Source organism: Gymnoscopelus microlampas (assembly GCF_963454915.1).
Source record: "Gymnoscopelus microlampas genome assembly, chromosome: 12".
In the NCBI taxonomy this organism is placed as follows: domain Eukaryota; kingdom Metazoa; phylum Chordata; class Actinopteri; order Myctophiformes; family Myctophidae; genus Gymnoscopelus; species Gymnoscopelus microlampas.
The window spans coordinates 30,039,863-30,111,951 of NC_139949.1; the positions used below are offsets into that span (position 1 = coordinate 30,039,863).

General features: G+C 41.3%; 1 long non-coding RNA gene across 1 annotated transcript; it reads right to left on the reverse strand.

The window, feature by feature from the left end:
- Positions 1-4,207: 4,207 nt before the first annotated feature.
- Positions 4,208-55,902, reverse strand: LOC311056828. The gene is made up of 4 exons (XR_014601910.1): positions 55,809-55,902; positions 45,255-45,309; positions 22,249-22,352; positions 4,208-4,723 (listed from the first exon to the last, which is right to left on the reverse strand). It is a non-coding gene; the product is annotated as an uncharacterized lncRNA (long non-coding RNA).
- Between the last annotated feature and the right edge of the window lie 16,187 nt (positions 55,903-72,089).

Genomic DNA, 72,089 nt, shown 5'->3' on the forward strand with positions numbered 1-72,089 from the left:
ATTGCTTAAAAAAAAACTTCATGTAATAAATGTAGCCTACTGTACATGCAGGAGTAATCTATTCCCATTCATTAAGTACATGGGTCAGAAGTAGGCTACAGCATTTAGACTAGTTCTCAAACAAACAGTCATTACTGAATACAGTTCTTGGGCGTCTATCCATTGTCCATTGTTCACTGTTGATGGAACTGGTATGGAGCCTAGCTTCATGAAATGCTTCAAATGTTTTTGCAAAGTGAAACAATACACACAGAAAAGAAAAGTTCCAGCAGACACGTATGTTTTTATGGATATGAAGGCCTATCAGAAGAAAATATAGAGGCGTTGTAACAGATTGAGTAATGCTTAATTCATAGGCTAAAATAGCAGATCTACAAGCTAATGCGCCGCGATGTGCCGCAATGTGAGCTTGAAGATATTACAGGCGCAAGCGCAACAGCATTATGCAATGAAGTAGCGGCTACTTCATTGTATAATGCTGTCGCGCGCGCTACTTAGTAGCCTATAAATCAGGCTTAACATGTCAGCCTGATTAAATAATTTTCATGACCAACAAGTCAGAGATTAGTGCTGAGCTGGGCAGCTGTGTGGCCACTGTTGCTGCTCTGTGTGTGTGGCGAAGGAAGGAGAGGCCAATGTGCCAATGCATTAGCAGCCATCGTCCATTCCCCCGTCCCCAGAGAAGACATATTAACATTCTCCTCAGAGGAGCCATGGGATCTGCCTTCAATGCTGTCTGACCCTGAACAAAAGACAGTGTGTGTGTGTGTGTGTGTGTGTGTGTGTGTGTGTGTGTGTGTGCGCGCACGCGTGTGCGCGTGTAACTGTGTAAGACGAGGAGAAAGCGACAGGCAGAGTGAATGAAATCTAGGAAAGAAATCATTTCCATAAGGTATATGGATTTGCACTGTACCTGTCAAGTGTACCATTTGAAACAAAAACAACTAATCTCTCCAAAAGAATACTTTTCAAGGATTGAGAAACAGGTTGGTTTTACTGTCATACAGTAGGCACTTGGAGCCAATCAATCTGGTTCACCAAAGAACTATCACCTATATAATGTTTATAATGGCCATGAAGCTTTGTTATTAGTTCCATACTCCATAATTTGGCTATTGGACACAAAACCAGGTGAAAAGATAGAGAAATGGAAACTAACTTAAAAACTGTAATGGATTATACAACATCGTTTATGCTGGATATTTGTTTCAATTTAGTGAAACAATAACAAACTAGACCGGAATGTGAGATTTCTGAGATGGTTTGCAGGAAAACGAACCACAAACGTTCAACGCCAGATTTAAAGTATTGGGTACAGTACTGCATGGTATCACTGCTTTATGTGCTAATGAATATGGGCTTCAGGATGTCAGGGAAAAATATGGTCTTGAGAACTGTCAGGTACTGTGCTTGCAGTTAAGGGAAAAGAACAGGTCCTTCCATGGATGCAACAGTTTAATTAATCTACGGTATGCACTTCAACAAGAGCTGGTGAAATGCAGGGGTGAAACTAAATTAATAATGAAATCTCATTTCAAAATATTGGTTTAAATTATAACTCACATACATGAAAAGAGTTCTGTAAGTTTTGAAAAAACCTATCAAGTCTTTATGTAATGGAAGCTTAATGCACGTTTCTGTAGTCATCATGTAAATTCAACATGAAATATACTGTATTTAGCTTAGCATTGTACCTACTAAACAGTACTGTACAATAAAGATGGAAAGGCTGCATGTTCTCCCCGTATCTCCTAGGGTAGGTACCCTCACAAAAACATGCAGTAATCCTGGTCTCTATACTGCCTCCCCCTGAGCTAACAAGAAGGCTTGTTGGCTCTCATGCATTGAAGGAGGCATGACCTCGGCTCTGGGCTCTCCCTAGGCTGGCAGAGGGAGTGTAGCGCCCATGATTACTTGACAATTGGCACTGGGTGAGAAAAATGGGGTTGCAAATGGGATAAAATTTTAAGTTAAAAAAAAAAAAAAGATGGAAAGGCTGAAAGACCAGGTCAGTGTTAGAACAATACAGGCAACATATACAGTATGTTAGTTTGAAGCTGGCAAATGTCCCAAAAACCTAGGCATAGAGTATCCGCAGTATTTGTCAATCAAATGCGGTACAGCATGGGATGCTGCAGTGCTAAAGTACCTGCCCACCACCGCACTGTCTGGGGGTTCGAATCCATCGCAGTGCATCTGGCTTTGAAGAGTGTCTACAGTGTAGACTGACACTATTGGCCCGTGTTCAGGGGAGGGAAGGCGGCGTCGGGCGGGGCGGGTGGTATTAGTCACGGCACATACTCCTACGGGCTGGGGCGGCACCTGTCAGCAGGGAGTGTTGTGCAGGAGGGGCAGGAAGAAGGCCCTGCTACTACATCCTCCCGGTGAGAGGATGTAGTCGCAGAGCCTGTAGGATACAACAGGTGAGCCAATAGGATACAACAGCAAAGACAACACACAGAAATGTGTGTGGGGAGGAATCAATTGGCATAACGTCTAAATTGGGGAGAAAAAGTCAAATAAAAATGTATAAAAATAAAATAAATGTGGTACAGTATTTGTCAATTAAATGCATTATACTGTAAGTTATTGGTATAATTTGCTCAAGATGTGAGAGAATGACATGTGTACACATGCAGCTTATTACTTAAATTATTTTCCCCTCAATCACTGTAAGGAAACAAGTATAATTACAATCATTTCATTCAGAATGAGGAAACTCCCAGAAAGAGTCTGGTGGAGAGGCCAGGTCCTGCTTCACATCATCCCTCTCAACTCTCGTTACCTCCAAGCTTCCTCTTTCATCTTCACTTTACTCAGCTGACCCTGTTGTCGTTTCCACTTTTCTGACAAGGTTTAAACTGAATAGCTTCTGAATAGCTTCTCAATTCAGTCCTATTTGCCGTAGCCATCTATTTCTGAATAGCTTCTCAATTCAGTCCTATTTGCCATAGCCATCTATTTGTTCAAGCCAAAAAAAAGACAGAAACGTCTCCCTTTGAAAAAGTCATAGTTCAAAGGTCTGTATATTAACTTATTTTCATGAATTTGTACCTGCCCAGATCAAGCCTGTTCCATTCTTTTCAAGTTTACCAATGAACCTGGCTGACTGACAGAGTGGCTTGTATTAGAGTTGCTGCTTGGTTGCAGCTAAGATTCTGATCAGATCTCTGGTAACCAAAAGACTATCATTATGGTTACAAAAAGGAATAAAAGCCATAAGCAGCACCCAAGCACTGATAATTACAGTAAAGAAGTTAATCAAGTGCATATCGCCACAGTAGATGGTATACTGTAGCAACCATTGCATAGTAACAGTCAACATTGTTAGAAAGTGTCTTTGAGCAATAAGATTATTAGCTAGTTAAACTAATAATGTTGCAGACTTACATTTTGTCTCTGCACATTTAAACCATTACAACTGGGACAGCATGGGTGTCATTTTAGATCTGTGTAAATCTTTGAATATATATATTATTTTTTTAAAGCGAACATTTTTAAATCAAATCTTTGCTTACGGGGGTCCCTGGAACGAAATATTTTGAGATAGGGGTCCGCAGCCAAATACATATCATTTTGGAGGTCCTTGACATGAAAAGGTTTGAGAAGTTAGGATTGAGAAGACATTTTGTAGAATCGGCCTCAGGTCTTAATGGGTTAAATAGCAGCCTATGATATGTTTTCCTTGGCCTAACCAAAACCTGTCTCCTAACCTACTGGTGTTCCATTATGAGATATTCAAGGTAGAGTTGAATATAATTAATTGAAATTGAATTATGCTCACTTGTATTATTAATTCTGCATCACACATATTCACACAATTGGATAGCAGAAAAAGAATATGCCTGCTGTTTAGCTACTATATTATTATTCAGAACACCTGAACGTTCAGTTGTCAATTACAGTAAATTAGGGAATGTTTGGCATAAGTACTACAGGAAGCCGAAATGAAATAATTAAGCTGTATGTAGGGAGTTATAATTACCTTAATTGCCAAGCACAGTTCATGTGTCTAAGTTTGTTTTTCTGGTATTGCTGTACAATTTATTCAATTTATTATGCACGCAGCAGCATTACATAATGTAAATGATCACTGTGCAACAAATGAACAATAACTTCAGTGTCACAAAATGGTTTGAATTGAAAGAAATACCAACTCTTCACCACAAGAGAATTATGTGTTTATTCTGTCAACATTATCCTACAGTACAGCAGCCGAGTGTGAGATGGGCTTATGAAAATCACATTAATTTAAATCAGTCTCAAACAAAGCATTTCGGTTGAGGGAGAGATCATCAGTGCTGCTTTCATTAATCTCAGTCATATTTCGTAAGATTTGGTGGTCAGAGCGAGATCTGTACACTGCTTAGTAGCTCTGATTACACAGCTCTTTGATTGGTTCACAGCTGGTGGGACCAGGGCCTAAACCATCTCCACTGACCTGAAAATGGGCAATGTTAGACAAGGCTGGGGAAAAAAAATCAAATCTATCGCAAAACAGATGATTACATTAACAGAGGCAGACAAAATAAAAACTCAGTATAGATTAAGAACCGTTTCAATTTCTTAGTTATTTTTTATATCATTGGCAAAGGGTCTCTTTTGCTGGGTGTCTGGCTCACTCTGACAATACTCCCATCCGTCAGATACTGGATTTACATTTAATACAATATACAATAGTTGTTGACGCTTCTTTTCCCATGTTTAACCATTTGCACTTCACCTGAAACAAACATGACATTCTGTTAGTCCATAGTATTGCAAAAGAAAAACATAATCACTTTCACAGCAATAAACTTACAAGGTATGTGTCTGTCTGTCCTGAGCATAATGATTAAGTACTTGTCAAGAAGAGTTACTGTATCAGTTCTTCCTCTTCCTCATACACCCCCCCCCCCCCCCCAACACACACACACACACACACACACACACACACACACACACACACACACACACACACACACACACACACACACACACACACACACACACACACACACACACACACTATGTAAGCATACAGTATGAGAGTTTCACATGCTCCCAACATACACTGACACCAGAACATGACATATGTCAGGAGCCGGTACAGTGCATACAGACAGGAAGGCTACAGTATATCTATATCAAGGTTACTCGGTGACATCATCTGCAGTAATAGGTCACTGGTCTCTGTTCCATGACAGCTTTACTGTTTTAGAACAAGAACGGCTGCACATGGAAAAGTGTCAGGTAAGCAGCTTGTGGCTTAAAACTGTGGCCATTAGCCGGGCACGGAGAAAATAATGTGATCCGCTTGTCGTAGGAAGGCGTTGGCAGTAGAGAAAAAAAAGAAAAAAGAAAATTGTGGCAGGAGACAGGCTGATTTGGGTTGAGTGCGGCAGAGGCAGAAAGCCTGGGAGTGCGAAACGCACAAGATGGCGGCAGTCTGCAGCAGCAGCAGCAGCAGTGATGGGAGGGGGTTACTCAGCTCTGTCCGGGCCGGGGAGAGCCGAGGCTTGAAGCGAGAAGGTTAACCTGCACAGGGCACTTGGGTGCCAAGTATCACAGTGACTCGGAGCCAGCCCCTTCCCACAGCCCCCCGTCCAGAGGGGTGGGGCAGGCAGAGTGGCGCCAGTACCCAGAGAAACATAGCTAGGTGAAGAGGGAGGGTACAAGAACAATAGCATGCCTAGCGCCCAGACAGAAGCTGCAGCACTGCAGTGATAAGGGAGGGAGCAGGGTGGGGTGGGGGCAGGGAGTGGGGGGGGGGGGGGGGGGGGGGGGGGGGGGGGGGGGGGGCGGCGCACCTGCGACAGGCTGAATGAACCCAAATGGACTGAGTAACCGAGCTACATTCACAGACATGGGTTCAGTCTTCCAGCCAGGGAGCAGAGGGCATTTCAGGTCTCTTAGCGAGCATCAGAGTGGGCAGGGGGATGGTGGCACACAGTGGCTAATGCGGCTACTCTCACTGGTGTTACACTACTGTATACTCTCGCATAACGCTGTTACAGATGTGTGCATTCAAAGCAAGCAAACGAAAAGAACTGTAACTGTAAATGCATAAAAGATGTTTATGCAAAATGCGAAATCTATTAGTATTAAGGCTTCGTTGGGGAAAATGCAACTTTTTTTCTCTTAAACACTCCTGTTACCCGTCACCTGTTACAGATTGAAAATGTTCTGATTAGATTCTTAAGTACTTGCTTGCTGGTAAACCCCTAAAACAGGTTGTTACAAGGGTTAAACTTAGTAGAATGCTGTTAAAACTTACGAGTGAGTGAGTGAGTGAGTGAGTGAGTGAGTGAGTGAGTGAGTGAGTGAGTGAGTGAGTGAGTGTGTGTGTGTGTGTGTGTGTGTGTGTGTGGATAATTCCTTTTAACAGGTGTGTGTGTGTGTGTGTGTGTGTGTGTGTAGTACAGTAGATAGATAGATTTATATATACAGTAGATATCTCCACAAGTGAACATTAGTGAAATCTAGATCTCATTTTCTGAGCTTCATATTTCATCTGAAATCCAATTAAGGTTATTAGTTCAGACATAATCTAATGAGCAAATACCGTACATAATGTAAGTGCCAAACGTCAACTTCATAGTTTAGATAAGTCTATATGACCATCAGCATCTATACAAAACTTGAATGAAAACATGAAGAAAAATACTAATAAAAAAATTGCAACATGCAAAACAGTGAAATCCAGTCATCGTAGACTACTTTTTGTTCAACAAGGTGTCAATTTGCTTTTTCATTATCAATTGTCTCGTCCTCATGTGCACGACTGTCCTGCTTGGTGTTATAATTTATGCATCCCATTAATTCAAAAAACAACAAAAAAACAAAACCTACTGTGATTGAATTTAGTTCTAAATGAATATTGATGGGATTGTATATGTGTTAGTGTGGCAGAGTGGCTCATATCCTCTGCCTAATGACCAAAAGCCTAGTATCTCCCCCCGGGCAAGGGGGAATTCCCCTTTAGGCTAGTGGCTAAGATGTTGGCTTTCCACGCGGTAGACCCGTGGTCGAATCTCTTAGCACTTCCAATAACACCTGTTGCGGTGTACTGACACATGAATGTCACTGATGTTTGATGACCAAAATCACCGTTATACTATAGGTCTTTAAATTGCGGTTGCAGTTTAGATGGATGATCTGTTTTTACGGTAAATGACTGGCCAGGAACGGATCCAGGAAAGTTTGTGCCACAAAGATTTGTTTGTCAAGTCTGAGAGTGTACAAATGGAACCGAATGGACCCGTATGGGTACATTTGTACACTCGCAGAGTAAAATTAACATTCATGATTTTACTGTGTACAGTAAAGCATCTTGTTACAGCTGGTACATACCGAAAGAGGATATTAACAATGTCAGCATTTTAATGATGTCAGCAATTATTAAACAGCATTTCTAGAAAATATTACACCAGAACCAGTTTTTGTTTTCTTCTGAAATGACTGATTAAACCAAACAGTCAGGAGATTATTATATAATTTATGTAAAACATTTCCCATGCACGTTTAAAAAAAAATCCTTGCCTAGTATTTCAATTCATTTTATCCTCTCCCAAAGAAGGTGTACCAATTATATGACTGTATACCACACACTATGGCAAAGTTCATAGTGACAAATAACGTACTAATCAATGTTCTCAAACATTTGAAATCATCAAAATCTATTAAGTAATTAAAGGAAATGCCACTGGGATAAAAAAAAGAAAGAAAGAAAGTCTGACAATAACTTTAGAGATGTTCTAGTGTTTTTGTAAGGAAGCATTATGAGTTTTCACTTTGAGACAGTAGTTTCAAAGGTTGAAACGAAAGGTTCAGGAAAGGGTAAGTCAAAATCTCAAGGCACTCCTGTATTCATAACGAAAATAGCAACGCATTGTGGGCTTGTCGATCAGCTATTTTTTCTATTTTAAAATGACGGCCAGAATAGGGATTGGAGGTTGAAAGTGGTTAAAAAATATATTTTTAATGGTATATAATTTGTCTCTGAAAGGTCATCCATAACTTTTGTAAGGGTGTATTGCAATAGTACAAAATCCCAAGGCACACACAGACTTGTCTCATGGCACACCGTTTGAGAACCACTCCTTTAATACACAATGAGCTATAGTGCTGTGTCGATGGTCGGCCATTTTACAACTTAGCAAATATCTGGCAAACACTGGGTGGCAGTGGTGAGGTAGAAGGTCTGGTCTTCATTACTCTTGCGAGACACACACACACACACACACACACACACACACACACACACACACACACACACACACACACACAGGGCACATGTCATCCCAGTGTACCAAATTCAACCCTTCAGAATGACTCAAGTACGTTGGTCAAATATGTACTACTGTACTGTAGTGGTAAATAATGGCACATCAGCAGCAACACTATTCCATCACAGAAAAGAGATAATATTGCAAGCATTCTGGGACATAAACACTGAAATCGTATCTGTTATCAATCTACACATTTGCCATCTATAGTACTGTACGGTCTACACATGTCCCCATGTGCGTTCTCTCTGTCTCTCTCCAGCTACAATCCCTCCTTTCCCCCCTGTACTCACTCCCTTTCCCTTTCCCTCTCTCTCTCTCTCTCTCTCTCTCTCTATCTCTCTGACTGTATGTCTGTCTCGCTCTCCCCTCCATCTCTCTGTCTCTTCTCAGTCTTTGTGTGTGTCTGCTGGCTGAGGGAAACAGTGCCACACTGGCACCATCAGCAACACACTAAACTCCTCAATTTAACTTTGAGAGAGTACAATAGTAACCAAATGGGTTAGGGATGCATAATATATTGTTCACCATATTGGTATAGTTTGATGTTTACTTAAGAATGCAATATCGGTATCAAACCAATATCAAAATAATGCTCATATTTTTTGCCGATATTTTATTTCATATTTATGTTTGAATGTGAAAAAGCCTTTTGTGATGAGTCAAGGCAGCAGATTCAATCAGTGTTTTCCAGGGAAGCTTTCAAAAGCGTCTACCTGTAGAACAAATAAAAGCAAACAAGTTGGAAAAATGTTAAGCAAAAATAAAATGTTTCTGTATCTTAATTACATTCAAGTGGTTTGATGTGCTCATCTCTTTCAGTAGTGAAAGCATACTGTACCTTTAGAAACAGAGTGTAGTGTTCATCAGTAGGCCTAATAAATCAGGTAATAAGGATGCACTGTGTTTTAATAGTCTGCACTATACTATACTGTATAACAGGTGTAAGGTAAACCCTACCGTATTGCAATATCAGTATCGATCGATTCAACCATGCAATTAATCGGGTTCAAATTGGGTTGTCCATTTGGTTCCATTTGTGCACTCCCAGAGTTAGATTAACACATATTTTACAGTGTACTGCTGTATACCTATGCCTCCAAATGGGAAAGCCTGATGAGCTCAGATGGCACCACATGCAACCAGAGGACAGCATGCAGGCACGCACGCACGCAGGTATTTATGCACAGATTATCACAAATGGTACACAGTAAAGAGTATAGAACTGTGTTGCAGTACACACACACGCAAACTTTTATGTAGACACACTACATAACATGTATATACAGTAAAAGACAGCAGAATCACACAAAGTGGATTTCTGCTGCATCCAGTATCATGCACACTCACCCGCTCTTTACTACTATACGTACAAAAGTAATCTCTCTCTCACACACACACACACATCCATACCAAACCTCCTGCATTGAGAATCCAAGGATTGTGTGCACGATATTGTCGCTGTAACGTGTACTGCAGACCACTGCAACGGCAGATCATTAGACCGCATTCAGCTTCATGCCAAACTCCATAGCAATCACCACAACATCCTGTTGGGTTTTATTAGGAGGAAAACTAAAATGTATGTCATTTGTGTGTCTAAGTCCGTTGTCTCCCTCTCCCAATGGAGAGAGGAAACTGCAACAATGTCGGAACTACAATAAAGATGGCGACGCAGTGTCCAATCAGTTGTGCCGTCTGCTTCAAATAACTGACACTGACATTGTCAACCAGGAAGTGTATACCTGACACCAGGGTTGAACATTTTCAATAGAAGAGTGAGAGAGAGGGAAACCACCTCCAACCACTGCAGATGTGCTAGTTATATCGTATTAACATACTCTACCATACAGATAGCGTAAAATAATGTTTTATTCTTTATCTTTAAAATAAGTCCTGGATGATTTTAGACCGATTGTATAAACGTGTCTGTCTGTGATCGTGATGTTGGGGCCATAACAGAAAACGCATTTTCCATCAATTGTTCATCTAAATACAGCTGAAAATACCCTAAAATTGTAAACTAATGATCAGAATGTTAACCTCATAATCATGCCTCCATGTGAAGGGAAAAGAAGATTGGAGAAAAAACATCAAACACTATCATTATAATGAAATATGAATGGAGCTCATTGAAAGACAAAAGAGACGAACATAGTCGACACGTGAAGGGTTACATTCACAGAAACCATTTCTAAAGTGATATTTTCATTCACTAAAACCTCAGCGTGTTTTTTTTCAATGAGTTTTGAGTAGTGAAAGCACCACATGGCAGACGACTCAGGCCAAAAACCTAAAATGACCCGTCTCTCAGCCTTCCATCAATCACTCCATTTTATCCGTTCACACTTCCTCCAATCACATCCATTATTTAATGGCACACAACTGTCAAATATAAATTATTATGATTAAAAATAGATTAGATTAGATAGATATTTGGCTTGCAGCTTTAGATTTATTAACCACTTAAGCCCTATTCTATACTTCAACTAATCAAACAAGCTCACAATGCGTGGCATCGCGATGTGTTCTGAGCTAATAATTCATGATTATTATTAACTTTTTATAAAACATTTTGCCACAATGCCATGCCCAAAACAGGGATGCCAGTGTTAATGTGGTTAAAGGGCGTAGGGTCGAAGCTGCCCTGCAGTGCACAAGCAAAACTAGAATGAACTTAATTCCATCTAGGATCCAGTTTCACGATTCAGCATCCTCTACATTCAATAGTGAAGTGATAATGAGAACCTCATGTCTCATTGCACACAAGGGGTTATCATTGCAATGGGCCATATAGACATGCACTGCCACGGACACATGCCATGGCGTGCAAATCATATACTCAAACACACAGGCACAGAGATACCCCCCCCCCCCCCCCACACACACACACACACACACACACACAATGTTACACACACAACGTTTTTTGGAAATCGCATTGACTTACACATTTATTTCATATCTAGTTATCTTCAATAACCAAAAACCTTTACCCTCACATATAACCTTAAACCTAGCCTCAGGAAACTGCTGCAACGTCATACACCAATTTCATCCCATGCGTCCTCAATCAACTGATGTGATGTTCAGAATTTGTCCCAAAATGTGGTCTATGTCGGGAACACACACGCACGCACACACGCACACAAGATAGGCAGATGAGAATTTCCATGAGGTCAAGCACAAGTATACTGAGCTTTCAGTATCACGCTCTCTCCAGTACTTTGTGCTGCTCTCAAGATAAGGCATGCAGAGCTTCTGGACAGAGGGAGTGGAGTAAGTGGCAAGGGCCATTATTGGTGTGCCTTTTCTCTGGTTTATATGGAAAACATGTTCAATGCTTTTCAATATGCAGCCTCAATAAGATTAACGGTGCACTGGAACACTCTCAGACTCATCTCATTATCGTTTATCTCCTTAAAAATGTTTTCTTGTGCATACAGGAACAATGCATTACAGTGTACGACACTCACTAGTATGTCCTAGAAGACTGCTCACCGAAAGTGCGGTATTCCTATATTGCGTGTGTGTATTTGCATGTATGCATAACATATATGTCTAGATGTCCATGTCGCTGTCAATGTCTCTGGGCATTTCACTGGAGTCAAATTCTTTGTGCATTCTTTAACTACTTAAGCCAGACTCATACTTAGACTATTTTAGCCGTACAACGGTGTCGGGCGGCTAAAATAGTCGATCGACAAGTTCACGTGTTGTGAGCTTGACAATCGGGTGTATTCGCAGTGCGACACCAGCATATGATGGAATATAAATTAAGAATATACAGTAGTAGGCGTAGGTTATTTTGGGGAATATATGACATTCCCTAAACAGGGAGGCCAGGGTTAATGTGGTTAATTCAGGGCCCTCCCCAAAAGATTCAGTGTGGTTCTGCAAGTGACAGGATGGTGACGGTGTCACCTCACACATACAGTACAGTAGAGTAGCCACTGTCTGGTCATCCCTTCATTCTAGTCACATGTGCTTCAGGCACCAACATTCCACTCTCCATGTTCCCCCCCGTCTGTCCTCTGTGCCCTGCACCCTACCCAGCAAAAATCCTGAGAGTTAATCAAACTCCCAGAGTGTAGAAATGGACCTGCGAGCGAGCAATTTTACACTCTCGGAGTTCAATTAGCGCTGAGGATTTTGCAGCGTGTATGCCTCCCTCTGGGTCTCCTCATTCTGAAAGAAACTCAATGTTCTTCCCTTCTCGCTTCTCTCTATCCCTGTCTGTATTTTCTCACTATGGGTGGATCGAGCCAACATTCCTCGCTACCTTGCCTAACGGATAGAACTTTTTTTTTTTAATAATTATTTCCCTATTTATTTATTTTTGCATCTTTTGTTTCTCCGCCATTTTAGCTTAAAATACTTTCCCATTCCCCCCACACTCTTTTTACAGTTATTCCTTGGAGACGTGTGAGTGCCCCTCGCAGCTCCCAAGAACCCAACCCGTGCACATCACAGCAAAACGTCACAAGTTAGGGTCTCAGGGAATGAGAGAGGTACAGATTGTTTTTCGGTTTGGCTTTCCCCATAAGCGACATACAGTACAGTAGATAGGATATCTGCTGCTGTTTTAGAGTGCCATGCCTGTGTGTGAATGGAGCAGACAATGGAAGCTTCCTCCCTCGCTGGCTTTGTGCTCCAGCACTGTACAGTACATCTCAGTCTTCTTATCACATAGATACAGAGTCCAGCCTGGACAGGACAAGTCCAGACCCACACCGCTCTACCTCCCATGGACAAGTGTCCGTAACATTTGGTGTATAAATTGATATGCGTATATCCATACATTAGCCAAATACTGCTATACATACACACACACTCCAAAAAGCAGCACACTGGATTACTATAACACAACTATAGACCCACGATTCATGTGCAAATTGACCTGGACCTACACACACCTACACAGTAAAATCCCAGTGTTAATCTAACTTCAAAGAGCCTACAAATGGAACCACGGGTCCATTTTGGTTCCATTTGTACTCTTTGGAGTTAAATTGACACTATGGATTTTACTATGTACTGAATGGTTGCCACTGCATGCCAAGTCACACCCAGGCACACAGCACTTTGCTATTACATGATGTTCAGAGCCTCAATTATCTTCTGGCATCGCTGTCACACCTCCAGTCTGGCCTGGCCAAACTAAGCATGGGACATTGATCGATATCGGACGGCCCCTGCCTTCGATGACCACACAAACGATACCACAGACAGCAGCACAATACCGACTGCAGCAGACGGCCCAAATACACTTGATCATGATCCTACTTTCGTGGAAATGCCTCCACTCTGTTAAAACGTCCCGAATTCCCCCCACTAGAGTTCCACGATGCCCCCGTGTCGAGGGCTCCAGCCAGCATAGACAGCCTCCATCAATCACACCAATATAACCGCTAGACCGTACTCATTTATATGGTTCACACAGAACTGACTTTTAAGGAGATGGGGAGGATGAGGAGGTGGGGGGATGGGGGGGGGGTTGACATGAGAAAAGAGGTAGAATGAGAAAGAGAGAAAACTCACCCAGCTATCCATGGTGGCTGAGGCTGCCTGCCGCAGTCCTCTCTCCATGTCTAATGCTTGTCATTCTAACAGATGGATAGAGACAGAGAGCGAGCAGGAGAGGATGAGGCGAGAGGAAACGGCAGGACGTGATGGGGTTAAAAGAGAGAGGGGAAAGCTAGATTGATTAGAAATAGATTTCAGCGTCACTCGCTCTGGCTTTGTTCGCGAGGAATCCTACGGGCTGCCACATGAGGCTGCTCGAGCAGACTGCTGTCTGGCCGTCTGCTGCTCAGACATGCAACGGCTCCACCATGTGCAGCGAGAGAGAAAGAGAGGGAGAGAGAGCGAGAGAGAGGACGAGGGAGAGAGGGAGAGTGAGAGAGTGAGAGAGAGAGAGGGAGAGAGAGAGGGAGAGAAAGAGAAGGACAGGTGAGAGAGGTTGATACACTGAAATGGGTGAAACAGGGAACATGGAGACGAAGGGGGGGGGGACAAAAGGAACAAACTGGTGCTAAAAAAGAGAGAATGAACTTCTGAGAAATAAAACAGAATGTCTAAAATGGGAAGAGGATAATAACCGATGATGCATGTACCATAAGCCCAGGCAGCGGTGCAAACATTTTATGTGCCAACATTAGAGATGCAAAAAATAATTAAATAAAGAAATTAAACAATCCAGAGAAGATCAGTGGGTAAGTATGGTTAATATGGCTATCCAGACAGAAAGCATGCAAGCAGCAGGGTGAAGGCAGGAATAAAAGCACAGGGCCAAAATATTCAGTCAACCTAGACAAGCCCCGTCTCTTATAGAGACAGGCTACTAGACGAGAGCAATAAAAGCTGACACACAAAGCATCCTACAGACCTCACATATGATAACGTGTACCGTATAGATATTGTTGTGCCCATGATCTCAGCGCACTGCATGCTAAAGTTTCCACATTCGAGAAAAACAGACGGAAGCAGTGCATTATCATCCGTTTTTTTTCCCAGACAAAAGTTTGAGAGCTACGAAAACAGCAGGCAATGGAGAGCTGGAACGGTCACGCTACTGAATAATAGGAAAGAATGTGTCAACTCCTGTTGCTGTAGTCTCTCTGCCCTCCTCTCTCTCTCCCCTGTGACAGTGGAACCCATCTACAGTATGCCACCTCTTTCTGTCTCTTGTTTCCTTCTGTCTGTCTCTCTCCCTCTTTCTCACACACGCTCTTTCTTTTGCCTCTGGGTTTGCTGCTTGTACTTTCTTCAGTTTCAATATGTCTCACCTCTCTTTTTGTTCTTCCTTTTCTTCCTCTCTCCCTGAACGCTTGGTGGACCGCTGCAAATCTCTAGGGCAGAGGAGCCGTAGCGGACCATCTGCCTTGCCCCCTCGCTCAGCCTGCTAAAGAACAGCATCCGACGTAGCCGTAGCCTCGCTAGACAGAGAGACAAATAAATAATATCATCCATTCATTGCTCTCCCACAGCTGAAACGAGTTGGAAGCCAGCAAGAGCGACAGAAGGGACAGAACGACAGAGATGAACACAGAGTGGCAGAGAGAGAGAGAGAGAGAGAGAGAGAGAGAGAGAGAGAGAGAGAAAACGAAGGAGCTTGTTGAGCTTAGGAGAGGAAGCATGGAAGGAAAGGAAAGTCAGCCACATTTTGTCTTACACTGTCTCTCATCATGCGCCTTTTCATTAAAGGAAAGAAGAAAAAAATCTGAATCCTTTTCCAGTCAGTGAGTTCGGCATTCGGCTCCCCCCTCTCTCTCCCTCTCTCGCTCTCCCTCTGTGTCTCTCTTTGCCCCCCCCTCGCTCTCTCTCTGTGACTCTCTGTGAGAATGAGGCATTACAGCGTGTGTTTCATGGAGAAGAAAAAAAGGAGGGTGGGAACAAGAGAGGGCTGAAAGAGAATAGGAGAGAGTGAGAGAGCAGAGGAAATGTGGAGCGAGTGCAGGGAACGATGGAGGGAGACAACAGCGGGGGGAATCCTATGGCGGTCGGGACGTCTCTTCGCAGCATTTCGTCGCTTGCGGTCACGAGAACAGGGCCGGGGGGGATATGGTGGAAAAAAGCGAGACGAATGGGGTGAGAAGTGAACTGCCCCGAGAGGGTTCCTCTGACAGACGACACAAAGTGGGCTGAGATCAGCGACAGCAGACAAAGTGGCCTATATACAGTAGCACACTCACCCTGTGTTCTTCTATTATTAAACCATTCCCGTTGGTTTTCCTATAGGAAATTATTTACTTTAGAAAGCACAAGCAACAGCAAAGCACAGCATCCTCACTTCAGAGTCCCATTCATTAAGTCTTCCTTCTCCTATGCCTACACCGCTAAATCCTGAGCTTTCATTCAACTGTCGAGAGTGCAAAAATGGATCCTTACGGCTCCCGAGAGTTAGATGAACGCTCAGGATTTTGCAGAGTAGTATGTGCATTTCCAAAGCTGAAGTCTCTCTGGGTCACAGACGTCACATGGTGCATTGGCTCATCAACATCACATGCACTTCAGGCAGTGCAGTGTTGTTTCACCCCCACCATTCTGCACACATTCTCTTTGTTTCTCTTTCCCCACATTACTGTCACACATTACGGCCGACGACACACGACAGAAAAGCGTCGGATCGTCATCAAAACAGGAAAAACTATGTGTATAAATAGTCAGCGGAGAGACTCCATGCTGCATTGTCATCTCACAGCTCACACCACATATCACAGGAGAGCTAGAGAGAGATTGCAGAGGGCTTTACTCCTCCTGCTGTATACAGTAACACACTACGCTCTGGTCTCCAGAACCCACAGCTTACAGCCAATGGACACAAAACCAAACCACTTTTGATCGAACTTGAGAACGCACCCAAAAAGGGATAATTATGTCTTTTGAGACAGACATCGCTAGATTTTAATAGGCAGCAGTTGACTTTTCACCTCTTTCCTTCATGCTGTCCCATACAAAAAGCCCCCCCCCCCCACACACACACACACACTCCGTTCTTGCCTATAGAATTCCCTCCCACCCACAGTCACCTCACCCAGTGGCCTTGGGACAGAGAACAAAGTGTTAGAGCGGAAAATGTTCCTCATCATCACATCACTCCCTGCTCCACACCAAAGAACACTATGGTCCAACACATCACAGGAGGCCACCACTGCCATCTGTCCTTCAGAGGGAGGTATAGGCCATACAGTACATGCATGCAAGAGTGGAATAGCTTTAGACATAGCACTGGATGGGACAACTAAAGACACTGGTATTTTGTCAGAATTATGGAATTCCTATAGAAGTCAACTGGAAATCCTGTTTCCAGCAACTATAGTTCCACTTCAGCCAATGTACAGCAAATGCTGCCCCATTGCTAGGAAAGCCTCTACTTAGATCTGCACAAATAATGCAATCACTGCACAACACTAGCTTAACAGTGATGCCCCTCACAAGTCACATTTCACAGGAATGCACAATGGGTCGTTTGTTTGGAGCGGTACTGTAAGGTGGCATTCTGAAATGAACCCATAACTGGAATTCCAACACCTCAAAGTCAAGAGCTTAGAGAATGCGGAAGGGATTTAAATTTAACCCACAACAGAGATTCAAAATATCCAGCTAAATGTCATGCAGTCGACGGCAAAGCACAACAAACTGGCTTGGATATGCCTGAGAGTGCGATAAACAGTAACGGCAATATGTGATTCACACTACTGAGGCGGACATGATTTCAGGGATCTGTGATTCCCCTCGGTTTCATGTAGTGAAAGTAGTCATTGGCTGTTTTGTTCGCATCAGTTTCCTTACCACATAGTTGTGTAGAGGAAATATGTCTTTTTGGTTAAGTGAAACTGAACTTTGTACATAACTGGCTGCCAAGTCCAAGTTCTCCCCCTGCGGCCCAATGGTTTTTCCCCTCAGCTGCATCTCTTTCATTAGAACTGCCCACAATCCTCTCTGCTCCACTATGTTGCACTATATGGTGTTCTCTCGCGTCAACTCTTCTATATATATTTGACCTCATTGTCTTTCACTCTGTGACTTACATGTTTATTATGTCTTTACTGTTCTTAATCTACAACTAGAATAGTGTGCTCCTCTGAGCGCAGATCTCCACCAGGTTGTCGGAATTACATTTTGATCACATGACTCCAGAGAGTCGCAACTTCCCGACATTATTTGGAAGTACAGGGTTGTGTATATTGCATATGTCAATTCTGAAGTGCGATTCATGAAAGGGAGTGCAGAGCCTTGATTTCTGCGGATCACAGGTTTGTCTAATTTTTGTTTGTAAGTCACAAGCACGCCGCCGTGGAGATCATTTGCGATGTTCCACGCCCTATTTAAGACCATAAAAGGCAACCGGAAACATCCAACATCATCAACATCATCACTCTTCAAAATGAACTGATCTACAAGCTTACAATGTGTCTCGACCCACCGCCTTGACAACCTGTAGATCAGTGTATTTTTGGCAAGCGAGTCCCTCACGCGATCGATCCGCTGAACGTTAATAAAGTAATAGCCTATAATGAGAATAAGAAGTTTACAAAGTTTAAATCTCAAGACCAAAGGCTAATGAAACTTGGAAAGGATATTATATACTGTATATAAGCCCTTTCTACTGAACAGAACAATTGCTCAAATGAAACATGGAAATGTACGGGTATGAGCAAGTACAACTAATGTGCGGACCCGAGCTTAGTGAACGAGGCCCAATGTGTACGAATTTGTGTGGGTTTTGGACAAAATCAGTGGGAGTAGTAGCAAAAACTCTGTTTTGAAGAAAACGCAGAATGGCAGAAAATCTAGTCTGGCACAAATGGACGGGGCCTATATGGAGAGTCGTGTCATGAGCCAGGGAGTCCAGGGAAATTGTTTTTGACTGACAGTTCAAGAGTTATAGGCCAAAACGTGAAGCGGCCTGTTATAGTGCCACCATGTGGCCGATTTGAAGCCACCATGTAGTCGTTCCCAGACAGACTGACAGACAAACGGACAAACAGACGGACAGGGGTAAAAACATCATCTCTGGCCTTTGCCGGAGAAGAGATACAGTAACAATCTTACAATGTTCATCCTATACTGTGTGATGTTTGTTATAAGAGTATCTCTTCCTGCATCCTGGGGGAAAAAAAGTGAACAATATTTTAAAAGTCTGCCATTTCCATTACACATGAGTGAAACGATTTAAAACAATAGACTTAAAAAAAACTAAAAACAACAACAACAACAACAACGGTCCACCTGACGACACAGCCTCACAAGGCAGCCGGTGCATGCGATGATGTTGCTCGATCCAGAGCGTGAGGTGTTTCCTCAGGGAAAGCTAGGAGGCTGTACAGTTATCTCCTGTGATGTCACTCTGAACTATACAACCTACTACCTCAGCCTGTGGAACACTTTCTGGAGAGATTTGGAGGGTAGGATAATGACAGCAAGTAGCAGTGGTAGTTGGAACACATGACTTTAGGGTGGGAATGCCATGTAACCTATGTTTGCGCTCAAGAACGGAACCAAAATATGGTGATATATACTGTTTGGTTTAAGTGGGGGAGTCCAGGTACTGCATGTTCTGCTATGGTGCCGGTGCTTTAACCCATTCAGTCCGGGAACGCTTCTCTGTCATTTTAGATTTATTTGGCTATTCAAAAATAGCAGATCTACAAGCTCCTCGGTGCCGCGCTATGAGCTTGTAGATCTGCAATAGTTTTTTTAAATCGTGAAATTTTGTGCAAATCTTTTAATATATATTTTTCAAAGCGAACATTTGTAACTGTCAAATGTCTCAACAAAATTTGTTGAGACATTTGACAGTTACAAATGTACTCATTTTACTCATTTAATGAGTAAATCTTTCTGAAAAACTATCGTTTCTATATCAATGGTGCTCAAACCTTTTCTTGTCAAGGACCCCCAAAATTATGTTTTTATGTTTTTGGCTGCCGATCCGCATCAAAATACGTTGTTCCAGGGACCCCCCCCAGAAGCAAAGCTTTGAGTTAAAAATTGTGTTTCAAAAAAATATATGTATTCAAAGATTTGCACAAATGTTTTGCACAAAGATTTGCACAAGCTCGCACACCGAGTGCCACGCTATGAGGTTGTAGATTTGCTATTTTTTAATAGCCAAAGTAAAAAAATAATGGTTATAGCTAAAATCTAAAATGACACAGATGCGTTCCCCGATTGAATGGGTTAATGAACAGGTAGAGATGTACCTATAGATAAAAGCTTGTTGACCCTGTTCTGCTATGGCACTGGTGTTGCCAGGTAGACACATTCCTATAGATACAAGCTTGATAAGCACTTAAACCCACAGTCCCTCAGGGCTCTATAATAAGTGACTTCTCTCTATTTGCTTTACATTAACCCATTCGATCCAGGAACGCGTCTCTGTCATTTTAGATTTCTTTGGCTATTCAAAAATAGCAGATATACTATGAGCTGGTAGATCTGCTATTTTTGGATTTTTGGATGGAAAATGTGTGCAAATCTTTGAATATATATATTCAATATTTTACAAATGTTCGCTTTAAAAATATACATATTCAAAAGATTTGCACACATTTTCACGATTTTTCAAAAATAGCAGATCTACAAGCTCATGGCGTGGCACTCTGTGCAGCGCTATGAGCTTGTATATCTGCTAATTTTTGAATAGCCAAAAGACATTTAATGACAAGAGATGCATTCCCAGATTGAATGGCGGGTTAAAGATCTTCGCTGAAAATATTTGCTATTTTCTGCAAAGGTTTTTCCCAACAATATGGATGCTGGGGGTTTAAGTGGTCAACATTCTTCTATAGTAACGTGCTGTAAGGGTCAGGTCGATAAAATACCTACGGTATAGATACGAGCTTGTTTAATCACGTTCTGCTATAGTGCCGGGTGTTGTAATGGCCAGGTAGACACATACCTATAGATACGAGCTTGTGCAGCCAGTCACCACAAGTTCGGATCTACGGGTTTGTGACAGTTGGCATCTCTTCAGGAACAAATAAGAGAGGAAGTGGCACATGGAAAACTTTGAAACTAAAAATGTCTTTGTGTTCTTAAACGAGACCTAAAGCAGAGAAACCTTTAGGTTAATGTTCTACACATCTCCTCATTCAGTGTGTTTACTGTACACAAGCGTCACACAAACAACCACTCTCATTCACTGTTAGGCTACATCGATGGATCTCAAACTTTTTTCATGTCAAGGACCTCCAAATTGATATGTTTTTGGCCGCGGACCCCCATCGGAAAATGTTTTGTGGCAGGGACCCCCAGAGGAGGAGATTTGTGTTGAAATATTTTTTTAAATATTCAGCTATATTATTCAAATTATTCAAACATTTTCGATACTTTTCCAAACAATTTCAAAAATAGCAGAGGTACAAGCACGTTTCGTGCCGTGCTGCAAGCTTGTACATCTGCTAATTTTGAAATGCCAACATATAAATGGATGAAGTGGTTAAAATGATTGTGATGCTATATTAACTCCTTTAGCTGGGGACCCCCTCAAGGACCCCTGGGGGTCCCCGGACCCCACTTTGACCACTGGGCTAAATAACAACCAACATGCTACACTACTAACGCGATGAACAATGATTTATTCACTGTCAATGTTAATAAATATTGATAGCTACAATAAATGTTGATATTACGTGATGTTTACTGTTTAGAAATTAAAATACATTTCTATGTTTTAAGGTCAATAATTGTAATTTTTAAAAAAAGCTTCTTCACGATACATCCTTTATTTTATTTGCAGTAGTAAAAACTATTTGGAAATTGTGACTAGTTCAACAAAGTTAAAGAATATGTCTAATATTATCTATCTATACATACATGTAGCATTATTATGATAACTTATCATATAATGATGTACTTATTAATATTACGTTGTTGATAGATTTTAATTATTTTATATCCTTAAAAGAAAATCATATTCCATGATTACTAATGTCTCATTTGAATAACTGAATGTAGAATATAAGGCACAAAACCAAAATCATAGTGCTATATCATCTGCAACCAGAGGCAAACTGCTTGTTATTATATGATGAAATATGGTAATATGAATGAAATGTTGTAAGATTACCAAACTGTTCTTCCAGGTCAGATTGTTAAATTTGAATTGAGAAAAAGCCAAAGACCATTGCAGTGTTCACTAAAGATCAACAAGATAATTTTGCAACAAACTGGAAAAATGCAATCGCAACCAAATAATTGAATATGACATGGAAAATGTGTATTTAGTGAACTGCTACTATTCATCACTTATAAACTATTTTTATTACTGCACATAACACCATTTTGTTCCCTGTAACTATTTCACCAAAAATAAACAGTAAACAACATCATTTCATGAGGAGAGAAGAAGACATGGAGAGACACAGCAGTGACTGAACACCTTACAACATGTGCAGTGCAGGACCAAGAACCCATTCTTGGCATGAATGCTGTACTTCTTAAACTTTATATTAATAAGGAAATGCCAACATACCAGTGGGTCCCTGGACCTGTGCTGGTCAGACATACTCTGGCATCGAAATGGAGACAGGCTTAGGGGGGCAGTGTAGGCCGATCGTCCAGCAGAAATGTGGAAACCTAGACAGACAGATACAGTAAGTATCCCCATCATCACAAACACACAGTGAACATAACAGAAAGTCCTAAATCCTGAAATAAGATATCCACACGTACACACCCAAAAGCACACAGTCACACAAGCACGTGCCAGCCCAAGTATGCCCTTAAACACAAAAGAGGCTTAAAACTACAAGAAAAAAACAGTCCCGTTAACAAAAACGTTAAAAAGATATCGCTAAATGACAAATACAAGAGAAAAGAGGATATCCCCTCTTTCTCTCGCCTAGCCCGTTGTCCAGTCCCCATTTTTCAGAGTTCAACACCTCAAGATGGCTTAAAAAAAAAAAAAAGTACGGCAAGAGAGAAATGGCAAAAGGTTGAATGCGGTAAGATGTGGACAAGGAGGAGTTGCAGCACAGGGCTGGCTACAGAGAAAGTGGAATTTGTGACCAAGCAAAGGAAAGGGTGGTGATTTCTCTTTTTTTGGTGCTTCATTCTGCTTGTTTTTTCTTTTTTTTTTGGATCCCAGCAGGGTCCTTGGCTGTAGCTCTGTCTCTCCTTAGTGCTGCCAAAAATTTGGACATGTCCCTCTGTATCTAAAATTCCCTTGCATAAAATCAAATTGGGGGATAACAAAAGATATAACCTGAAAGAGGGGGTGAGAGGAAACCTTGAACGTCAAACAGAATCAAAGTTCTAACAGGAAAAGGATTGGAGAAAGACAGGCAGCAATACAAAGGCAAAAAAAAAAAAAAAACAACAACAAAAAATGGCCACGGCTTTAACGGCAGACTAAAGAACAAGAAAAAAAGTGTAGACCAAAAATGGTTGCTTTCAAAATCAGACTTTTCTCTGCAAACATGTTATCTCCCACGTGCGAGCCGCTCCGCTAGCTGCTTGACAACACAGCAGCCAAAGCCTATCCAATCTTTGCCACGTAGTGAGGGAGAAAGAGAGAAGCCACTTTTTTCATCTCTCCAATATGGCTGAGGGCCGGAGAAAAGAAGCACTGGGCTGAAAGGGAGACTGGTGCTAACCGTCCTGCTTTGGGGAGGGTTTGACGACTCTACGATCATCTCTCTCTCTCTCTCTCTCTCTCTTTCTCTCTCTCCTTTTCCTCTCTCACGCCCTTTGTCCCATTAACCCTTTTTCCAGGCCAGAGAAATACACTAGAGTACAGCTGTTTTGTCATCCTATAAGAAATTGTGGCGGCAGCACTGGATACGGCCACTGTAAAGCGGTAATGGTGATATAGGCAACCTTGTTGCCTGTCTCTCATATACCCCACCCCCTGCAAGGATCCTCTACATGTACTGTATCTCTGGCTATATACATGTGTCCTCCTGTTGATTTTATAAATGTGTCTTTATGCACAGCCATGTAAATATGTGGGGGAAAAAATAAGTTCTCCATCATTCAGCTGTGATTCAATGACGTTTGTACGCAGCTGCTCTCCATTTTAACATTCTTAATTAGCATTTTATGTGATGTTTATTACTATTTTTTCTATTAGTTGTGCCTCGCTTTTGCATGTGATCTTTGCGTCACCTTAGGTGTGTGACAGTTGGTGATTTATAACAAAATCATTTTTTTGTATTCCATAAAGCTGGTATAAATGTAAATTGATTATGTTAACTTAAATGTGAACAGACACTGCTTCGATATGTTCTGTGAAGGATAAAGATTTCACTATTGTAAGTTTAATTGACCTAATAGCTCTGCTGATCTCTTAATTACTCTTCTTAGAGGTTTTGTGGGAATTACAGGTCCATGTTCATTGGTTCATTTCATAGTATGAAATGAAATAGTATCTACATGAAGGGTGTTTACTGTCGCCAAAGTTAGTTCAACACAAGTATAGTCTACCTTAAGGTTCCACCAGGAGTGCTTATAACTGTGCTTAACTACAAAATGAACTATTAAACTACAACATGTTGTCATATAATATTATAAGTTAATAGAAATGCATGGACTGTGTAAAATTATAAATACATTTTAAGTAAATTCCATGTATGTATGATTCATTGATGAACATACTGTATGAGAAAAAGGTTTCCTTAGCTCACATAACCCATGTATACAAAGTATTGCTGTTGTGAAAAAGAAAAACGTATTGAGGATAGTGAGTGCTGGATCTTAGTCTGCCAGAGCATGCCAAGAGTCCGCTGTCTGTATGCTATGCTCACCACTTGAATCTAAATGAACAGATTTGACTTTCAGGATATTGCCAACAGCCCTGTCTCAGTGCCTACACAGAGAATGGTTTCTCCAGAGCAGAAGGGTGAACAAACAGACTGACTGACAACGGCAGAACACTAAACCCAATCTCATGAACCCCCTCACACCAGATCTTGGGGGGAAAAGAGAAAGAGAGAAGATGGCCGCCAGAAATGAGTAGGCATTTAACGATTCACTCAACTCACGACACGATTCGAATCACAATACTAGGTTCACGATACGATTTTCAAGATTATACACAAAAGTATTTTCCAGACAAATGACCGAAAAATCTTTTCAAAAATGATTTCTCTTACACAAATCCAGTATTTTCTTATTTTGTATTTATTTATACAATACTGTGTTTTCTCTTATCCTCTTTTCTCAATTCTCTTACAAAGATCCTGTATTTTCTTTTGCACATGTCTTTTCACACTGACGAATCCTTGGTATTTTTATAACCAGCTTCGAGCATAATGGCGTACGTCCATGCTACTTCCGTGTTGCTTAACAGTGACATCACTGTCAAATCCTTGGTATCTTTATCGTAGCCTTTCAATGTGTTGATCAGCGGCATCACTACAAACTGTATTTCGATTTTTTTCAGGCTTGTGCTAATGAAACACTAAATGGGATTATTATTTCATGTCAACATTCAAGTACAACTATCAGAAGATGTAACCCAGGTAAAGTAATGCGTCACTCTGCAAGTTTACGTTTTCCACCTGTCTAAATTTTCTTCAGGCAATTTTTTGCATCGCGATTCACATTTTATTAAAATCGATTTAAATTTTCACCAGTTAGAAGAGATTTTTAAATTGATTTACGATCAATCGTTACATGCCTAGAAATGAGCCAAGATAAGTATGAACTTGCTGATGGTGCGCATTGTAACTTGGTCACACAACATCAGGCAGGACAGAATGGACAAGCATCATTGAATTTAGTTTGATCTTCTAATACTTTCACATTTAACGTATCACTACTGTTCTCCAAAGAAGGGCCATGTCCTTAGTGCCTGACTTCCATATGCAAACATGCTGAGCATATTAAAAAAAAGATGAAAAAGTATCTACAAATGTATTTACATTCCACTGTTAAAAGATGAAGTCAAAACATTCCCATTAAGCAATTACTTGTGTAGTTACACAATTATATCGACTTCATCTTTCTCCTTTCCCTGCTCTAGCAGGATTGAGGTTTTTGACAAGTGGACACAAAATGACTTAATTAAAACCTGCTCTTGCAGCCAAACTATTTCCTACATGAAATAGTTAACAGTGAACACATTCACCAAGGTGTAGAACTCAGGGTGAGTATTCAAGGGTCAATGCCCACTGCCCTTTTTGCTCGCGGTGCCCAAAATGCCCATTTCACATCTCAAAAGCCCTTGAGTGAAAGACCACTACTCTAGTGGACACTTGAGTGCTTTAGATTTGCCCTAAGACTATTCTTTTTTCTTTAATAGAAGTAGGATTAACTTGAAACCCCGCCCGTCCTATCTTGAATGTTTATAACAAGATCAGTTGCTGGGATACTGAGTTTCTTCTTTTTTTTTCTTTGAATAATGCATCATACTTGTTGTAAACCAGGCTATTAATTGCTATGGTACATTACGTTCATTTCACCTTTGCATAGAAGTCACCAGAAATGAATATGTACAGTATAATGAGTTTCTTGATGAAACATAATGTACTCTGGACCATTTTGTTGAGGGCCTATAATGCACAACTCTGGACAGACATGTAAAGCTACTAAGCCAGACTTTGATGATTTGAAAAGTATATAACATTGGAATCTCCTCATTAAGATAAGTATGTATGTTTATATGTATTAAGTATGTTTAGAAGAAATACTGCTCAAGAGACCAGACATTGACAGCAGATTTCAAACCTCAAACTGATTATCATGATAGTCATGTGACTGTTGCTCCATTTTGACCAGTGCAAAAGATGTGCAGTACTACACACTGTATATATTTATACTTGCTGGAAATGCTGTCACCCTGATGCACTATGACAACTTTGTAACGGTTTATTTACTTAAAATAAACGATTGTAATACTTTATTTGTAATATCGACGCACTTTCAGAAATCAACTCTATTTCTGAAATTAGACAGATAGGTGTCTTGCGGTTTTGTTATCCACCAACATGAACTGTTAAACGGTTAACACCTGTATAAGAATCACACAAAACTTGTCCGCAAGTTGCATGAATAGCCGCATAATGAGGTAACTACAGCTGCGTACCATCTTTGTTCTTCCATAGCCTCATCAATATTTGGCAACCTCATTTTGCTTTTCTACACAAAGGCCACCCTGGCCTGGATTTGAGCTTTGTCTTGCCATTGGATTGTACTACTGCAGTGTGCATAACATCTGTTTATGCCGACTTTACACCCATTTGTTTTTTATCTCTGTATTCTGCCCTGTAAATTAACTTAACCACTTTAACCCTGGCATCCTATTTTGGACAAAATTTCACAATTTTAATATTTTTTAAAAAATAGCTAAAATAGCTGATCTACAAGCTCAATGTGTCACGATACGTATATCGCATATTTTCACTATTTGTTGTACGACAAAGTATATACGGTTAGAGAAATGATCTGGAAGTGTGTGTCTATCGTACAGTCTACAATGCAATCCTAGACAGCATTAGTATTTGTTACAATACTGTACATGTTTGTTTTTTTGTCACGTGCATCTCATGTTCCCGACGTTTGGCTTTTGCCATTTTTCCCCCCAGCTTCTTTCCTCATTTGATCTCGAGAATCTCTTGCCGTGGCTTGTCCCTCACTTCACTCTCTATCGCCTCCTCTCCCTCCCTGTTGCAAATATTCTGCTCACGCACAACTGCGGCACCCTTTCTCCCATGCACTCCATTAATCCACACCACAGACATCTTGGCCCAGTGTCTCGTCTCTCCCAACATGCACTCCAGAACTCTCAAAGTCGAGGCGGCGGTGGTAAGAGTAGCGACCTACACATTATTCACAGACCATGAGGTGCACTGCTGAACACGCTTGTTACAGGATAAAACTATAATTAGTATTTTAAACCACTCCTCCTCCCATGGAGTACCACTAATTAGAAATACTTGGCACAGTGAACGTGTCGATTGCAGATTTTCAATAAATGACGGTCTGTGTTAACTTAACATTCTTTTCAGGAGAGAAAGTAATCTTTCTTTCCACCACTGATACTGATAGAAGGAATATGACAGTGTAACATAATAATTAAACATTATTGAATACAGTAAATATAGTAGATGAGTTATCAAATATACTACCTCCTGATCCAACTATAACATTTGATGCATGCCCGTATTCAGAATAAATCAAGGAAATCATGTAGCTTAAATTCTAATTTATACTTCTCTATACTATGCTGTTTGCAGAAAATATGTGATCTTCAACTGAAAAACATGAAGCATACAGTATTTTCAGTGAGTAGCACGGTCGTAGGACAAAATATAAATTTGACTTATAATCTCCATTAGAAGTGTTCAGCTAGGCTTAGCACAGCCATTTTATAAGAGCAGGTACTGAACGGACCTTATATTAACATTTAATTTCAGCACCTGACTGAAATAAACTATAAAACAATTTGACAGATTTATCAATAAACAGGGCTAAAAAAGGAAACAAGAAAACAAAATGAGGTGCACATCTAAAATGTTTTTAATTTTGTATTTATTTTCAATACAAAGGGTTATTGAATTATCAAATAGCTCCCTTTGAGAAGAAAAAACTAAACAGATGCATCAATATTGATTTTGTCCACACACTGACTATCAAAACAAACCTTTTCATTTTATTTTATTTGTAATAAAGAACTGCCACCTCAAAACCTTTTACTTTCAAGCCTTGATTCTGTTTCATTCTAAGATCCATGGTTCTAGGGATCCTAACAATAGATTGCTCCATTTTTCTTGTCTAGTTGAAATGTTAAATATGAGCAGCATTTGCACTGTGGTTGTTTGACAAGCACAAGGTTAAAAATAATTATCAGTAATGGGTTTCATGTGGGTTCTTAAAAGTGTTTTCCAGAAAGAAAGTTGAAAGGACAAGAGCACAATAACAGAGCAGGGGTGAGGTTGAAAGAAAGAAAACAATTTATGAACTGCTTCTTTTCTATTCATCTGCAGGACAGGAGTCGCTGCCTTGGGCTAATCACACCGAGAACGCAGCCAAATATTGCATTATTAACACATCTTCCATGACAGGCCGAAGAATGAGTCACGAAGCAGCGGCATTGAGACCCATTAAAGAAAACAACCAATGCTGGCCCTCTGGTTAGTGGAGCAGCTCATGTTATACAAGGTTAGAGAACAACCAGTGTTGCCTCTCTGGTTAGTGGAGCATAGTGGTGGACAAAGCACTCAACCCCCAATATTTGAGTCAAAGCATAGATATACTCCTGGTCAAATATTATACCCACTACAAATGAAAGTTGCTCTGTCAATTGTTTTACTTGAGTTAATGCTTTTTTTTTAAGTACAAGTATTCAAATGTACCAATTACAAAGTGCATTTTCTTTTTAATGCAATGCACTGTATTGAAATTGAGACATTTCAAAAATTCAAAGACTTTCAAGAAATATCAATAATAGAGAAAATTGTAGATCTATAAGCTCACAACGCAGCGCGATGTGACATGTTGTGAGCTTGTAGATCAAAAGTACAACTTTGTCTATGAAATGTAGTGGCAGAAAGTCATAAGTATCCAAAAATACTCAAGTAAAGTACAGATAATCAAAAAATGTACTTGAGTACAGTACTCAAGTAAATTAACTTATTTACAGTCCACCACTAGTCCACTCAACTTATCGAAGGTGGAAGCAGGCAAGGAACTGCAAGGAGTGCAATCTTTTATCGTATAGTGTGTATTAAAACACAGGGTAAGTAATGATAAGTATTCCAGAGATGAGATCTGCTAGTATAGCTTGATGCCAATACTTTTCTACTTTCAGTCAAATAAAAATTTTAATAAAGACCTTTTACTTGTAATAGAGTATTATCATATTGTGGTATTGCTACTTTTCTGAAGTAAACAAAAATCGGAGTACTTCTTCCACTACTGGCGCAGACCACACATTTTTCCCTGATCGTTCTTCATCTCCTTTTCTCACTCTCATTCATTCAGTTTAATGTTGAACTCTGCTCTGCTAGACAAGGCAGAGAGGGTAAGCTCCATGGTTACCTGGCACCAAGCCATCTCATAACAGCGCCAATTGATTCTGGACAACCGCCATATCCGCTGCCCCCCTCCCCTCCCCCACTCCGTCCACCTTCCATGCACCCTCCTAGACTGTCTGTAGTAAAGCATTCGTAAGTCATAACCAATAGGAAAGGAATCGCTCCAATAACTAATTGGAGCTATTCCACAAAATCTGAGATTTCCACTACTACTGTAACATGACATCCCTCCCTATTATATGGCATTTCATTATAAGCAAACATTATGAAAATAATATATTATGTACAAAACGAAAAAATAAAAAAAATCAGACATTTTCACATGACACCGTCGTACAACAAAGTATAAAATAGCGCTTAAGTGGTTTTAAAGCACTAGCATTCATACACTTAACATTCGATAAGAACAGTGATCCAAAAACAACTTAGAGTATAACACTCACACGCTCTCATTTGCAATTAATTTAATTAGTTATATTAATTCTAACAATAATGATCAATTAAAAAACAGTATTTCACTCATGTGACCTTTCAAGAAGAAGCTATGACATAGACTACAATATACTGTACTGTACCTATGGAGACATTCATTCTGGATGGTATGGTATGTACAGCATGTTTAAGTAATAGGTTTGAATAATGCATCATACTTGTTGTAAACCAGGCTATTAATTGCTATGGTACATTACGTTCATTTCACCTTTGCATAGAAGTCACCAGAAATGAATATGTACAGTATAATGAGTTTCTTGATGAAACATAATGTACTCTGGACCATTTTGTTGAGGGCCTATAATGCACAACTCTGGACAGACATGTAAAGCTACTGATGATTTGAAAAGTATATAACACTAGAATCTCCTCATTAAGATAAGTATGTATGTTTATATGTATTAAGTATGTTTAGAAGAAATACTGCTCAAGAGACCAGACATGGACGTTTGCTTTTTAATTCACTATGAGCACAGAGCACTTAATGAGAATTTAAAATAAAGAAATGATATTTTCTTAAGTCTTTCTAAGGAGTTTTCCTTAAATGTGTTTTGCAGCGAGCGAGTCGTGTTTTGCCAGTTTTCCTCTATATTTCTGAGACCACCGCACCTGCAGTCAACCGTTACTAAAGGACAAAGAAGGGCGCAACAGTTTTCCCTGTTCTTTAGTAATAGGTTTTAACATTCAATCATTTGATAAGGTGACCGAACACATACACAGAAATAAGCCACTAATGTATTGTAACATCCTCCTATAATATCAATGATATCTCCTGACAACTCAACTGTCTGCCATTCAGACCTCAATCAATGTCATACTGTATGACTCATCTCGCCCTTTAAGACCGTCAGTCAATGACGGGCAGCAAAGGGGGAGGTTTCTACTACTGTGCCCCAGCTTATGGGGCTGTGACTCAGCTTGCCTCCCTGTCTGCCACTGCCGCCAGATGCCAGGGTCATGACCTCTGGGTCACATGGGGATTTGAGGAGATCAGGAGTCAAAGGAACCATAAAGCCCTGTGTTGGTGTGTCCACTGTGCCAGTCAAATCACCACGTTTAATAGACATTCACTGTTCCCGTTAAATACGGAGAGCATAGTAACTCTTTTTTTACTGTCATAGAAGTGAAAGTAGGTCAAATTATAAATAACAGTTTTGCTCATTCAAGCTACAATGCTGTGGGCTGGATTCTGTGTCATGTATCGGTTTTGTTCTGCTCTGTAAGCTCATGCCATCATGAAAGCCCTGCCACCATGCAATACACAGCAGAGTATTGTTCACAGACATCACTGATGTCTGTAGAGTCGTGTAGACAAAATAACAGATTGGCAGATTTCCATGAAACTTGGTGGGAATGATCAGAAGTCTGCACGAAAGAGATGATTAAGTTTTGGGTCAAAAAGATCAAAGGGAAAGGTCACAATTTTACAATCAAGGTCAAAGTAAAAAAGAAAAGAAAATCAAGATTTTTTTCATGAAACTTGGAGGGAATGATTGGTAGGCTGCCCTGAAGAGGTACTTAACTTGTGCTTTGAAAAGGACAAAGGTCAAGCTCACTATAAAGATCAAGGCCTATATAATCATATCTCAGTAAAATAGAGAAGTAGAACACAGGACGTTGAGGCGGGCAGTAGGGTTGTCAATTTCATGATTTTTTTTATTGACGATTAATTGTCGTAGAAATAATTGCGATTCACAATTTAATTGTCTTTTTGGCATTAAACATTAAAATATATAAATCAAAATTTCTGTTTGCCTTTTGGGCTTTGTAAAGTATTTGAGATCAATCTGGAGAGATAAACCCGCAAACTAATCTCCCATTCAATGCATTGATAGCATTCGAAGCCGGTGCAAACTGCCACTTGCACGTTCAAGAGAATATTTATTGATTTATTTATTGTTTGTCGCTTACGCACCTGCTGTGAAACTGACTGGGTGTGCGGACAACTTTTTCACCAGGCTTTCTAAACAGATGTAATTATTCTAAACAAAACCAATGTTCAAAAATAGCCACGTGGAGCAAGTAACTCAACCCTGGAATCCACTCAGATCCATATCCACTCAGAAAATGTATTGCATAAAAGTGCAAAATAAACACATGAATCATTGAAACATTGGCCATCATTAATTGAACTTTGCTTTTCTTTCATATTGTAGTAAGAGTGCATGGGTGTTTTTCTGTTTGGTTTTATTTATTTTATTTTCCCCATGAGAACATGGATCATACTGTGAACGGTTTACAATATTTAACCATTAAGAAAAATCATGGAAGTAAGTTGAATCATAACCACATGTTTATTTTCATTCTAATGTCCTTATCCTATACCAACTTTAACAACTTGAACCCCAGCATCCATATTCGGGAGGAAACATTAGCCAAAAACAGCAGATCCACAAGCTCAAAATGTGTTGTGTTGCGACTTGTAGATCGGCTATTTTTGGCGAAGACTGGTGTAGACGGAAAAAAGCGGTCCAAGTACAGTTGTGACTCAGGTTGGTTTTACTAAGAATAGAGGGTTTAAGTGGTTAATCACAGTTGATTTGTGTGATTGTCAGGAAAACATTTTACCTCGCATGAAGCTAAATAATGTTAAATGCCTGGCAAACTAAAATAGTACCCTCTTATGTATTGAACTTAGAAAGGGACATGGGTCTTTACAATGAACGTAATGCATCACCATACCTAAGGGTGGATCTCAGAGCTCAGAGAGCTGGGGAGATTGCATGACCACAATGTGGATTGGCTTCATATGTTTGGGCCTTGAATATGAAAAGATTGAATTCAGTGAAGCACGATGCTGCAGAAACCTGCGTTTGATAGATGCTCCTTATTTGTAAACTGTATTTGGAATGTTTACATCTATGGTATTCCAAGAGACCAGTCATTATTATCCTTATAAGATATCAGGTGCCTCTTGTCTTGATATTTATGAAGACTGATTCATGTTTATGTTTTGACATTATATTAATTAAAATGTAAGATTTTGATTAATGGAATCAATTTGGTGCTATGTTCATGTAGCCTACTGCAAGTGCCACAATCAGAAAATCTGTAGCAAGTCTCAATAAATTAATGTAAAAATAATGAGGGTCTTTAGAACACATTTAAACATCAATATGGCTGTCAATTACTGTAGTTATTTTATAAAGGTGTGCCTATTCTAAAATCGATTATTCTTTATATCCTCAAATGATATTAAAATCTTACAACTACCAAAATAATCTATTACAAATGTCACGTATCAATGGATTAATAAATGGCAATCCTGTTAATGTCGATGATTGCGATCATACGATTTACAGATCCGGGTTTAGCAAATATGGATAATGCAATAAAGGGTTTAGAGAGTTTGTCTCTGAAAAAAACTGAAGGTTGGAGATGGGCCTCCCCACTTTGGGGCCCCTTTCCTGTACATGCACACGGGTTGTCTAAGGACACAGTGAACTGGGCTACCCATTCTAGGGAAGGGGCCATGCAGGGGGAGCCGCGACGGGACGGCCAGCTGGAAGAAATACTCTTAGAATCCCAAGAGCTCATGCTGCCTGCTTAATGTTCGTGGAAGCAGAGAGCGGCGCTTGGTAGAGAAAACGGTGATTGGCTGGTCTGAAAAGCGAGGGAGGAGCCCACTCTCACGAGGAGGCAGAGATAGATTTACAGACAGCTCTAGGTAAAAAAGAAAAATGGTGGTGGGGGGGGGGGGGGGGGGGGGGGGGACTGAGCCAGGTCCAAGGTAGAAATTTCCCCCTATACTGTAAATGTACAGTGTACTGTAGATCAAAGGCTATGCTCTTACAGATATTATCAAACTGAATCAATTTTAAATTTAGTATACAGAAGTAGACAGATTTTGCATCAGTTTTAGATCACATTAGGTGCATATTTTATGTTTTAGGTGTTCTTGCGTGTTCTGTATTGACATTATGTGAAAAGTGTGCTCTCAGCAACACCATCGTGCCTTATGCATGGACACCGAAGCTTGATTTGTTATCACCAGTTATTTTAATTCAATCCGTTTTCAATGAGCCTCCATCACACCTGCATTCTGGAGAGAATGGGAACTGCCACACAGACCTTCTCCCATTGCCCCCCCTTGTTGTCTCTCTCTTTGGTACCTTCTATCCCTCTCTACTGTGCTCCTCTCCTCCCGTTGCCCGCCCTGTCTGTGTGAGTGTGTCTGGGTCCTGCTGGAGGGGCTTTGTCTGGGAACACTGGAGCCCGGACCCAGCCCACAGGGGCCAGAGCCATGAATACCCACAGAGAGCCCTACTCTTTCACTTCACACTCTACAGGAATGCCTGAGCAGTGAGGTAAGACACATACGCACACACAAACACAGACACACACACACACACACACACACACACACACACACACACACACACACACACACACACACACACACACACACACACACACACACACACACACACACACACACACACACACACACTTTCCCTGCCTCACACACACAAGTGTGTGTACGTACACACACACACACACACACACACACACACACAGAGTGAGTCATGCAGTGATGAAAAGCCAGTGTTTTGTGTGTGAACCCTCTCACCCTGGACTCACATCCTGAGAGCCTTTCTCCTTCATCAGTTCCTGCCAAGCTTTCCCTCTAATTAAAAATCATTGGGTCCAATAGCACAAGTCCAGCCTCCCCAGACCCCCTAGACCATGCCCCATCCCCAGCCTATGGAGGTCCTCCTCCCCCAGAGCCCTAGACCATGCCCCATCCCCAGCCTATGGAGGTCCTTCTCCCAAGCAGACCCCTAGACCATACCCCACCCCTAGCCTATGGATGTCCTCTCCTCCTCCCCCAGACCACTAGCCCATACCCCTTCCAGCCAATGGGAAGGTGCTGAGGTCAGCTGATCGCACCTAAAGGAACTCTCTCCCGTTCCTGCAGGATATACAGTATATGATAGCAAGGCATTGAGTAGGGCAAAAAATATTTTGAAGGAATTTGTATTAGGAGACCCAGACTGGATCCTCAGATCCAGATCATTCTGTTTTTGCCCGGGTGTCGGTGTGTCTGTATGTGACTATGAGCAGCTAATCTTGGGCACCGCTAGACCGATCGGCGTGAAACCTTTCACGCACATTCCCAGTAGGCCAAAGGGTAACCGGAAGGGTCGCCCCTAAACACGCTCGCCACCAGTTTAGAAGACCGGTCACCCCAGGTCCGGTCGCCACGAACAAGCAGAACCCTTTCCCCACAACGATGGTCCACTCGCTACGCTGGTGCGGAAGGCTTGGCCAGAACCCTCGTCCCGCCGGTGCGGAATGTTCGCCCACAATTCATAGCATAGGATCCATGGTCGTGCACACAACAACATTAATCTAAATTGTGTCTTACCCCTGGGACCAAAATGGGACTATTCCACCTGGAATGTTTGTCGTTTACCATACGAATGTGTGCATCTACCGAGGAAAGCTGTGATACTTTGCATCTGCTTAAAAGTTTTATTTTAGGTTTTGATTGAGTGATTTAATACTTTATTAACGGTACAGTTTCATAAAAAAAGGATGCTAAAAGGATAAACCCAAGAAAGCACTATGGCTCGTTTACATTGTGGTACAAAATGTACCTTTGTCATTACAAAGATCTGTCAAAAATAAAAACTTGTCCAGGGCTAAAGGGGTATTCATTTCACATAATCATTTGTCTCTTGTCTACAAACATCATTATCTACATAATGTATGTATGTTCTCATAAATATGTTTCATGAAATTCAGTTCATCTTTCTGCATTTTCTTCCTAGTGATATATTATCTTCATCTGAAATGCAGTTATGATTGAATAAAAATCCATTCATTACAGTTAAGTTTGAGATTAAAAAGTTTATTGCATATCTGAATAAAATATTTATGGCAGGTGCATTGGTGAAGTAGATAATTAAAACAAAAACTGCACAAAAAAAAGAAAAAGGCATTATTATAATTCCCCTCTGCGTAGAAATACATGGAGCGGTTTACGGGGGGCGATGGGACCAAACCTCTGGGTTTACGGGATCAAACCTCTGGGACGACGGGACAGAACCTCTGGGGCGACGGGACCGCACCTCTGGGGCGACGGGACCGCACCTCTGGGGCAACCGTTCGGGCGACCGTTCGTTGTGATCCGGGGCGATCATGTTTAGGGGCGACCGGTTTGGTATTCGGCCAAAGAAGAGCCTCCACCCACATTTTTCAAATGGACCTCATGGTTGCTCTATAACAGGTGGTACAACAACATGTTGGCTTTAACTGCAGGTGGTATAATCAAATATCTTTTTTCCTTGGAGCCATTTTGCATTTTCTTCAAAACACAGTTATTGCTACTACTCCTACACATTTTGCCCAAAACGTACGGAAATTGATACACCTCATCTCTGGATCAAGATTTTTCATTTACCATTCTGCTGGGCTTCAATCGTTTAGCAAAAAAAATCACAAATCATGAACGCAGCGTTCAATCTGTTCAAAATTGTAATCACACATTGAGGCACAACGCAGACCTAAAAGTGATTTTACTTCCACCCATAGAGTGCTCTAGAAATGCTACAGATGTCACATTCTGTTGCAGAAACATGATGTTTTTCACCAAATTAGGCACAAATGCTCTCGTGTGTCATGTGACAATGACCATCAAACACAAACAGGGGTTTGACACTCCATACCATTTGCTTGTAATTAGATTCACAAAAGTGTGGGGGATTTTTTAACAAAACATATTGTTCACATGTTGAACAATGAGGGCTTCTATAGAGAGCATCTCCAAAAGTGTTTTCGCTTCAGGGGCCGCCACAAATGCTAAAAAGTTGCACTGTCTGTTGTGCAAACTCCATTTCTCTCTGCAGCTTCCTTTTGTGCTGAAGGCTGTACCCCACGACTGACAGAGCCCTGGGTAGGCAACCCGGCCTGGCGGAGATCTGCGCTCTGAGGAGCGCACCTTTCTAGTTATATTGAATTGTGTACAGCCTCTGCAGAACATGTCCCGCCAACATTTCGCTGCTTGTGAAGTCCATTCACTGGATATGTTTATACTGAATTATTCTATTGGATGAACTTGACATTACAGCTTCTTCCATGCTATAATCTTTGAAATACATTGTTAAATAAGATTATTGCTGCAATAATCTAAAGAAAATATCATACCCGGGCATATATTTATGCCCGGGTTAGACATGCTTAAATTTGGCTTAGGAAGATCATGAAATCACCAAATCCATTCCTCGATGTTGTCCAGGAATGGATTTTTCTATTTAATATACCTCCCTGTCCACTGGGACATTTTAATCTCTTAAATATGTGGTTCAACCCCACCTTAAGAAACCTTGAATCTTGAATCTATTTACTCCCTGAAGCTAGACTATGAATATGCCGGAGTCATTAGTTTACAATCTGTTGACGTAAATAATACAAATGCGTTTTCAGAGAGAATCCACACCACTAAATGTAATTAAGAACATGCCGAAAGACCAACATTAACACACATAAGAAAAGAATAACTGTGATGCCTCTGTAACACTACTTTAATAGTAGTATTTGTGTGAGTGCAAGTGTGTGTGTGTGTGTGTGTGTGTGTGTGTGTGTGTGTGTGTGTGTGTGTGTGTGTGTGTGTGTGTGTGTGTGTGTGTGTGTGTGTGTGAGAGAGACCTGACCTGACCAACATGTGGATATGCAAAATATTGCACAAATATTACAAGGCTGTTACACATGCTGGGAAAGTGCTAGACTACGACTGACCAACAAGAGGCCGGCAGAAATTAATCTGAGATGATTGGAAGTAGGCGTCACTGGAGGGTAACAAAGACAGGATCAATTATATATTTCTCCATCACAAATCTAGCCTTTATTATCATGACCTGAGTCAGTGTGCCTTGAGAGGGTGATAAGCTTGTGCTCATTGGTCAGCTGCAGTATAACACGGCAACTGACTGATCAATGGCCAGGTGAGCGGAACTGGCACCGCGAGCGACCATGTTAAGGAACTCAATATGTCAACCATAGATGAAACCCAGCCGCCAAACACGGTTGGCTCGTAATTGACGCTTTGTCACGTCCCGCCTGTGATCCCACCCCTCTTCCGTGACGATTGGTTGCTGTTGGTTCCTCTCTCCCCATCCACTAACATGTGGATGGGGAAACGTGTATTTCAGTTGCCTCGTATTAATATCTAATGTATTCAATTCTTATTTTGAACTTGGCCTTAGTAAAAAGGAACATCTCGGGTGCAGTATAATGACTGGGCATAACGTGTTTTATCCACCAAAACTGGACATTTTTCTCATGTTTAGCCAACTCTGCATAAATCTTGAGAGTCAATGTCTCAGTCAAATAGCCAGTCACCGTCAGTACCCCTCTAAACAGATCATCGCTCGATCATGACGTTAGTCTTTATTTCCACACTTCGCTAATCGCTACAGATAACAACAATGTTTATGACAGACAGCTGTCGAGATTGCGTTACCTCCCTCCATACCGAAGGCCTACTCCGGATCAGACGGGACGGTCCGCACGGCTCCCAGAACAGGGCGGCAAATAATCCAAATCCAATGCTTCTTCCAGGATCATATCAGGACGGACAGCAGAGCCATGACCGCGATCTAATTTAATATAACCGGACTGGGCCAGCTAGACGCAGACCCGACACCTTTGCGTCTTCTCCCCAGTTTGACAGCCGGCTTGTAGTACGCGCCACAGCTACTTTGAATCCATTCACAAATGACTTGAGGGGCGTGTGTGCACGTGTGTGTGTGTGTGTGTGTGTTGTGGGGAACAGAGTTAAAGGCACAGGTCGCCACAGTATATACAGTAGGGTTTAAGTGGTTTAACTGTAGCATACAATATGGTACTGCACAATCTGGGAACCCATTTGGTAAAAAAAACAAATTTGCCTCTGGGGGCACCATCTCCTTTTTTGGAACTCGGTTAGGCTCCTCCCCTTTCTTAGTTCAATTCCTCCCGGGTGCTTCTGCGTTTATTCCTATTAACAACAACACTACATGTTTAGGGCAGTGGTGCTGACAGAATCTGTCTTGAGAGGTTAGGTACTACTGTACATAGCCAACAACGGTTTCCCTTCCACAGTATGGACTGCAAGGAAACATCAGTATTGTCTGTATGACATTTTTGAATTGTTGCTCCAGATGTATTACGGAAAATTGTATCATTCTCTTTCTGGAACAACCAACTTTGTTTTCTTGAAACAATAGATGCAACATGTACTTGGGTGGGTCTTTCCAGTTCCCTTTGAGACATGATTCAGTAACAGAACACTGGATCTTCCAGCCACTGAATGCTGAATGCTCTATATTCTGCTCTACAGAATATCTATGTAGGTATGTGTGTGTGTGTGTGTGTGTGTGTGTGTGTGTGTGTGTGTGTGTGTGTGTGTGTGTGTGTGTGTGTGTGTGTGTGTGTGTGTGTGTGTGTGTGTGTGTGTGTGTGTGTGGTGTATTGATGACCACAACCGGGTGTATGATGACTCAGTTGCTCTTTCATTTGTGGCAGGGATGCGAACTGAACTGGTCATTCATATTTTCTTCCACATCCAATACTCCTATCCTAGACCACACACACACACACACACACACACACACACACACACACACAATGAAGCAGTACACTCCTCTTAGTCATATCCTCATGCAGTAGGAAGGGCAGACACACCCAAGTCGACACATGCTCTCCTCACCCTGTCTGCAGACTCACTCTGCACACACCACCCTGTCCGCATGTGTCATGCCTAAAGTTTGGAAGCTAGGAAGGACATGGGCGTTGTGTGGGGGTGATGCACAACATACAAGGTATGTAGGCTGCACAATGGCATTTCTAGAATCTTCCTCGCTAGAGCCTAGACCACCGAATACCAATGTTTTTACCGATATTTAGTCAAAAGGTTTTCAAAAAAATCGAATCAATTTGAAAAACATTGATTTGATTAAAGTTATCTAATCAAAAATAGCTAATAAAAAATAGGCGATCTATAAGCTCACAACGCGTTGTAACAACGTGTTGTGAGCTTGTAGATCAGCATTTTTTAAAGAATTTTGAAAGCCTTCACCTAGAATGACACATAATAACGATGTGGTCAAAAAAGTCAAATAATGGCCGATATATCAGCCAGACCGATATATCATAGCCTGGCTCTACTCCTTGTACACCACCCTGCACTGAAAGACAGTCGACACAGTGTGTTCACGTGTTCTCCACAGAATGTCTGTGTAGCAGGAGAGAATGCTTGGTTTGTCTTTCCCAGGTCCTCATGAGTGAGGCTGGTGAGAAGAGGCTGCAGTGGCATTCTTCTCGTGACCAGGAATAAACAGTAAGAATGTGAAATATGTGGCTGCTGGCCCAGTGGAGCTTTGAGCAGAACGTAGAAGAACAATAAAACAATATTAGCGATATCTAACCCAGATGCATATGGCATTACGGTCTGCAATTCAAAACCAGGATTTGATTACATACTGTGTATGAATTCATACAACTGACAGAGGAACAAGATGGAAGATACTCCAACTGTATGTGTAACATGCCATAAGCACACATACAGTATATTAGAGATGAAGGATTCTACTGTATTTTTCATTGATAGTATGTTACACTTTTCAGACCTTTATATACTGAGCTATCACAACAAAGCTAGAGGTTTACATAATGGTACACAATTGTGCAAATCCTTACCATCTATTTTCTGCATGAATGATATAGTGCTTGGTGTTATAAATGTTTTTTTTTATTTATTATTATTATAGAAAACTACATTTTAACCAAATGTAATAGTATATCAAAATATAAATTACAGTATAAGGGGTCAGTAAGTTTCGCAGTAACGGGTAAATAAATGTGGTAAGAGTTAGACCCCAGATCTACAGTGTAGATGGATGAATTCCTTCTGTATGGCATACAACTGTAACAAACTGAGCTGCAGTTAAGGTGTGGCCCTCTGCAACATGAGAATCAATCCCTCATTGATGCACGATCACGTATTTAAAAGTGAGAGAAGAGGAGTAACATTTTATCACACACACATCACTGCATCACACGATACTACACAAATACAGCCTTGGAATTACAGTTAAGTGAACTAAAGTTAAGTGTATAATTGTCTTCAGGCCATCCACTATATCAGTGGTTCTCAAATGTTTTCATGTCAAGAACCCCCAAATTGTGTATTTGGCTGCGGACTCCCATCTGAAAAGATTTTGTGCCAGGGACCCCCATACAAGATTTGGGTTGTTAAAATGGTTCTAAAAAGAAAATTTCCAAGATTTTGTTTTTAAATAGCAGACACTTTGTGAGCTTGTACTGTACAAGCCAACAGATGCAACGCGTTCTGGGCTTGTTGGCTATTTTCAAATAGCCAATGTATATAGGGTTAAAGTGGTTCAACTGATTTTGATGATGATTAACACATTTTTCTGGGGACCCCCTGGAATCCCTTCCATAACCCCACTTTGAGAACCACTTCACTTATATAAAGTAAAGGCTTACATGAGACAGAACTTGAAATACTCAACAACCCTGAATTGTACAAACTACAAAGCTCTACCTGCACCACCATCTGACCTAACCACAAAAGACATGATCAATATGAATCAGCACTGTATGAATGACCTCAGCATCCCATTTGCAGAAAATGGTGGCAATAAAATGACGGTCATATTAGTCTGCACTCACACGCGGAGGGTTAAATGAAAACTAAAAGCTTCTATGTCAAACCGTCATGGGCGTATATTGTAACATCCACACATCAGTCATTCACTTAACCCATTAAAACCCGAGATACGATTCTACAAATGTCTTCTAAATCCTAACAGTATTCTGAAACACTTATGTTGCTATAATTAATATCAGTGTTGCTCAAACCTTTTCACGTCAAGGATCCCCAAAATGATATATATTTGGCTGTGGCCCCCCAATATGTCGTTCCAGGGACCGCCAGATGCAAAGATTTTAAATATTTTCGCTTTAAAAAAATATGTATAAGATTTGCACACAATTTCACGATTTTTCAAAAATAGCAGATCTACAAGCTCATAGCACGGCACTGTATATCTGCTATTTTTGAGTAGCCAAAGTATAAAATGATGGTTTAAGTGGTACACAGATGCGTTCCCGGTCTTAATGGGTTAATGTAAATTCACATGCGATGCGATAAGAGAGTGAAGACTAGCCAACACCAATTCGGAACTCCTGAATCCTCTGCCCTCCACACCCTCATGTCTAGCATCAGGGTCTGGAGCTCTGCAGTGTTCCTTCCGCTTTGCTTTGGGAACTTGCTGGAGCTTCTCGGTTGTTTTGCATCAGCAAAGCTTTGGTAGCAGGCCGTTGTGCTCACCACCGCCACCTCCTGCAGTGCTTGGAACCTGTTCTTGATTTCCACTGCATAGCGTTCCTGTAGCCGAGGGTCCATTGGCAGTTGACTCCATTCTTATTTCACCTTCCTCCTTCCATGGTGCCCTCAGGCTCAGCCTCACTGTTGCAGTGACCATCCTGTGGTCTGAGCAGAGTGAGCTGAAGGACCCATATGCCTCACTGTTAGTGACCCTTCTCCTCCATTTCCTGCGTGTTTAGGATGTAGCCGATCTGGTGTGTCGTGTTGTGTGGTGACATCCATGTCTACAGCTCCCCCCGCTTCTTTTGGAACATTGTGTTGGTGGCCAGCAATTGGTGTTCCTCCATAATCTCTAACATGCGTTGTCCATTGTCATTGGTCAGTTCGTTGTGAGGGAACAGTGCATCTTTTGGGCCGAGATGTGTGTTGAGGTCGCCCAGCTAGGACGGCCAAGAAGTTATGTGGCTGGACTCTTTCAATTGCCTGCTTGAGCTTGTTGTAGAACTGCGCTTTGTCCTTCTTCAGTTGTGGAGTAAGCTATGATGACTGTGGGGGCAGGGTTTCCCTGGAATGATGAATGCTGTGATGATTCGTTTGGATATGCGTTCGACGCGATCAGTAGCTTTTGTACCTGTATCACAGATTTATTGCGGTTAACCGCCAAACCGCCTGTAAACAATGCTTCTTTTTTTTTACCGCGGTTCCGAAAAATCCTAACTACCCCAGGCCTAGCTGCTACTTGGTGCCAGACCATGTAGGAGCTTTTCTTCTACAGCTGTGATTGACTGAGCAGACACTGGAGTTGACAGGCCACCTCTGGGGGTGATTCTTTCAGTGTTCCAGCTGAGGTTTGGGTGAGGATGCAATGAGGACACACGGTTTGCTACGTACAATGTTATTTGGATAACATGTGGTTCTTAGACAGATGCCAGGTTTACCTGGCATACTATAGTTACTTCGTAGAACTTAATTGTTTGCACTCCGTTTACTGAGGTTCAAGCTACTCACTTCAATCTTTCTTGCACTTTGTAAGTCACGCTGGATAAGAGCATCTGCTAAATGCGTAAATTGTACATTTTCAGGGGTGATATGGGAACCAAAGCAGTCCATTAAGACGAGCCCATGCTCGGCTTGCTCGTGATTGTTCCTCAGCTGGAACAATCACTCCTTTTTCAATTCTGCAAAACTCTAATTGTACACTTCACAGAAAGCGCTGATGCAGACTTATATAATCACTCAATGGGTAGAAATAAAATGTTAGGCTAACTAGTATGTTTTGGCAACAGAGTCACAAGGAGAGATTATGCAGGAACAATTATGTGTTTAGTTTTTTTGCTGTACCATTAAAGTTGCATTTAGAATGTATGCATTCTGCTCAAGATCAGATAAGAATTTGCAACATTATTGCCTGATAGGAATTCCTCTTTGGTTCATTTGAAAATGTCCCGACTGAATGAATGGGTTCGGAAACATTGCCATACGAACGTGGGCATCACCAATCAGATACGTCGACATTACCAGATGTAGCTTTAGTGTTGTGGGTAATGAAGTATTTCTCAGTGAGATCGCATGTTGAACACTAGAGTGATTGCATACAGATGTGTGGCTTCTACAGGAGCATATAGGACCATGTTACAACCAGGATCCTAACGGCAAGTCTACATTGGATTGTTATGACATTATAATAGCTGATAATTAAATCCACTACGGAGGAAAAGGAATGTGACCTTTACTTCCGGAACCTCGCTGCGAAGTCTATACTTCTTGCTTGATACATACAACTGTTTGTAAATGTACTCCCACTATACGGTTTGTTGCAGGATAAACGGGTAGGGGAAAGGTTGTGTGTGGTCGTTTAAAATGATACAGCACCCGTGAAGAAGATGGATGGACACTGGTACAGTCACACGGGCACCAGGGCCAATTGAATGTCCATCTACAGTACATGTCTCTGGCTCTGCAGAGTGGAAGTGAACTATAATCCAGCAGAGTCATGGCCTAGTCTCAGTCCATTCAACCCTCTCTGACAGAGTAGACTCAACTAGAAAAACTCCTACAGTGTAGCACACCTCAGGACAACAGTCTTAGCAGCAATTTGTTTGAAATACCACATAGGCTCCATAGAGTAGACACCACCACAACATGTAGGCCATAGCAGGGCAGTGACTCACTTCTTCATGTGGTCTTCAGGCGCCAAAGAAAACGCACAAACAGCACACATCTCAACGGTGTACAGTTAAGTGGTTTTGATTGATTGTACTAGGGCTGGTATGCTGCTGACTCACTGGACATGCCAACACAACTGTCATTCTTTGCATGGGAGTGTGTGTGTGTGTGTGTGTGTGTGTGTGTGTGTGTGTGTGTGTGTGTGTGTGTGTGTGTGTGTGTGTGTGTGTGTGTGTGTGTGTGTGTGTGTAGCTGAGGTAATTTCCTTCCCTGGTGATATTTTATTACTTTCTCTCTCTCTCTCGCTCTCTCTCTCTCACACTACACTGGGCGTCCAATAGTCTGCTGCATCATGCTTTCAGTTAGGCATAAGGGCTCAGAGTTTCTGTTTGCTTCGGTGCTGTTACTCCACAAACTCAATGGGTAGCAGCTTTTGGAAATGGGAGCTGTGACTTCCACCTGCAGGCCAGCCCTGGAAGTGAAGTTTGGTGAACAGAACGTTGAACTTACCATGTTAGACGGTTGGCACTTTTCTCCTTCCCTGTCCATGGGTTTACACAGCCACCTAAAGGACACAAGAGAGACATGTCATGGTATGACAAGGATGAGTGCTGAAAGAAAGAGAAAAGTGGGCTGTTTCTGTTTGTCAAACCTAGCACCTGCTTGTAATAGTGATGACTGACATTTAGTTGTTCTCACTGACTGCCGCATAGCAAGCTCACGCCTTAAAAACGAAAATCTATTAAGTACATCATTTTATCTGCGATACAATGGACAGCGACGGAGAGTCTAATATTCAAATCTGATGATGAGCAAAAGCCATTATTGCGAGCATTTAGGTCAAACATTTCATGACAAAATGCAGCATTTGAACCCAACAAATGCTACATGTAGGAATGCAGTTCAGTTCAAGTGGAAAAGGCTTGGCTTATATACTGTAGACTGCGGCACCGTCTGAGTTCCCATCTTGTGACTCCCTGCGCCAAAACAGATGTCCCTGACAGTGGCAAGCCGTACCACTTTTCTTCGTCCCCTCCCTTCTATTTCGGTCTTTCTCCATCAGTTTGTCCTCCTGACCTTTTTTATGCAGCTCCATCCCTACTCTTAATGTCTCCTAATCTGTGCTCTATACAATTTCATGTCTCCAATTAAAAACATCCCCTTTCCTTGCTTCAATTGTAATAATTTGTCTGGCACGATCAATCAATGAATTGATAGACAGGCAGACAGACAGGCGGACAGGCAGACAGGCAGACAGGCAGACAGGCAGACAGGGAGACAGAGAAAGCTGACAGTGGATTAGACAGTGTTCCTCTGCCCTTCCTCAATGTCATTAGGTTATTGTCAATCTGTCATTGCCACCTTCTTTTTTTCTCTCTCATTCTCTCTTCTCATTCCTCTTGATGGAGGAAGGGTGGGATATCCGCATTGGTTGCTATGGCACCAGACAGCTCCTAGTTTCCTCAGACAAGGGCTAACTGTGATTGTATGAGAGTGTGTGCGCGTGCGTGCATGCTTGTGTGTGCATGCACATACAGTATGTGCATCCTCATCCAATGCAGTGATGCACTAGTGTGTAAGGCTCGCCGACTTTGTATTCTCATCATAATCAGTGTCTGTGATAGGCATTCATATGGTGTAATGACTGTAACCTCTCATTGAAGATTCATCATTCATTACTGGTAAACAGCTGCCTCTCTCTTAGGATGATGTGCGTTGAAAAGGGAATTTGAGCTAATGACTACATTTGAATAAAGGTTAGGTTAGGTTAGAGCTGGCAGATAACCATTTGATCTTTATGGGCTGGGACGTGGGTCCATGTGAACGTGAATGTGTATGTGGGCTGGGACGTGGGTCCATGTGAACGTGTTCTAGAATGTGTATGTGGGCTGGGACGTGGGTCCATGTGAACGTGTTCTAGAATGTGTATGTGGGCTGGGACGTGGGTCCATGTGAACGTGAATGTGTATGTGGGCTGGGACGTGGGTCCATGTGAACGTGTTCTAGAATTTGTATGTGGGCTGGGACGTGGGTCAATGTGAACGTGTTCTAGAATGTGTATGTGGGCTGGGACGTGGGTCCATGTGAACGTGTTCTAGAATGTGTATGTACTGTAGGCTGGGACGTGGGTCCATGTGAACGTGTTCTAGACACACTGAATGTGTGTGTGTGGGCTGGGGAGTGGGTCCATGTGAACGTGTTCTAAACACACTGAATGTGTATGTGGGCTGGGGAGTGGGTCCATGTGAACGTGTTCTAAACACACTGAATGTGTGTGTGGGCTGGGACGTGGGTCCATGTGAACATGTTCTAGACACACTGAATGTGTATGTGGGCTGGGGAGTGGGTCCATGTGAACGTGTTCTAAACACACTGAATGTGTATGTGGGCTGGGATGTGGGTCCATGTGAACGTGTTCTCGACACACTGAATGTGTATGTGGGCTGGGTCCATGTGTGTGCATGTGTCTAATCTCAACCTCATCTTACACAGCAAGATTGTACCAGGTCCATCTTTTCATTCTCAGAGTTAAATGAACACTGAGGATTTTACTGTGTACTCTCTCTTCTGTTATTACTCCTGCAGGGGGCACCATGCGCCTACAACTAACCGTTTCATCATACAACCATTCAAGTTTTTTTTTTTTTTTTTTTTTTTTTATGAACAGACTTAGCCTGTTTGCAGAAAACACTCTCTGACCTTGCTTTTCTTTTCTTTTTTATGAAAACACCCTCAGTACACCAGAACTTATAGATCATATCTGCCTCATTTTATACCTCTCAAAACCTCTACGCCCTTAAGTAGAGCATGGAGCAGATAACTAAAACGTTTGACAAGATGTCAAGACAAGATGCTTGAAAAAATACAAAATTATGTGTACATTTTAATCAGTCTGCATTGTTTAATTAGTTGTTAATGCAGCCCATGTTTATTGTGTAACAATCTAAGCTCACCTAGTGTGTGTTGTAGTTAGCAGGGGTTCAAAAGATGCAGTAGTTCTCTTACAGAATCATGGAGGTTCTGAAGCAGAGGGTCAGGCCTCTAGATTCTTTAAACTGAGATGGCTGGAAACTCTCGAAACTACAGGAACTAGCTGCTCTGACAGCTGGGGTGGTGAAGAAAAGGATCACTAAAGACGTGTGTGTGTGCGTGTGCGTGTGCGTGTGCGTGTGTGTGCGCGTGTGTGTGTGTGTGTGCGCGCACTTGTATTACTATACTTGTGAGGACCAAATGTCCCCACGAGCATAGTAGAATTCGAGAAATAAGACATTGCGAAGACCTTCCTCACAAGAGAAATGTTTCATGTTTTTTAGAGTTAGGCTTACAGTACAATTAGGAAATTATTCAGGTGAGGTTAGGTTTAAGCATTTAGAAGTTAGGTTTAAGGGTTGGACTTATGCCTGGCTTTGAAGTTAGTTGCACGGCAGTGTCACGTACCGAAAAATAGCCGCTCTACAATTTTGTACAAAAGGCTATTTTCAATACCGTCCTAGAATTTTTATGTGCTCACAAGTATAGTAATGTGTGTGTGTGTGTGTGTGTGTGTGTGTGTGTGTGTGTGTGTGTGTGTGTGTGTGTGTGTGTGTGTGTGTGTGTGTGTGTGTGTGTGTGTGTGTGTATGGTGTCGGGTGAAAGAGGTGTGTTTTTTCCACCCTGAGGGGCCTCAGGCTGGGGCAGGGTGAGGCGGAGCTTTGGGGGCGCAGCATGGGGTGGGCTGTTTCAGCTGAACTCAATGCACTGTAACAGCGCTCGGGGCGTGAGGTCACAGAGTCCGGCATTCCTCTGGAGCTCTCTCTGTTTACACGACTACTGCTGTGCGGGGGGGAGGCAGCAGCTCGGCATAACTACACATTTATGTACATCATCGGCCAGGAAGATAAGAACCCTTTATTCATTGTTTCAGCTGTGGAAATGTTAATTATTGGTCAATCTCACAAGCCTTGCCGCTCTTTTTTCCCCTCCCCCTTCTTTTTTTTGTAATTAATGTTATTGTCTCATTCACTAGTAACTCTGTAAAGTCAATAATGGCTTCAAAGTTGAATTGACAAGCTACAAGCTTAAGTACATTTTGATACCAATACTTTTGTACTTTTACTCAAGTAAGTTTTAAATACCTTAATTTTACTTGTAACAGAGTAGTTCTACGTTGCAGTATTGATAACTGTACTTAAGTAAGAAGAAAAAAAGTAGTATTTTTTCCACCACTGACTGCTCCTGTACTACTGTAATGAATATACAGCACTACTGTAAGTTGTCTCCTATCACCATAGAGCAAACCACATACTGTAAAGAGGGAGAGAGACGTAGTGAATAATAATGACTGGGTGAACTCAGTACAACCATGGTCTGAGCATGGATCAGTCACAGGGAGACTGGCAGTGGTGGAAAAAGTACTAAATTTTTTTTACTTAAGTAAAAGTGTCAATACTGCAATGTAGAAATACTCTGTTACAAGTAAAAGTCCGGAATTAAAATTTTACTTGAGTAAAAGTACAAAAGTATTGGTATCAAAATGTACTTAAAGTCCCATTTCACAAGTTTTCAAATGTATACAAAATCTTTTGAAAATAGCAGAAGATAGCACAAGCTCACGCATTGTGAGCTTGTAGATCGGTTATTTTCAAACGAAATGTATATAGGGCTGAAGTGGATAATGTATGTTTTGTAATAATAATCAAAATCTACAAAGTAGCTAGTAACTACAGTTTTCAAATAATTGTAGTGGAGTACAATATTTGCCTTTGAGATGTAGTGGAGTAGAAGTAAAAGTACTGAATATACTCCAGTAAAGTAAAAATACCTAAAAATTGTACCTAAAAGTACAGTACTTGAGTAAATGTACTTGTTACTTTACACCTCTGGAGACTGGAACAGTGATCGTCAAGCAGCATTCCAATGTATTATCACTGCAACTATGTGCAATGACTGGCGCATGGAATTAAACCAGATTCAACCTCGATTTTGGTACCTTCATGTGTGAATTTTTATATTGCTGTAAATATACTGTGCTTATTTTTCATCAGTTTAATCAGATTAACATAGTGGAACCTAATGCACATCTTATAATAACAGACATGCTTTCAATCTCACATTTCAAATCATAAGAACAAGGTACCAACTCAAGGTGCCTTCTGGTAATAAATTATACATAGTAGTCCTCATAGTAAAATTGTTAGTGTGGATTTAACAGCGTATAAATCATAGACCGTGATAAAAGAATGGACAGAGTTGGTTTGTACAGACCGTAAATGAAGCCTATTTTTCAGCAATTTCAAATCCGCCATCTTTCTATAACCAGTCCGAAATGCTAACGGAAATGAATGCTATTGGCTGCAACCGCAGCGAGGGCGGGTCTTTACTCGGTAGAACCAGTAGAAACCCTAGAAACATACCCTACTTCATCATTAATACAAAAAATAATGGGACCATAATTTACTAAACGCATATCGTGATGATTTAAAAAAGACTTTAAAACATAGCGATTGAAAACATAGTGTTTATGAGGAGGTTTACTAAGGTAATAAAACCAAGTGTAAAGTTCTCCCAAAATCTTGACTCGTATTGAGATTATAATGTATTGCTACCAGAGAAGGTGAAATAGCGACATCTGCTGGGCCATTATTAGGAACAGCAGGCTGAACGAGAACCCGGAAGTGAGTTTCAATTCCAGCGAAGCGGGTTTGCCCCTTGGCGTAAATGGCCAAATTGGGTACATTTATCACTATGAACAATAAGAAAGGTAACATATTTACATCAATAAAAATACACTGTGTATGCTGAAATCAAAGTTGGAGCTGGTTTAATTCCTGGTGCCAATAAAATGCACATAGCTGTATGGTGCCAATAAAATGCACATAGCTGTATGTAGGTGAGAAACGGGGTGTAAGAGTCTAATCACATAAGCTCTATATATATAGCCTGGTAAACCCTCCCTCCGGAAATCTCATTTCCATTTGATTTCAGGAGTGAGTCTGGCATGAACGCCCATTCTGCAATATTGGCTGTGTTCTGGAGTTGGGCGGGAGTAATACCATTGACTGACAACCCCTTCAGCCAATGATCGTTTTTCCCCTTCAGCCAATCAGCAGTTCATTTTTACCACCTCCAGACTATGTGACGCAACGGGACTTTTGAGACGGCCATGCCCAAAATAGGTTGCCTTATTGGGATACATGCGTGTCACTCCCCGCCCCTGCCGGTTCTCTAAATTTATATTTTTAAATAGGCTCTGTCATGATTAATTGACCACATATATGAAGTTAAACAACTAAATTCTATCCAAACGATATCTTAATAGTAAATTCCGTGCCTCAAAAAAGAAGTTTGAGACCGTTTTAAGAACGAAACTAAGAAGTGAAGGCACTTGGACAACAACAATGGCTGCCGTTCGTCTTTTGTCGGCGGCACTCAGGCTGCACTCAGCTTCATTCGGGCTCACTCGAACTCGCCACCTGATTGGCCAACTGTCGCTGTCAATCACAGAACGATGTGCGACGACGCTGATAGGCTCGGTTTGCTGGTAATTCCGCTAGAAACTCCCACAATGGGAAATCATGCCAGACTCACTCCTGGAATCAAATGGAAATGAGATTTCCGGAGGGAGGGTTTACCAGGCTACTATATATACTTCATTATATGACAAATAGCGAAAATAGCCCATCTACAAGTATTACTTTTTACCCAATTTTTACCCAAAATAGCGACGCCAGAGTTAATGTGGTTAAGGCATAAGGCATACAAATGGATCTTAAGGCCGGTTATAACTCATTTGTGGGTCCATTATTACGCTTACATTTTTACTGTGAATTTGTTATGCGTAAATGCTCCTTTTACCGTAGAAATAATAAAAACCTTTATGAAAGCCTGCCCCTGGATTGGACTGGGGAGGTCCAGGACACTACTGAGGTGAGCTTATCATGGCTGGGTTGGGTTGAGGAGGGATGAAATGAAGCAAAGCTTATCTGCATAGGGCTTATTTATGTTGGAATGGGCTGAACTTGGCTGAGCTGAACTCCTCTGTCGGGCTCTCTGCTGGCCTGACCTTGGCTAAAGCTGCAGTGAACTTTGACTGTAACTCCTCTGTGCTGCTACCCTCGCATCCCAGGGCCTGGAAGCCAGCTGGTCAGCTCTAGGGGAGTACTACAGGGATGGGGAGCGACACCCAAGCCCCAGAGAGACAGTGCACTGACTGTACTGAGTGCCGGGGAGGGGGGGCTGTGGCTCTCAAAGGCCCCATTGTCTGCCAGGCCAGCATGGCTTCACGTGCAGCGCATGATTCTCGCTGTGGGTCTGAACTGTAGCCCAGTCTGACCTAAACTGTCCGGGAGGATGTAGCCGTGGCCTCCCTGGGCAGGTTAAAGTGTAACCGTGTCCGTGTTTTCTCAGGAAAGTGTGTTTATCTAGAGGACCAACACGGAGGCCCTTTTGTTTAACTAAGTGGAGAGGCTCGCCCTAAAAGTAAAGCTCTTTGAAAACACACAGGAACCAGGTGGCCCTTCTCTGTTCCATTTACTGCTGGTTAGGTACAGTGTACATGCATACAGTAAGTGTCTCTGTGTTTGATTGTTTGTAGTTGTACACATGTGTGAAAAGTAACACAAAGTAATGCAGTCACAAGCAATAACAAACAATTCAATCCAGAGAAGAGAAACCTGAACTGATATTTTTATAATATAACTATGACAAATGTACAGTATCTAGCAAGGTTATTAAAATGTAAACAGCTGCACCCAATTTTAAATGCTAAGTATTGTGAGATTAATGATCGAAGCACCATGTGGCACAGTTCAACATGCTGCAAGGTGGATAGACAGACTGGTTTCTTAGCTGTGACTGACAGACATCCGATCAATGTATCATCCATCGTGCATCAATGCTGACGAGGTTGAAGCATCTGAAGCAGTTATCCATCTATACATTTCATAAACGTCTGTCTGTCTGTCTGTCTGTCTGTCTGTCTGTCTGGGGCATAACTCAAGTCACGTCCAACCGTTTAACTTCAAACTTGGTATGTATGTCGCAGATGACCCAAGGGTGTGTGCAATTCCGAGTGGCAATTTCATCTGACCAACAGTTTCCAAGATACAAAAAACATCATTTGTGTATGCCCATATATGTCATCAACACAACATCAGCCGTTTTGGACAACAAGCAATCCCTATCTCCATATTTAGGCGATCGGTCGTATGCTAGAGGATACCGCATTGGGTACTCTAACAACAGGTACAACCAGCATAAACGTACAGCATAAACAGGTGGGACATGCAATTCCAACTTGCATTGTGCGTGGTCCACAAGTGGTTTATTGTCATAGATGGCTGACGTCATAAACTGGCTGATATCGGTATATTCTGAAGTCTCTGGACACACAGTGTTGACGTCTGCCTTGTACCAGGGAGATTACATGGCAGAAAAAGCGGCTTTTGGTCCGAACAGCAGTTGTCCAGAAACCAAACCACAAATGTCTGCAATATGTTTGTCTGTGAGGGGGTGTAAGTGTTGGCTTCCCCGATTGGCCAACCCAACCCATCGGCTTGTGCACAATAGAACTCCGGGGCAATGTATGAAATGTTTGTATATTCCTGTCTGCTGGTCGGTCTGTCTGTCTCCCATTTATGCCTATGTACGTCATCAACACAATGTTTCTGACGATATCATGGATCCTCGATTCCCTGTAGCTCCATATTTAGTCAATGGATCATTTGGTACCACACTGGGTACTCTGACAATGCGTACAATGGTTACTCTGACAAGTACAAGTACAACAGGTATTGCATAAGTGCGTGGGGTGTGCATTCCCAAATTGCATCGTTCCTGACCTGCATCGTTTCCGAGTAGGCCGGTGCCCATTTATAAAATAAGCCATTGATTATTAGTTTTGTGGTAACGGCTACCTCACTGGGCACTCTTAACAATGGGTACAGCGACTACTCTGACAACAGGCACGAGTATTGCATAACCGGGTGGGGCATGGATTCCCAACTTGCATCGTTCCCAACTTACATCGTTTACGATTTATGTGGCTGCTACCCACCGGTCTAGTATATACAATTGTCTTTATATCACCAGTCGATTTCAAAGGCTGTGATTTTAACTGTAACAGGCCCCCCACAGTAACTACAGTATAACGATAACAATACAAGTGGATGGAAGACTCCACACCAACAACGATTGGCGAACAATATTATTGGAATCACTTTCAGAGCAATAGGAGGAAAGACAGAAACACTGACAGCCAGTGAACATTCATCCGAGTTTAACGGGCATCAATTTCAACACATCATGTTCAACACATCACTTATGTTCAACATGGCAGATGACTTTGCTAAACAACCTCATATCCTATGCACCTATGATACGCACATGCATTTGCCCACTCCGGACACAGAGAAATGGACTTTTATCAAGCTGTGAAGAAGCACACTATGTAATATTATACATAAAATAATTTCTGCCATCCAGTGCTGCTACGACAAACAGTTGCAATTATTCAACCACTCTGTAAGTCTTTGTTACAATGCCACTATCATAGGACGACAGCTTTACTCTTGAACATTACAACACCTCACCTAAAAACACATTATTAACACACAGATTCTAGTCAGCGCACTCCTGCCATGACATAACCAGTCATTTTACCTACATAATGTTTACTATATGCAAGGGCATGGATCTAACAACATAAGTACATACTTTTTGGGTTGATGAAATGACACACATCATCCCTGCTAATGTCGCATTCTGTCTCTTGGACATCAGTGGGTAGGCCACCCAGCCTGACAAAGATATACACTCTGCGGTGCACCCCTTTTCTTGTAGAAATTATGTAGCAGATTTGCGTGTCTGACTGGCCATATTTCGATCTAAAAGTGCCAGTACTCATTCCTGCATGGAAACACACTATTAAACTTAGCTGTAAGTTACCTATACATCTTGCTGTCCAACAAGTGCCAAAGTCAACCATTATTCTCTTGAATGACAGGTCCCTGCAAGTAAATGAATGAAGAAAAACTACATTTTATATACATGAACACTGAGCGTTCCCAGGTGTTGTTTCTTACTGTACATACTGTATCTGGTATTTGACAAAAATGTGTAGTTATAATTTGATAGTTGCCTAGCCATGCCTTCGCCAGTCATGGGGTTGGTGAAGCCGGTGATATAATTTGTACGACAGACAGTGCAATTGTTTGTGTTTGTAGCGGACCTTATGGGGCAGAAGTGAAAACGGGGCCCCTCAACATGCCATTCAAATTTGGCTATGATTGGATATTGCGTTCATTATATGTGGCGTTTTTGTAAGACATAGGCCCTCCCACAAATTTGTGAAGGCAATTACAGGTAGAGGCAGGTATGAAAACCCTGTTTGACAGTGTCACATGACTCACAAGACCATCTGTGCCTTGTTTCAGCAATAAACAGTTCAAAACAATGGGTTATGCAAATCCAGTTTGTTGCTGGTGCTGGACACAAAATGACAGCTGAAAAGAATGACTTTTTTTTTTTACTCAGCAACAAACGGTGCCATTTGAAGAACGTGTGGCCCCTATGGGTGTAAGTAAAAACGTTTTTTGGCTTTGTGTTGATCAGAGGCCTCTCAATGTGTGATCCAAATGGGGGGCATTTGTGGCATTTTGTGCAGGAGCGGCAGTGGCTCCGGGGTAGAGTGGCCAGGTAGAGTGAACTGGAAAACCGCAAGGTTCCCAGTTCGATCCCGGGCTGGGGTGCTCCCCTAGAGTTAGTGTCGAAGTGTCCTTGAGCAAGACACTGAACCCCTAATTGCATGGGTTAATGGCACAATCAATGTAAAGCGCTTCGGATAGAAGCGCTATATAAATGCACCATTTACCATTTACACACACACACACATACCGTTCTGACCCAGCAATAATAATGAAAACAGTGAATAATGGAGGAGAAGGAGATGGATAAGTTCTATAAGCAAATACAGATTCATTAGCTCATCAGCTGCAGAGAAAAGTGGAGCTTGGGACTTGCATACATGATTTCATAATATAAAACATTTTGAAATTTGAGGCACTTAAAAAGGCTATTTCTGATTACCTTGCATTGAATCTCTGGAGAATTAAGAGATCCAGCCGATTTCAGGATGTAATTATTAAGTGGTGGTCATCAGATGTCCAGAATATTTCCACCTGTAGAGGTGCAAAGAGATTGAAAGTGGTTGGGATATGATCTGCTTATAATCAACAGTGTTTGGTTAGTAAAAAAGGAATGCTTTCATCATGACGTCAACTTAATTCGAAACATTACATGAAACTTTCAAGTAATCCAGTCTAAGCGATATTTCCTGGACTCCTAGCTAACGCTAAGGCGGAAGGCTGGATTTCTGACAGTGATTAAAGGTCCAGTGCAATGACATTTTTGGTCATTTTATTTTGAAGTTTCAGTCTGAAACGGCCTCGCAACCTATCAGATGGAATGGCATGGTAGAACCTCAGTCACGAGGTGCGCAGTGCTAGTGTTTGTAACCTGCAAGATCAGGCTGGCCAAGGGATAGAGACTGCGCAGAATGTTTGTTACCAAGTTGCTTATTTCTAACCTAAAATGTTTTCAGATACATATTTCAGTGTGCTGATTAAGTTTACAATGAGTAATACACCGTCTGGACGTCATCTTGAATGAGATTCAAAACGGAGTAGTTCTGTAATTAAGATCAGCTGTGTTTGGAGGAATGTGCAGCTATGGGAATCATACAGGTGGATGTAATCAAGATTCATTTATATTCATGAAAGTGTGTCTATGTCATCACGCAGTACGTTTTCGTTTACAGGAAGTAATTAAGATTGGCTTTTTAGTCCCCAGGTGCCGCACCCCAAGGAGCTTAAGAATGAACTAAACAGTATGCATGTATTAATATATTGTGTTTTGACTTGATGTGTGTGTGTCAATAAAGCATATTAAAACGCCAATGTCCATGTCTAGTAAAAACTAGTATGGTTAAAAACTTGGATGGAGTGTGTTTTGCGACAGCGTCGCTGTCCATGGTGCTCAAGCATGCATAGGGGTATATCTAGCACACAGCACCCCCTACTCAAAACATCTCGCCACGGCTACGTAAGTAAACCTTCATTAACCCTATCTTTCTCGTAATGTACCTCTTTCTATCTATAATTCACGATCTACAAATTAGGCTCTTATCCTGCTCTCTCTCTCTCTCTCACACACACCTTTAGTATGCGTATTCCCGTTAACATTAAGATTGTACAAATCTGGGAACCCATCGACAAATGAAAAGGAAAAACAGCGCCCTCTGCTGTTTTTGACTATCTCAGTTGGCTCTGGGAGGAAGTTGACGTAGCACCCGTGCGCAAGGAAACCGGGGTTTTGGTCTGCCTTCAGCGCATCACTTCCAGTGGTGCGACTATGTTTTCATTCCCACTAACAATATTTCTACACGGAACACTAACACCACTTCTCCCAGAGAACATGGATCGTTTTGGTTATAAGCCCACTTGTTTCTATGATGAAAGAGTAAGTTAAAATGTGAATATCTTTCCGTGGTTTTGTCTGCTCCGCGGACGCTATTGTTAAATTATTGCAGGCTGACAGCGAGTCGCGGGTTCGATACCTGAGCCTAGCAACCTTTGTGCGTGTCACTCCCCATCTCTCTCCCTGTTTCCTGCCACTCTTCACTGTGCTATCCAGTAAGGCATAAAAGCCCAAATAATTGTACAACATCTCCTTTGCTAATAGACAGTTCGGTCGCACACAGCAGGGACAAATTGGACAATTACTTGTTCCTACTTAACCTTTGTGATTGTGTGCATGAGTGAATCAGAAACCAAGCACACTTTGACTTTAACTTTCAATTGAAAACTAAATCCTCTCTGAACCGATTCTTTGGTCAGAATAATTTCATCATATTGTCCAGCCCAAATCAGTGTGTCTAACGGTGAACCATAACATAACTAGGAAAAGTGCTCAGGATCTGCCTCCTGGTGGCGCTATAACAGGCCCATGTGAAAAAAGAAATGGGGGCAGAAGTTCGGAATTGGCATCCAGGGAGTGTGTGTGCAAAGTTTCGCTGCGATCGGGCCAACGGTGCCGGAGATTAGATGTTCACAGACAGAAGGGCGGACGGACAGGTTGCAAAACATACTCTCTCACCATGCCTTTCGGCCTGGCGGAGACAATAATAGCCTCAGGCTATGCGTAGATCCATACTGTAGCAGTAGTCGCGACAAACCAAGGACAGCGCACGTCGCTCATGAATCGATTGGTGAATGGTTCAGCACCACCACCGATGGACAGCGACATGCCATGCACACTGTGACCCAGCACCATGTTTTAGCTACACAGGGATAAAGTACTCAAAGCATTGAGAAAAATTCACCAAAAACAATTTCTTTAAACTTTAAACAAAGTAGGCCGGCCAACAACATTATAATATTCAAAGACAAAGTAGACATGGCTGTACAGCGTGATGGGGTAATGACAGACGCAGCTGCGCAAAACTTTATAATAAGCAACACATTGAACACAAGCTCAGTTCGATTCCAGGATATAATTAAATCAAGGGGAGGAGGAGTCAGAGAGAACCAGACAGGAGGAGAGAGGGATGGAGAGTCAGGAGAATTAGGTTAGAGGGAGGGAAAGAGAGAGGAGAGAGACAGGAATTACATGTTTCAGTTGAAAATCAGTAAGTGACAAAATATGACAAAATATATACATTAGGCTTTACTACTACTGTACTGAATACAAGACCTTCAGTAGGTCCACCCCTGCTACACCAAGTTTGTTCCAGACAGGTCTGAGGTTACTCTAATCCAATGTAGCAAAAATACCCAGCCTCCTCTTTGACTCATGACCTTTGACATGTCCCTTTTTACTGCAAGGCGTGGCTCTGCGGCAAGGAGTCTCGCCGTCTAGAAGGGTGTCGGTCTGTGTGTCTGAGTCTCTCTGTGTCCGGAGATAATCTTGCATGCCACAACTGGACCGATTAGCACCAACCTTCTTGTGCCCGCTGCCAGTAGGCCACAGAAGTATATTTTTTGTGTTTTTACTTCAAATATTTAACGTTTATATTTTATAATGGAAGACAAGGTGGCTCTGATCGGGCTGAAACACACATCTGGAGTCATACTGTATAATGTGACAGATGCCTGACATCACAGACTGGCCACATGAAGTTGTTTGAGATCCACACTGGAACCAAGCTGTTCCCATGTGGAACCTGACATCCACATGATTCCATTTCTTTCTTTTCCCTTGTCTGAGCCTGAGGAACAAGATGAATACCATATGCACACTTTATACACATTCTTTACATAGCATGAACACAAGCTTGTTGTTGTCTTATTCACAGCCAATGGTTTATGTTGCAAAGGCAACACCTGTCCTATGAGTTGCCTCGTAGCATTAATTTCATTCTACAGAGGAATAGCCACCAATAATTTCAAATAATTTATAGGGATTTTGGTATTCGCATCGCATCAGTGCTTTGGTTAAATCCTGCCTAGCTGAATAAGCTGTCGCATAGGGTTGTACATAGGGTTCAATTACGTGAGTCTTTTTTCTTTTAGCAATATTGGCTTTAATTTGCTGACATATACACTGTATGAATATTTGAAATTATATTTGAAGAAATGAAAACCGGTATCAAATTGGGGTCCGTGGCCTAATACATAGGCATCAAATTGGGGGCCCTTGAAATTAAAAAAAAGTTGAGAATCACTGCTTTAGGGAGTGACGAGAACAGTGCATCCCTGAACTTTAACCAGGGGAACTGGGGCTTGCTATGAGGAAAATACTTTGGATGTGGTGGTGTGGCAGTGGGTACTGATGTAAGGGCTCCAACTGGACTTCTGGTGGGACTGAGAGGTCCCTAAAACAGCTGCAAAAGGCCATAAGGCCACTATGAGTGAGAAGAAAACTTCCATTTAGACCGGGAACGCATCCGTGTCATTTTAAGATTTCTTTGGCTATTCAAAAATAGCAGATCTACAAGCTCATAGCGTGGCACTGAGTGCCACGCTATGAGCATGTAGATCTGCAATTTCTTGAAAAATTATGGATTTTTTATGCAAATCTTTGAATGAATAAATAAATATATATATATATATATATATATATATATATATATATATATATATATATATATATATATATATATATATATATATATATATATATATATATATATATATATGTTTTAAAGCAAACATTTTTAACTCTGATCTGTGCTTCTGGGGGTCCCTGGAACAACATATTTTGAGATGGCGGTCTGCGGCCAAATACATATCATTTTGGGTGGTCCTTGACTTGGAAAAGTTGGAGCACCACTGAAATAGCAACATACAGTACGGTTAGGATTCTTTAGATATGTATTTGTCCAAGGACCCCCAACTCAAAATGTTTTGTTCCAGGGACCTCCCAGAAGCAAAGATTTCAGTTACAAAATGTTTAAAAATACATATATTCAAAGATTTGCAAAGAATTTCCACGATTTAAAAACATTTGCAGATCTACAAGCTCATAGCGCGGCACTCCGTGCCACGCTATAAGCTTGTATATCTGCTATTTTTGAATAGCCAAAGAAATCTATAAAATGACCGGATTGAATATGTTATGAGGTTGCGAGATTGAAATCTCGAGATTGAAATCTTGTCTAGCGAGACTTCTGGTGGGGCGCATTCAAGACAATCACATTGCATAGTGTTCACTATGAACGTCAGATCTCAAAAAAAAAAAGCTATCAAAATATGCGATCTAGCGCAAGGCCTATTGGCGCGCGTTTTTAGCTGTGGCGGACCTAGGATGGAGTTATGACATTTTTCTACTGTACCATTCATCCTAGGATATCATATCATAGAAAAGGTAAGAAAACCGTGATCCAAAATTCCCCTTTAAGGCTTACACGGTAATTTCATTACTAGTCAGGAACCAGGCCAGAGCAGCCTTCAGGAACAGCCTGATGATACATCTGATGATTCTGAAGATTCTGCTAAAATCCTCTCACGCTCCTTCTCTCAAGACTCACTCTGTGTTAAGTGACTCCAACTTTCTATATTGCACGCTAAAGAAACATACCCTGCTGCCATCTTCTTAATTCCTTTTGGTTACATAACTGCCATGACAGTCGATCAGCATGCTGTCAAGAGTGCAAGAGAGGAAAAGAGTGAGCTGATGGTGGGAGAATGATTGAATACAGCCATCCTTAGGGAATACAGAGTAAGGGGAAACACTGTGTGACAGCAGAGGTCATACACAGGCTGAGGGAACATGTGGGCCCTCACCCAGTAACCAATGTTTGCTTTTCCTGCCCACATATGAAGCTCCTCTGTGTAACATTATAACTCATTCCACATTGCCTTTAGGAAAGCACCCACATACAATTTTAACTCCAGAAGAGCCCACACAGATTCCCAAAACTCATTAAGATCAAATGTAATAGACCTTTTTCTCAAACACAGTCAAGATACTTCCGCTTTGACTTACTGCAGTAGTGTATACATCTTTCCTCTCAATTGCCAGACATCTTAAGAAGCCAACGTTTTGTTGACTCTGATTCTGTCTGTGATCAATATTTTTTTCACTAATGCATATAATGGTACAGGTGTTGCTGTTGTCTTTAACATATCTTTCTGTTTCTGTGAGACAACTGCACACATATATAAGTGGTTTGAGGACTAGCCACACAGCCTTTACTAGCCAGTTAGCATTTTGTTTCCTTCAATCAAATCCCAGTTTATATGGCGATTGGTCGGTTTGTTCATCCGTCCACCTCTTTAGCCACTAACAACATATCTCAAGAACTACTCTCTGGATTGTCATGAAACATGCTGAGCACATTCATGCTTCAGAGGATGGCCCTATGGCCTTTCCTCTACAGCCATCCTATAGGCAAAAATGTTGACTTGCATACAAGAGAGAGAGAATCACAGTATCTCAAAATCTTATAGGCAGATTGCAGGATGAACCCCATTTATTTTAGTGACCCCAAGGCCTTTCGCTATTGTGCGTCCTTCAGTTAATAATATACAATATATGCCACCAAATCATACTAAATCAATAAACCAAATGTATCATGCACAACATTACTATGATCTTAAGGACTGATATTGGGCTCAATTAACAAGTCTTAATTGTCCGTGTTAGGGGGAGCAATTGTTGTGTTTGGGGAGGGAAACTGGATGGGGAGGGCAATATTTGTCGCCGTAATAGCGACTCCTACGAGCTGGGGTGGCACCTGTCAGCGGCGTGTGTTGAATGGGAGGAGGACATGAGCGCTCCAGCCTTCTGGTCGCGGGGCTCCTCACTTGCAGGTGAGACAATAGTACAATAGCAGTGGCAACACAGAAATGTTTGGGTAGGTTTGGAGGTTTGGAGAGTTTGGGGATTCATTGGCAAAACGACTAAATTGAGAGAAGAAAGGGTTAAAAAATGATTGGCTTCTCTGAATGTAAAAAATAAATAAATACATGAATAAATAAACAAAGAAGTCCTTGATTTCTGCTTACAGTGGGGATGACTGTACTGTACCCAGAAAGTCATTGTGTCGCCCTGACACATGGTTCCTAGGCCGCCTTCCAGCCAAGGAGGCATATAACATATAAACAGGGATTATCCATTGAAATCTTTTACCACCAGCCACCCTCTCATTGTTTGCCCGTTTATTTAAGGTGAACAGGTGCAAACTTGTTAACGCATGTACAGTATAGCCCAAATTTCTACTTGCGGCCTGAGGCATCATTCAGTTTTTGTTCATGCACATTTCTGTTCAAGAGCAGAGACGACGCAGGAGACAAAATTCGAGATTAGAGATTTGGAGATTATTCTGATCATTACAACAGTCAATATTTGGCCAGTATAATAGCCAAGAGAGTTCTACAAAGAAAGAATGTGCATTGGGAAGATAAGGTGAAAGGAGCTGGATCTACACTTCACATACATATGGTAGCCTACATACTGTAATGTCACTCATATAGGCAACCATAAAAATGTAACATTAACATTCACTGGATGTACAGTAGTAGGTCATTTTAGCACAAAATATGGAGACAATAGCTCATCTAATGCACCAACGTAGTATTATGCCCATAATTTAAGATCCAATGCACTGAATCAGATACACACAGATGCACAGGCAGACAGACACACACAGAGATCTCCATATTTGGGCATAAAAGGGACACAGACAGACAGAACCTGCAAATCCCCACATATGGAGTACCCTGATCATAGTATTGGTTTCATACACTGGCCTGGACTGCATATTTGGGAATGCCTGACACAGACTCCATATATGGGCATAAAAAGAGACACAGACAGACAGACAGACAGACAAGGGGTGGGATATTCATTTCCAACTTGCATTGTTCATGCTCTACTGGGCACCGGTAAACAATAAACATTGAGCAAAGCTGATAAAATAAAAGTGCCAGTGACGAGTGGTCATCTCCTTTAAGTAATTAAGGTCCCTTTGTTGTCCAGATCGAACTTTAAGTGGAACAACAGTGGTTTCTTTCTGGTAGTTTAGCTTGTTTACTAAGGAGGACAAAAGGTCTAAAATAATTCCCAAGCGGCTCGTTTCTCTCTGTATTTTAAAATAACTGAGGGAACAATACTAGCGGTCTGGATTTTTATTTTTTTCTTAATGCACAGGCTCAAGGGCGTGAGAGTGAGACCTCAATGCAGATTATCATATCCTGATGTTAATGAGGAGTGTGGGCAGAGATCACTAGGGGGTTAGGAGTTAAAGCCCCCCTGCACCCCTTCGCTTATTATCTGAGACAGTGTCTGTTTAAGATCAAGTCCAGCCCCAGAGCATAGCTCTAGTGGGAGACCTTCTGCTTTTCTAGCTGGCTGACCAAGCTGACTGGAAGGCAGGAACTGGTTGAACGGTGAATGCAGTCCCTGTAATTATGTCTCTCTCTCATACCTCCTCTCCACACTACAGCTCTGTCACATGTGTTACCTGATGAGCGCCATTGAGGGTCACGTGTGCTACCTGAAGGGGATCAGGAAGAGAACATCTGGATATGTTCTAAGAGCTGTAATCCTAGGAGCTCTCCAACACTCTTAATCCCCTCGGTACATTGTTTATTTTGGTCCTATTCTCTGGTCAATAGCCAGATTTCTGAGAAGTGCCCACCAGGTTACTGAGGCTGACACTGTGGGGCCCCATGGAAAACAAAGAAAAACCGGGCAAGTGTTTCCACATTACAGCAGCTATAGACATTTTTACAAACAGCATTTGAGGCTGCAGAGACAAAAACGTGTGTGAAAGAAATGACAATGTGTCAAAAAAGTTAGCCTGTTCTGCCTGTTTTGAACTACCGGTACTTCTCAGTCCTCAAGGTAAGAGTATCAGGAACTGGAAAATAAAAGCGACTGCCTTGTTGAAACAAAACAAACGTTCCTCCTCCCATCAGTGTTAGGTTTCCCTCAAATTGATTAACGCACTAGATTTCTCTTATTTACTATACATTATAAGTTACAACCAAGTGCACCTTCAAGTGTTCCACATGGGGTCTAAGCCTAACATACTGAAGTATTCTAACAAGACTAAAAGAGTGTAAAAGCCCGGCTAGCAGTCCATAGAGGCTGTGCTGATGCTGATCCAGCATTTAATATTGTGCAAACAATAGGTTTGCAGCCGTGGCCCCCGCGGCCACCATGGGGTGCCATGTGGGCCAAATGGAAGGGAGACAAATAAAATAAATATATATTTTTATATTTATATATAATATAAAACCCTGTCCTAGACAGCTTGGCCCTCGGCCACACTGTAAAAACAGGGGGGTTAAAAAGACAAGGGGGGGAGAGCATATTTTACAACTGACAGCAGGCGTGTGGTCTAGCAGGCGGGCCAGGGGGTTAGTTTATTAGCGTTGTTTCTTTTACAAGGGACTGTCCTACCTAACCAAGTGAGCAGGTTCAGACCAGCCACCTCTAATGACAATGCTGGATCATATCCTCCTCATATAACCAGAGAAGTTTAAACACACACACACACACACACACACACACACACACACACACACACACACACACACACACACACACACACACACACACACACACACACACACACACACACACACACACACACACATTAATACATTTTGCAACATCTTGACAAATTGTGTGAATAATCATAAAGTAGCTGAATGTACTTTCAACCCATAACGCATACATACTGTACATACTGTATAAAAACCTGCACGCATGCATAAAGCCTAAAAAAAATGAGAGGAAATGATAAATAGAAGTAGAAATAACACATAACTGTTAGGCTAAGTGAATTTAAGCTGGGTAAGAAAATTATTGTCCCTTAAATATATACAGTACGTACTAGATATACTCTTAAATTACTCTTTATTTATTTTTTTAATCTACCACCTTTAATCAAGTGGTGAAATAACTTCTGTCTTTAGTGTGTGTGTGTGTGTGTGTGTGTGTGTGTGTGTGTGTGTGTGTGTGTGTGTGTGTGTGTGTGTGTGTGTGTGTCTGTGTGTGTGTGTGTGTGTGTGTGTGTGTGTGTGTGTGTGTACTGTGTATTTAGAACCAATAACAGACTTAATCTTGCTCACGTACTACTGTAGGTTAATTGATCAATCGAGAAGCAGGTATTGTATATATGTATATCTTTTTTGTATTATTTATTTTATATCAATTAATTGAGATGAAGAAAAATCGAATCTATTTTTTTTAATCAACTAAATCAATTGATGGGGTTGCCAAAACAAATACCTCATAATATGGAGTCATACACACACGGACGGACAAAGTGAAAACATACTCTCCACCATGCCTTCGGCCTGGCGGAGACAATTATCAGACAAAATTGGAGCTGTAACACTATAACATTTAGGTGATAAATGGGTTGGCAGAACATTTGCAACCCACCTGAAAATGTATTTTTTGTTTATTAAAGAGCTGGAGAGACAGGGAGACCCCTGTGTTATTGAACAAACACTCTATAGCAATGATTATAACCTTTTAACAAAACACTTTTTGTTTTCACTAAAATATATCACTTACCCTGCCTTTAATCCTGTGTTATACCAGACACTTGATTACTAAGGTTCTCTCTTTTACTAAACGTTTCTTTCTTCCTTTGCTTCTATTGCTTTGGATTTGGTTGGGTATTTCTCTGCCTAAGCACAATGAGATCGACACATTAACAATGAAACATTAACATGTAGGGCGGCAATGAGGAGTGGCCATTCGGGAACTGGAAGGTCCTCGGTCTGAACCCCGCTCATCCTCACTTAGTGTCAAATTGTCCTTGAGCAAGACACTCAACCCTTATTGCTCCCCTCCCCGGTTGCTGTTCAACAGTTACCCACTGCTCCTAATTGTTAGGATGAGTTAGGCTGGGTTAAAATGCAGAGGACAAATTCCTGGTCTGTGCAAATGAACTTGGCCAATATCCTAGTCTCGCGTGGCCAGACTGTTGCCTCCCACAATTTTCAAATGTTTCCGGTCATACAGTCTGGGACTCTGATCATGATTAAAATATAAAGCGGGAGTGAAGCCTCCTCCCCACTTCCGTTTTGTCTTTACAGTCGCGCAAATGTATCCTAATATAAATCAAAATCATCTAAGCATATATAGCTTGCTGCATAGGAGAAATGGGAAAAATGTAATGTAAAGACATTTTAAAATATATTTTCGTGACCGGAAATGCCAGCTTCTGTAACTCGGATTTCGTAGTAGTAGTTCCAGACTCTATATAGCATTCGGAGATTGTGGAATAGATGTCTGGCTACGCAAGACTACCAATACCCCAACAACTAAAGGGGACAGATGTATTGTCTCCGCCAGGCCGAAAGGCATGGCGAGAGAGTATGTTTTACCCCCTGTCCGTCCGTGTGTCCGTGTGTGTGTGTAATTCTGTCTCCGTACAGTTAATCTCTGGCACCGTTGGCTTGCGCACCAAAACTGTCACACTCCCTGGATGCCAGAGCAGAACCTCTGCCCCAAATTTTTCACATGGGCCTTTTATAGCGCCACCAGGAGGCCGATTTGTGCAAAACACATTTTTGGACAGTACTCCTACAGATTGTGTCCAAAAATCCTGCACATCGGTACACAGTATCTCTAGTCATTAAACAAAACTGGTCTTTCCGATTTTTCGTATTCCATCCTGATTGCCTAAAATTGGCTTCCAAAGTTTGCAGGAGTACTCAGTTTTGAACAAAATGCCTCAAATCATGAACACAGCATGCAATTTTCGTGAAATTTTGCACGCACATTCACACTAAACCGAGGAAGAAATGCCACTTGAAAATGTTCAAATCAGCCTCATGGTGGCGCTAAAACAGGCCGATTCGTGTTTTTACCTATAACTGCACCAATCTGTGTAAAACTTTGTATGTGCACTCTCTAGAGGCCAAGGACAAACCTTTGCCCTGCATTTTTCACATCTGCCTTTTATAGCGCCACCAGGAGGTCGACTTATGTAAAACACATTTTTGGATATTAGGCCTTCAGATTTGATCAAAATTTCACGCAAATCGGTACACATGATCTCTATAGTCAAGTGATCAAGACGGATCTGTTTGATATTTCATATTCCATCCTGATTGGCTAAGATTGATATCTAAAGTTTGCAGGAGTGGCCCGTTTTGAACAAAATGCCACAAATCATGAACGCAGCGTCCCATTGCGGTGAAACTTTGCACTCACATTCGCACTACGTTGACGAACAAATGCCACCCTTTTTAACATTGCCCTATTATAGCGCCACTGGGAGGCCGTTTTTTGCAACACTTTTCTGTTTTTATATTACTCCTACAATTTTTCTCCAAACATCATGCAAATCATTATCTCTATAGTCAAGTGATCAAGATGGTTCCGTCCGATTTTTTATATTCTATCCTGATTGGCGAATTCCAAACATTGCTGGCCCATAATAACCTACCTAACCTGGCGGAGACCTGTACTCCGAGGAGCACTTTTTTCTAGTTATCACTATTTTATGAAATGGAAGAAACATGTATTTACCTAACTGCCAGCCTCTTCTTGTCTGAACACATTTTTATTCCATGAATCCAGAGTGGATGCATACAGTAGCCAATACTGACAGTACAGTATGTACCATCAACATACAAAATTCTCTTCTCCTACGACAGACTGTCATAAATAATAGTCATCAATCATACAGGGACACATTAGGATGACAAACATTAAATCAGTTGGAGAATATCCCACCAGTGCTATTCTGTGGTAACAGTGACCAGTAGCCATGGCAGTGACCTTCAAGCAGGCCTGTTGTTATTTTCCGTAGAGGTCAGCAGTTAAGAATGTACGGCATGCAAAGCCTGAAACATGCCTTTCTCCTCCCAGCAACCCCCAACACTTTTCTTCTTAACGTTTTCTGTCACCCATCTTCTACAGTACCTATATTTACATTTCTGTTTGTTCAAATGTTCTCTTTGAGGCCTGGTACTCATGCCCACTTCTGTTTATCTTGAATGTGTCCTTTATTTGTTGATGGATGTGCCTTATTCTTTTCTCTGTCAAATTAGTTTGTTTTAACCCATAGTATTATGAACAGGATACTGTAACTGAATGTGGTGTCATGGTTATGTAAAATGGACCTCGGTTGAGATTTCCAACAACATCTATCTTTGCCGAGACCTGTGAAAAAATAGGAGGGCTATTTTAGTCTGTTTCCCTGCAGGATATCCTTGGACAGCATGCATGTTTTCAAACTGTCACACAAAAGACATGTACATGCTTGGATTGATGACTAGCCATTCTGTGGGCACATTAACTTGTTGATACCTGTGTGGGCATATTAGGTTAGATTTACACTCAGTGGTAATAGCTGATTATCCATATTGTGCAACCTGAAATAATCATGAGATCAAGAAATCAGATGATGACTGTTTTATAGTGTTTAATCTACTTCGTCATATGAATAGCGAAAATAGCCAGTCTTCAGGTTCACATCGCATTGCGATGTGTTGTGAGCTTGTAGATCAGCTAATTTCAATATTTCTGAACAATGTTTAAACATTTTTAAAGATTCTTGAAAACCTTTGCCTATAATGACATCCCCAAAATAGGGATGCCATGTTAAAAATGGTTACCCTCATTGGATAGGTTCTGCTGAACAATTATAGAACTCTACAGAAAGCAAAAAGTTCTGTTTAGAAATAACAGCTGCCAGAATTCTATGGGAATCTGTTTTGCAGAGAATAGTTGGAACTACAGTATGCGGCTCCAAAAATGGCTACCTCTATGTTTGACTGTGGCTATAGCTGCTTTACCATACCACTGACACAACCTTGGTAACTGCATTCACACAGGAGTGAAGAACAGGTGGACAGGGAGCTGGAGGATTTTACTCAAAGCCTATGAACTGCAACATAAGTTTAATTTAATTTAGCGGACCATACAGGAGGTCAAGCATGATGTTTAGCCCATTTATCTTAACAGTACACTGTATTTGACAGTTGACATTTTCTAAAGCATATTATCATAGTCTGTTTAATTTTCAGTAGGCTATTGCATTCCATTCATTTCAGTACTGTATGCAAATCATCTCGCTCAATCAGCTTGAGAAGAAGCATGGGTAATCCAACACATAGTGTTCTTATTTTTGGTCAAAGTTAAGTTATGCATTTGAAAAAAATCTAGGTAAAAATTGTTGCTGGAGAACCAACTCATTTACACTAAATTAAACATCCATGAGTTTTAATGCAATGTTGATGGTTGCTGTTGATGCTAGCACCTTGGGTTGCATATTAGATAACTGGGCATGATATAGCCTTGCCTAAATCCAAATGTCACAAAGCAAACAAATCAGATTATGCTAATATTTTAAACAAATAAAAAGGTAAAAGATGGAAGGTAAAAATGGCACTTTTCAGGTTATATTACCAATGTTGAAAGAAGTTCTCTCTAGTGCAGTGTTTCTTAAATGGGGGTACGTGTACCCCTATGGGTATGCGGAGGTACTACAGGGGGTACATGAAATAAAATGGATTTTTTTATTTTACTGTTCCGTTTAATTAATACAAATTACATAAAATACTTGACTGCCACAATTGTTATAGAATAGAAAGCATTGCAAAACGTATTTGCACATTATGCCTTTATATTGAACATATTTACTGGACTTTAACCCATTAAAACCGGGAAACCATCTGTGACATTTTAGATTTGTGCGTTGGCTATTCAAAAATAGCAGATACACAAGCGTTGGTATTTTTGCTGCTATTTTTGTGTGAGAACAACTGATTTAGAAGGCATTTGTAGAATCAGCTCAGGTCTTAAATCTGCTCAGGGGGCACTAATTGCAACTCTCACTCTATTTCTTATTTGAAATGATATATTTGTCAGAAGGTGGGTAATCATTCATTCATAGCATCATATGCAAGCTATGGTTCTCACTTGCATTTTTCTAAAAACAATTAGTTGTCGCGTAAAGAGGTACTTGGATTCAGAAATCAGGAAATGGGGGTACTGAAGCCAAAAACCTCTGAGAACCTGTTCCGCTGTAACAAAAACAATAGAAGGAATTGCCATAGCACACCGATAATGATGATCAACATTAATAATTAGACTCATATCATGCCCAGATATCGCTATACAACCCAAGGTTCTGCGTGTGATGTATTGTCAAAGCTGTGAATAGACAATGACCTGTATGGATGGTGCTCCGTCAATGAATATAGTAGCTATAAATTAAAAGTATTATAGATATTACATTTTTTTGTCTGCAGGAATAAGGAAAAGCACTTTGGGCAACATAGTCAAGAATTAATATCATATCTGTATTATATAGCTACAGTCTCTTGCTGAAGCAGCATTGGTATCATAACTTGCACTCAGTGAGCACAAAGTGGCTGTCAAGCTGCCAATTGGACAGCAGTATGGCAATGTCTTTAATTTGAGCTATACTGCACATTGAAGAGATTACTCCCAGGAAAATCTTGCTGACAATTCCATCAGTCTTAAAGTTGACCATCATAGGCCTGCCCCTAGGACTGTTTGTGTGATGATTTTAGGTGGAATAATACAGTATAGTTTAATCAAATTTGTTTGATCCATTTTATGTTCTTTAATTCACTTTATGTTCCTGTTCCTGTCTTTTGCCGTTGTTTTTATTATTATTATTATTAATAGCATTATTACTGTTTTCCAATTACTAGTTTGAACTAATAGTTATGTGGTGAAACAAAACACCTTGAGTTTTACAAAACTCTTCAGCAACATTTAACACTACAGCATTGTCCTGTGCTCCTTGTGTGTGTGTGTGTGTGTGTGTGTGTGTGTGTGTGTGTGTGTGTGTGTGTGTGTGTGTGTGTGTGTGTGTGTGTGTGTGTGTGTGTGTGTGTGTGTGTGTGTGTGTATTTCTAAACATGTGACATGTCTGAACATCTGAACACAAAAGACAGGCATATATCCCTGAGCTGAGTTCAGTCCATAAGTGAACAGTCAACAACACAGAAAGTGCACTTGCACACTCACGCACTTGAAACTGTCAAAAAAGAGAGAGAGAAAGAAATACATGTAGGCTACAGAATATTGCTGTGCAAACAAAGCATTGCAGAGTCGTCTTAACTTTGACAACGCTTAACCATGAAGTCAAATGAAACCATTGTCACTTACAGAAGGTACTACAGCTAGCAGCCAAAGAAACTTACCTTTTTTACAGTATGCCTTCCTCCTGTCAACCTCTGATTCTGGCCAGTGAAGTTTGTTCCTCAGATTTCTCTCCTCTCAAGATGGAGGCAGAAACTTTCCAAACAGTCCCTCTCTCTCTCTCCCCCCAGACTTTTGCCTATTATTTTTGCGTCTTTCAGATCCAGTTCAGCCTGGTCGCAGCGGTGAGCTGCTAGCATGACAGCGGTGATAAAACAAGACTTATGGAATAAGACAGAGAGAGAGCAGTGAGTGTTACAACACGCAGGTGCATTGCTCACTCTTAGCATAGGAAAACAGTGAAATGAACACTGCTTCTTCTCCCCACTAGCTCCCCTTGTGTGGGACTCCTCCAACTCCACCTCCTCCCTCCTGCTCCTCTGTCTCCCCTCCCTCTCTCCCAGTAAAGTACATTTACTCAAGTACTGTATTTAAGTGCAATTTTGAGCTACTTTTACTTTACTGAAGTATTTACAATTTTCAGTACTTTTACTTCTACTCCTCTTACATCTCAGAGGCTAATATTATACTTTTACTCCACTGCAATTATTTGACAACTTTAGTGACTTACTTTGTAGATTTGAATTATCATTACGAAACATAAATTAACCTCTTCAGCCCTATTTAAACTTTGGCTAAACTTTTGGTACTTTAAGTATATTAAGGCTTTAGTACTATTATTGATTATTGAACATCCATGGACCATATACAAAGTTA